We start from the raw sequence: 72,089 nt of genomic DNA, 5'->3' as shown, positions 1-72,089 counted from the left end.
TGTCTTCCTCGGGATACTGTTGACCCTGGAGTTTGTAAGCGCTGCAGCGTTTCGTAATCATGCCGACATGCCAGACAGGCACCTGGACGGACAGCCTGCGCCGGGTCTCCTTTCCGAAAGGACCTGTCACTAATTATCTGCACACTGTAGGTGTTAATATGTGCTATAGTATGATACCACGGTGGCACCGTGCTGCAGGAATACTAATCCTAGTTATCTCCATTATCTGCTCTGTCAAAATGATTTGCGCGGAAAAATGACACCACGCCAACCTGAGGTGATTTGATAATAAGTGTGGACTGTGAACGCACTGATCTAATGCGCAGTTTATCTAATTGACAGTCTATGACTCATTCTGTCTGGCACTTCATTTCAATTACTAAGTCGGAGCTCCTGGCAGCGCCGGGGAAAAAGAGGGGTTTAAGATTGGAGTCTTTTTCTTTTGACCAGAAGCGATTTTAGGACAATTCCAAACCACAGTTTCAGATTCTTTGTTTCTGATAACCGCGGCCGTGGGGGCCAGACGGGCTGAAACCCACCACGCTCCGTCTCAAACACAAGCCCCTTCTGCTCTTATTCATGGAGGTGTACAGACTGAGTTTTACCACGGACACAACTGCTCTCTCGCTCTTTTTTTTTTTTCCACCATAAGAAGGACACCTTGAAATGCAAATAAGGGCTCTTCAGAAGGAGAAAAAAATAAAAAGGTTTCCACGCCACCAAAAGAATATGCGAAGGAGGCACGGCCCCAACAAGCTGCTATCTTGACATTGAAATGAAGCCGTCGAAAGAATATTTTACTCAAGGTGATGGATGGGTGTACATTTTCTTTCAAACCATAATCCTTCATCCTTTTTTCTTTTTTCTTTGCAGAAATCCCCACCACATTAGAAATGTTTGACTGAGCTTTTAATAATTCGACACTTTATTTCTCATTTAACTTCTCCTGTATGTTTTTCTGTAATTTTTGATCTACCTCCTTTTTCTAAATGCTGCTGCCAGGAGCTTAATCCCAGTGGAGAATACCAAATCATTTTTTTTGCGGTGATGTTTAGCTGCACTAAAACACCCTGCATCAAGATTACTATATAATAGGGCATTTCCAAAGTTTATAAACCTGCCTGTTTTGGAATGTTTGCTTGGCCTGTGGTGATGCTGGTTGCAGATTTCTTTCTGAAACTATGCAAGCCACATACAGACAGACACTAGATCATTAGATTAGATAGATGCTCCTAAGAAACCTTACACATGTAGCAGCATACATTTATGCTGTGAGTAATTCCACTGGGGGCATCCAGTCTAACCTAATCTTACTGAAGTCCTTGGAGACACTTTTCTTCTTCATCATTTAAGTCCCTGTGCTCAGGCGGATTTTACAATAAATAATGAAGATGTGTTTATGCTAAAAGGCTGGTTACGATGTCTGTGCACCGACCATCTAACAATCTTTATTCCTCACAGGGACTTCAAACAGTGTATTTTGTGTTTGTCTTCTTTTTCTTTTTTTTTTCAAATCACTCTCACTACCGCTCGCGATACCAAAATAAATCAGCAGAAATTAAATTTGCATTCGCAATGAGAGTCTGGAGAATAACAACGCTGTGTCCCTACATCCTGCTCCTGCGGTAGCGGCTACTTAGTTCTCTGGGATGCCTTGTTGGACGTGCGCCCAGTCAACGGTCATCGGGCCACTGGTTTGGCAAAGAGCTCCCCGTGGGCAGCGGCGCGGCTCAAAAAACAAGTCCATGGATCACAGTCAAGAAAAAAACGAATGAGGCCACGGTAGCCTGCGGGGGGAGACTTCAAACTGCAGCATGGAATAGCATGATCTGTGGGGACAACAATGCTTCTCTGAGATTAGTGTTGATTAGGGATGCACCGATATGGAAATTCTTGGCCGATACCGATATTTAAAACAACAATCTAGCCGATAGCCGATACCGATATTTGTTTATTACTTGAATAATATGAAAAACAGAAAAAGTGACAAGTGTAACTTTAGATGCCATGGATGGACATAGACACCTATTCAGCCAAACATTTAACAGTATCACCAGGCCTACTCAAGACATCATCTCAACTGTAAACAGATGCTTGCAATGCAGCCTTACAAAACACTAGCATAAACCCTTAGGGAATGCCATATAAATTCAAGTCAAGATGCAGTGCTACTACTAGCCTGCTGTGCAACACAACACAATAGGAGGCTCTGATTACAACAAATAAAATAAAAATATTTTTCGATGAAAACTGCCTGCCATACAACTACCTACTCAATGACAAAAATGTTACTTTCTGTACTTACAGTAACATAGAGTAGACCAGTACAAATATTATATTTGTTAAATTAAATATTTTGTTCAACAAATTAAATTAAATAATTTAAAAGTGACTAGAAAAGCAACATAAAATTAAATAAGTAAGAAAAATAAAATAAATACAAAGTCAAATAGGGCTATCTTTCACAGTTTCACCTCTTGTATTTTTCATACACAATACACCTTCTTGTGTATCCATTGCAGTAGGCTGGCGGAGTTGAACATGGGCCTCAGTCTTTAACAAAACTAAATAGACACCAAAAAAAGCCTTCCCTTATAGTGGGCCTCTACTTCCTAGTAAGATGCATGTTTTTCTTTACAAAGACGAGCATCTCTGCCTTGTCAGGGGCCAGTCTATTTCTCTTCTCATCCAAAATGTGAGCCACAGTGCTGAAGAGCCGCTCACTGTCCACGCTTGTGCATGGGGCACACAGGTATTTGCGGGCGATTTGCGCCAGTGCTGGTAAACGCTGGTGATGCTCCTGCCAATATCTGAGTGCAGCTTCATTTCTGGGAATGGTGGCCTCTGCGAAGAAACTATCCAGCTGCTCTGACATCCTCGTCCTTTGAGAAAAAAGAATCGAGAGGTTACTTAACTTACTTTACTCACTCACTATCCATACAGGTTGGCTACAAGGCAATGTTATTACCGTTTATTACCGATACGCCGATGGCAGTAAACAAGGCGAATATCGGCCGCTACCGATATACGGCCGATACATCGGTGCACCACTAGTGTTGATCACTGACCCAAAGACGATCCCTCAATTCCTTCTGGTTTGTTTATCACAGTAAAGTTTGTGGGCTCTAATGCCACATTTGCTTTTTTACACTTTGCGACACGCGCTTTAGCAGCAGGGAGCACTAATGGTGTGTGTGTGGCATGAAACAAATGCATAAACATAACCCTTTCCTAGACGGCGCTGCCATGTTCCCAACACCTTCTCCAGGGAACAGCCGTCGCCATTTCATCCATCTCGCCGTCGCACTGCAACTTCGCAATGCAATTATATCACGACATCTGAATGGAAGGGATTAAGGCAAAGGTGAAAAGTGACCTTATCATGTGGATTCTCTGGGTCTGGCAGCTCATTATGTTTCAGCAGGAAACTGAACTTTTTCATTCTTCACATCTTTTTGCTCTCCGGTAATTTACACAGAAAAAGGAATTCGGCTCGCACATTGCATATGGATTTTCACATTTGAATGTTCTTGCATGTAAAGTGAATGAATGGAAACCTATGCACCAATGCCTCGGGTTTACTTTGGCATAGTGGACAGTGTAACGGTGAGACTAATTGACTGAATCCTGTTTTATACTATTCTTCCGAATTCTGATATTTTCAAATTCCAATATGTTTCCTTTGCAATGATCTTCATGAATAGGTTGTGATCTTATACTGTTTTTCAGACATGAAATCCAGAAAATGTCCAGAAAATTGGGCATGGACATTTCCCGGAGTTAAGATTGCGGCAGGAGATAAGATGCGTTCACAACGACAGGAAAATGACGAGGTGAAGTGTGGAGCCTGGGTAGAGGATGCAGAAATCCCAGTTTTTTTGTTTACAGCACATCGACAGCTCTTTTGAAATCTCCATCTGTGTCTTCTACGTTTACAGCTCCTCTTTTTCACCCTGATGTATTTGTACTCCTTATGTTTCTTCAGTTTCGCATCCCTTGCCTGTTAGAAACGTCCATTTATCGGTAAAAAATCAAGTAGATACAAAAGCCAATGTGACCGAACATTTTGATTCCTATCTTTAGAGGTTAGGGCTTAAATCAACATATTTTCCCATGCTTATTCGACTGAATTATTACGTGTGGCAGATTTCCACTTGTCCTTGAATAGGTGTTGATGGTCACCTTGCCTTTATGAGCTGCTGATCCTGAAAAAATTTCATAAATTTGATTTAGAGGCGACTTTTGGTCTTTTAGGCTTTTCCCACTGCATCCAGAAGATATCCTCTCTGGAAATACTGAATCCATGTCGGGCTTTCTTCTGGTACTTACAGGAACAAAGGAAGGTTTATGGGGCCGGTAATCAACAAAGTAACGTGTCCTTGAGTATGATGCGGAAAAAAAACGTGTTGTACATCTCACATGAGGCATAAAGTACAGCAGGCGGCGAGTGCTCGGGCACAACAGAGACATTTCACAGTGGTCTGCCTCCTCCTCTGCTGCTCTGAGGTTTAGTACATTTGACAGACCCGCTGCGTTTCAATGTGCATTTCCCCCATTTGTTCCCTCTGTATTACAGTCAGGGATGTTTCTTTTTTTTTTTTGGAAGAGTGTTCTGATCTAATGATACTAAATATCACCTTCGAGCATCAAGAAATATCAATATCCTCCATCAGAGGCCCGTATCAGCCAAACCCCACTGCGCACAGGGGCGGATGAGTCCGCGGCAGATTTGATGTTGTTCCGTTTGACTGCACCGGGAGCCAGAGTCTCAGTTTACCGAGTGAACGGGCCGCTGTTGCGTTTCAGACATCAACTTGTCTGTCACAACAGAATCAATTGGCTCTCCCCGGAGCACCCCTGCCCTTGGCGCGCTCCACACTGGCTAAAGCGCCCCGCATTTAGCATGATTGACCACCGTCTAATCGAACTCGGCGTCTGTGGCGCACTTTAGCTACTGAGCTGCAAACCCAAAGCTGCCAGGGAAAAGCAACAATACTCTTAAATAATACATACAATTGACAGATGTAATACACAGTTCTGTAACCGGAGTGATTTTTTTTTATAGTAACAAAAGAGCCAAGAGGGACGAGGAGTCAAGAAGACAAACACAGATTGGTTGTGATGTGGCGCCAGCAGGGCGGCATGTGGTTTGAGAAGTTGGAGATGTAACCGCTGCTTTACCTTTATCTCCATAAGAGCAGTTATCTCTTTGAGAGTTGTCCAAGCAGTATGCATCATCCGTCGGCGCAGCGCAGAGGAATGCATCACGCAATCATCGAGCGATTGTATCCCCTTGTGTAGTGAAGCGAAGGGCCTGATTCTCCTGGCGAGCAGACAGACGGGGATGGGAAAAGAAAAATTGGAAATTCAATCACTTCCATACTTCAGTTGTGCATTATTATGATAGTGGACCTGTGTGGGCCCAGTTCACAGGGCGCATCTATAGGGAATTATCTCTCTCAGCTGGAGTCTCACATATACAGCTTGAATAGAGTCCCAGGAAATAGACCAAAACCTCACCAAAGACTTACACGAGCTTCCAATGCAAACAGATGAATTTGAGCTGCACAGAAAGTTTACTTGTTTCCATTCTTTATATATATATTTTTTGTCCTCTGGCTCTAAAAGGCAGCGTAAACAATATTGGCAGCCGAAAAAACAGCTCTGCCTCACACATGCTTTCATATATAGATTTTTTTTTTGCAACGCTCTCATTTGGCACAATAAGCCTCACGCTGCAGAAAGGTGTAAAACTCAATATCACATGGACATGTCTGATTTTCTGAAAGCTCAAACAATTTATGAGTTTCTATAATCCTTGGGTGAATTGTTGACCTTTGCTTCGGCGGGCGGCGCACCAGAGGCTGCGCTGTTCTCTCTCCGACACATGCAAACACAGTTAGACACAAACACAAACACAAACAAACGCGAGCCCCTATTTGATGCTACAAGGGTAAGTGCACAGGATATTACGCTCCCCTGCACTTTGGTACTTTATGAAACATTACCTCGCACAGCAATATGATAATACATTGCATAATGCACGCACACTTAACAGCCCACACAGGCAAATTACCTGGAAGTGCAGTGAGCCACGTTGGACTCTCCCACTGCGCCGTGTAGTGCAGATCGCAGAGGAGTGGTTGGTACGGGGGTTAGGTAAGGTGGCCTTGGCCGCGGTGCACCGCCGATCAGCCTGGGTAGAGCCCGAGGCGGCGGCGTGATGGGTACTGGAACAAATGCGAAGGGAAAAGAGGCTCACGGTCCTGCGGTCGCGGCTCGAGCTGACTCCACATCGGCCTGACACATGGAGGCCGCATGCCGCGGAAGGAGCGAGACACATGGAGGCTTTATGCTAAAACAAAGGGGGGGGGAGAGGGTGAGAGGAAAGGAATGAGTGTGATTTAGAGAGAAACAGAGAAAAGGAAGCGGCCTGCGTGTGTGTGTGTGTGTGTGTGTGCACATGTGGTCAACAGAGTGGCCAGTAAGGCGAGGAGCAGGCAGGCTTCTGCTGCGATGCTCCTTCAGAGCTTCTGACAGATGCTCACAGACAAAATAAACAATCTAAATATAGTAGCTTGTACACACACACACACACACACACACACACACACACACACACACACACACACACACACACACACACACACACTCATTGACTTAAAATGGGGCAAACAGGTCCCCACAAAGACATAAAGCGTAAGTACACACAGGCAATCTTAATTAGGACATTGCTTTGATTTACATTCATTATGGACAACCTAACCAAAACCTTACACGTAACCCGAACCTAACCACAATTAACTAGGATCTCAGAAATTAAGTTTGGAAATGAAATAGGACCAAGCTTAGGTCCCCATTAGGTCTATTGGTCCTGACAAGATCAGTTTTTTGTTTTGAGGGGGGGGGGGGGTTTCTCCTGGAACGTCTCAGCGGAGTCGACTGAACAACAACACCAACAACACAATGACCCGCTGCCTCTGTGATTTATCTCTCCGATGGTCTCAGATTGATCCCTACGAGAGCTTCCTTTGCAGTCTCAACCCCCCCCTCCTCCTTCCCGGTCCTTGATGTTTCTGGCGCACATAGTTTTGTTGTCATTTGTCCATGTTTGTCAGATCTTTGTAAATTTCCATCCATTAAGGAGCCACAAAACGAAAATTAATTACAAAACGTTTTCAAATAGATACAGTGCTCGGGTTCCCTCTGCTTTTTTAAGGTTTAATAACAACTTGTAATGCATTATGTTAATAATATGTGACCCGTGCCGTGTTCCCTGATTTCAAATCCTCCCACACTGGCTTTTTGAACAGGTGGAGATCTGAAAAACCACTCTTAGAAAACGTTCTTCACGTTGGAAACGTCGTGCAGCGTTTGCCCCCGTGGCTTGATCAAACAGGTCGCGGCGAATTATCGAAAGTAAAAGCCCCTTCACTCAGACGCAGCTTTTCCAAAGGCAGGCATTATTACTGCGGAGAGCCTCTTCAAATGAAAGCTTTCCAAGAGGTATAGAGAGGAGAGCGCGGGATGCACGGGAGCGGGGAGGGCGTTCATCTCGGGGGAAAATTAACGAGGAGGAGATGCAAAGGCTTGTCAGTTTGTTGCTCATAAAAGGTTTGAATTTGCTTCACATCAAAAAGCACGGACACAGTTCAGCCCTGGAGAGGATTCAAAGTAGGTGTCCTTCGTAAAAAATGTGTTTGTGCTTATTTCAGCGTACTAGAGGTACTCGCAGAATGAAAAAGACTTGACCTGCTGTCCCTTGTGTGAGTCCGTCTCCATTTTATCTGTGCCATAAAAGGTTTTAGGCAGGACCTAATAATTTGAAAGGACATTTAGAGCTGATTGAGAACCGTCTTCCGTTGCCGTTTAGCATTTCTGAAGCAGACTTAGCGCCTCTACCCTTCTCCGAAACTCCAGTAAAGCTCCATTGTTTCGTTTTCAACCTGCCCCCTTATTTTTCATGCCATCTTGCATCACTCCAATCCTCCATTATAACGTATAGGGGAAAAAAAAATGAATGGCAGCACAGCAAGTTGGATGAGTTCAATTGTCAGGGCCTCCGCATGTGGGAAGTTTTTGGAGAAGCCTCCCGCTATTCCCATTTGAATAATGCAGCTGTCGAATGGTTTGGCTCGCAGCCATTACATTACTTTCCTCTATTCCACTTTTCTATTACATGTAGTTCCATTTCCCTGCTGTTCTGCCCCGTCTAGCCGTCTATACCACAAACACTCCGATGAGATGATGATACACCCAACAAAAAGATTGCAACAAGTAGAAGTCAAAGTGATGAAAAAAAAAGAGTAATGAAGCCTGAATATTTCTTCTCTCCACTCTTCCTGGGCATGTAGTGTGAAATATCGATTGCTCCACCTGCACTTAGGAGTGTGACATTTTGATTGACGTCTCTAACAAGACTGTAGTGCAGGACTCGTTTCCTCAGCACTATCTCTATTTCCCACAAATTAGGTTGCAGGAATTTTCCAAATTACACGCGGGATTATGAGAGGATTTGCAATAAGGGTGTTTGCCACCTGCCTCTCCTTGAGCTGCATACAGTGTAGACAGTGATATTTGAAATATTATTCAGCTATTTGAAACTCGTCTGACATATCTCAGGGACCCGAGAAGACGTCAGCACTGGGCTGCCCACAGCCTTTCTATTGCGCTCTCATTTCCGCAGACAGCCGGATCAAAAGATTTGCTCATTTTATTATTTTGTGATTAGAGAGTGTCTTCCTGAAGAAACCTGCTTTTAAACATTGTAGATCTAATTCCAAATTACTATTAACGTTTTGAGAAAAACTATTTTCCTCAAATTTATTTTCAAGGTTTCCTTTCACTCGCACTAAAACTACTTTTACAAATGATATTTTACTAGATGATGCAGTTGATTGTAATTTTTTATTCTACTTGAATTTAGCACAGCGTTTAATCCTGTGGATAATCCAAATGTGTTTTAGTTAGAAAAAATGGACTCGTGTCCAAGATGCTGTCATAGACTTATTTGAATTACACTCGACACAGTAAACTTTCTCAGTAACCCCTCTGGCCTCTGTGGTGTTCCCCAAGGCTTTATCCTTGGTACCCTTTGGTTGTTTATATGCATGTTTATATTTCACCAGGGCATATTATCCCCAAACAAAATATTAACTCATACAGATGACACTCCAGTTAGATTCTCAAATATCGTGTCTTTCATAAATCGGATGAGCAAGAACTCACTAAAACATATTAACAACAGTGCCACCATGAGGACAGTTATAAGACCCCATATCTGCTTTTACATTTTCACAGCTTGAGCCGATACTTAATTTCTCAGATATTCAATCTATTCTATTAAAGAGACAAATAAATGTATTAAACCTTTGGATATATTGTATAGTATTTGGACATAGTCTTTGGTCTGAAATTGCCCGTAGGTGTGAATGTGTGTGTGAATGGTTGTTTCATCATTGTGAAAGTGGACTGGGATTGGCACCAGCAAAGAACAAGCAGTAAAGCTAACAGATGGATGGATGGAGTTACATTATTTGACGTCTTGAATATTTTATGAATATCATTTTCATTGTGGTAAAGATCCTTAAATCATCAATATCCATCCAAGGCATGATTTCTTGTTTGACAAGCCATCCTCCAATCATATTCTCGAACGAAGGAAACGCTCACAAATGAAATATTTCCTTTCTCGCTCTCTATATTTTTCTATAACTGTAAAAGTCTGTCACCTGTGTATCCTACTTATAATACTGCATCATTTGCTTGTACCATTCACTTTAAAAATGCAGTATTTCCTCACTTACTCTAATCCTGTGAAGGAAAACATCCAGGAAACAATCTTACGCCTTTATTGATTACAACATGTAGCGACACGACTTCTGGCCTCTCTTCACAGGTCGATTAAATAATGGATTTTATTATTAGGACCCTTTAGATCAGCATTTCCTTGTCCCAAGAACGGGGTTAAAAAGATATACCTGAACATGTGTTTTTGTTTCAGCTTCACGATCCCAAGACCTGACACTAATTAGGCGTTTTCATAACCCTGTAGGAAATAGGGCAAAAAAAAAAGAAACAACGAAAAAAAAAAAAAAGAAGCATGAACTGAATACTGACAATGTGTGTTGCCTTGCTCTCCTAGATAAAAGGATTGTGAGAGGACAACGAACTCTGGCAGTTCTCTTATCACGCAGCCAAACCTGACTTGAGACGATTGTGTACACTGTCTGGCCGAGTGAAACAAAGCAAAGTGAGACTAAAAAGAAAGCACAGAAGAGTGTGAAACGTCAAACCCGGTGGCATCAAGAGCAAAAGCCACAAATGGAGGGAGAGAGATAATTGAGTGTGCGGCGTGTGACTTCCCCTGGAATCCCCTCACTGCCGGGTGACATGGGGAGTAACACATTGTAATGAGTGTCACGGAGGTTAATGAGGTGCCTCCTTTGGCGACACGCTCTCTGAAAGACTTTAACCTCTTATAGTGAGAGAAGATGGCCAACAAACTAACTCTTGGACACGCATAGATTACAGTGAAAAGTGGGAAAGCCTGACACCTCCACGCAGAATCTCTTACAGGCCGACTCCTGAGGACATTTAAGGATCCGTAGAAAAGTTCAATTTCCTCCCTGGATAGTATGTCCATTAATTGGCTTGGCACAGTAGCGAAGAAAATCCACTGTCTTCAATGTTAAAAAGCTGAATAATTTAACTGAAAAGGGGATTTCAATTACACTGAAAGGCTGCACGAGAATGGCTTTTTCAGTAAAAGAAGAAGTCCCTGTCCTGTCAGACTAAACCTGAAGGAACCTCATCTATTTGGCCAAATGAAAAGGGTTGGCGATGGGAAACGTACATTGCATACAGAAACCGGTGGATCAAAATCAAAGAGGGCCACTGCTCACGAAAAATGACAAAAAAGTACAGACTCAAGATAGGGATTCATTTGCCTAACAAAACCACAAGAATGAAATAGGATCTGATAACGTGTGTGATCTTTAAAAAGACAATTTGCAAAATCATCCTTTTATCCAAAACGCTGTGGATAGGGATTGCAGTTGTCACAGATGGAGTTATAAAACTTCAGAGTAGCCATTTACACGATATGAGCGTCTTTTCCACTTAAAACTACAAAAGATATCAAACAAAGGGAACAGGGATTGGATGAATGAGCACAGTAGCCAATGAGAGTGAGCTGATGTTGCGTACTTGTGTTTAGAACTTCCTGCAGCGTAATTAAGACTTTTTTTCCTGTACCAGGGGAACACTAGAAGAGGATACACTTTTTGGGAATTGTGACAACGGTATGAGTGCTTGTTTGTGTACATACACATGCTGATACAAAGGTAGTTAAATAACAAAAGAAGCTTACATGCCGATGGGCCGAACAGCTCAAGCAGCCAGGAAATACAAAATCTCAAAAAATCCACAGGAAAAGGCAAAGACACTGGGACTTGAGGACAAACAGAGTATAGTTTAGAGGTGAGACACATAGAGGACCGGGAAACAAAGACAGGAAGTAAACTGAGCCAAGACACACAAGGCAAATCATTTCAAATAAGTCCAAACAACAGTCCCAAAATCAATGAATTAAAAACACAACGTTTCACCGAGATATTTAAAAAGTCTTTCCAACAGCCATGTAACTGAGATACACTTCAAAAAACATTCAAAACAAAGAATTTTTAAAAGTCAGAGCAGATCACGTGACATTCCTTCTCAAATGCCTTATGGATGCATTTGCACCTTTTAAAACATCCCATAACGCGGTGTGGCCTTCTGGCAAAGAGGACGCGGGGTCACTGCTGATTGTTGTTAGCAAACAGCAGCCCCCACCCGGTGTCAACGCCTGACACTTTGAACGCTGGAGAACCCTCCCGGAGGTTTTGCATCACAATTACATCAGGCTACTTGAGAGAGGCACAGAGGAGACGTCACTTGTCGGGAAAACACTGAGGTCGTGCAGGCGTCTTGAGTGAACAACTGAAGCTAATGTTTTTATGGTGAGGTCATGTCACTTTGAGATTTTGGGGATTCTAAAGAGTATTTTTCACAATATAGCACAAAGAAGTAGAAATGTTCTGGATACTGAAATATATTCTCTTTATTCTACTTTTTTCTCGTTTCAGGAAACAACCCAGGAGCTTGTTTGCATCTATATTCTCACCCTCATCCTCGGTACTACATTTCCCACTCCATATATACATTGGTTGCAATTTAAATAGATTCAAATGCATATTTTATATAAAAAAGAAACATCTCCTGGTAGTTTTCTCTTCATCTCTCTCAGCGATGCACAAGCAACCTTCCTCCCCGTGCTTATGTATGTGCACAGATTTCTGCTTAAAATCTACTGTATATACGGCCTCCAATCTCCCACGGATCTCAAAGTGAGCAGAAAATTGTCTCGCAAAAGAAAGTTTCCTCCCAAAAAAAAAAAAACACATTTTGTTCCGTGTCGGAGGAGCCCTACAGTAGCTCTATCTCCGAGGAGCAGGTGTGTTTGGAGACAACTGCTGTGATTGTCATCTATTATAGAGAAGCCAAGGAGTGCAAAGTTTGTAAGCACTGCTTTCAGAATCGAGGGGGGAAACTGGGAGGATGCACCCAGACAGACACAAAACAGAGGGAACCATGCGCATTCATATGCACGCTTCCAGTTTGGTTTTGCATTCATTTTTTACACCACAATCTGTTGATCTGTGTCTACAGGGTCCTATCTTTAAATAATAGATGTATTAGAAAATGGAGCATTTCTACCACTGTAAAAGACCATGAATAAATCACGATTATGAACGTACACCCCTTGTCTGTGTGTCTGTGTGTGTGTGTGTGTGTGTGTGTGTGTGTGTGTGTGTGTGTGTGTGTGCGCTCCGACACCCGTCTCACTTGTATTCCTGCATCAGGACTGCTCGTGCCCGTCCCCATTAAAAAGTCCCTTTACAAGCTGTTCATGTTGTCGTCGCACTCCAGCCTCTCCGTGCTGCGATTGATTTTTTTCCCCGTCTTTCTTTAAACCATCCATCATCCATTATGCTTAAGTCGGGCGGGGGGCTACTTTCAAAATGAAATCTTTTACAAATGAACGATTAGTGCAGTGGCACAGAAAGATGACCAGGAGAATAGGGCAGTGGAATCGATGCGACTGGATTTACTCTAACTGAGCCCCAAAGTGTCATTAATAATTTTATAGATCTATATAGACTTAAACGGGTTGAATTACTGCGGTATACTGATGCTGAGTTGTGTTTTTTAAATGTATATTTTAAGGAACATTTTTTTACTTAAAGATTTGTTATTAAATTGCTTCTCACATTTCCTCGAATTACCATTTTCGCTGGAGACATGATTCGGTGTAATCCAAACTGCGATCACACATGATATCGCTACGGGCGCTTATGAAACGTGTCCATATAAACACTATTAAAACACTGTAGGTGATATCATTTCCTTGTAAACACTCCAGTGACATATCCATTAAGATGATGTTGTCGCTACCTGACAATAATCATTCTTGCCTCAGAGAGCAAGAGTCCCCATCCGTCTTCATTCACGCGGCCATGTTTGCTTCCCATAGACGACAGGTCGAAGGTGAAACGCCATTCAATTGGACATTTCACCCACCCCTGTGCTGATTTATCGCTCCGGAGGTGTACTGGTCTGTATTGGGAGACAGTGAAGATGGATGAGAGGTAAGAATCATGATGTATGTGTGTCTAGCGGTGGGTTACATGTTAAATTCATGTGTGTGGGGGCGCTTTTTGAAGATAAGTGTTTGATTTAGACGACGTACTCCCGTCACTGCAGGAGCTGATTCCTTCAGAGAGCTCTTCATGTTCTTTCCTCAGCCTCACCAAAGAAATCCTCACCGATAAACATGTACCACACAGCTTTTCAAAGGAGGAAACCAACTGCCAGAATTATATAAATGTTTAATAAATAATACATTTATTGTCAAATCTCTAAATCCTTAATGTTGAGAGTTAAATGCAAATGAATGTAAAGCACAAAATTTTTTTTATTTCTATGCATGCTATACTTTTTGTTGTAGAAATGTCTATGTTATTGATTTCAAGTGTATGTTTTTTTTTCTTGGTTTAGTTCTTCTTTGAAACATTTAGAAACGATTCCTCTGATCAACAAAATAAAATCAAATGGCTGCGATGTTCATGATCAAATTTTGATTTAAAAAAAAAATAATTAAGTTGCAATCTTCCTGTGATGTAATATTTAAGAGATATCAGAGCAGCTATACGTCTGAGTTCTGTAGCTGCAGATCCCACTGGGACACAATGGGATGCTCCCACACTTCCCATTGTAGGTCAGCGGAGGGTGACACAAACAAAGGTGCCCGTGGTGTGTGACTCTCCAAAACTAAAAGCAGCGCTGTGCACACGTCGCAGCAAAGACAGAGGCTCAGACAAAAAGGCAACAAAGATATGACTAAAACAGGAGGAGGAGTGAAGCCGCGTGTTATCCATCATGTTTAAAAGTCCTCTTGTCCACATGACACCTTGAGGTTGCAGCTGATGCTTCCTGCTGATTGACACCTCACCTGTAACACGCCGCCGCCCCCGCCGCAGCTCAAGGTGAACGCCGCAGCTCGTCGCATTGATTTATAGCCGAGACGCACAAGGGCACGAGCACGGGAAGTAACAAACACGCATGTGCGCGGATCAAACGCACACAGAGTCAGTAACTTGACAGGTGTCAAAGCCAGTTTTAGCGAGGCTCTCTCCATCTCATTTGCCCTCATCATTTTTTTTTTTTTTCTCCCAGCACCAAAGCTCCAGTGCCCCTGAGTATTAATTATTTGTATTGCCTGCACTCTGATCTACAGTCTCCTGTTAGGATTTGCATGGATGGTGCAAGGCAAGCATGTCTAATCCTTTGCCAGAGAGAATTCAGCGTCTTTATATAATAAGAAACATGAAGAAAGGTTCAGGGTTTTGTATCGATGTAGTTGTTGCTCAGATTTTCTTCAAATGGGTAAAGGAGAAGACACGTACTGCTGCTGAGGGAGGATTCAGATCACATTTTTGGGGCTTTTCACCCTGTATCCGACGACAGGGTTTGGCGGCGGATCACTGGGAGGGAACAAAAAGATTAACTGATGAACTTACATTATTCACACACTCGGGGACACTTCAGGGCCTTAAAGTAAGCCACCAACACCCCCGCCTGGAGTGATGACTCAATTAGACACTGGTTTTAAATTGAATTACCATTACTGAAATCCCAAGGTCACTGTGGCTTTTTTTTGGCCGAGGGATTTTAAGACCCACTTTATCTGTGGATCTTTGAGTTCTGTCATTTGAAGCTTAATAGACAGAAGCAGGGATTTGGGACGTAATTAAATGTTCCCCGACTGGCGATATCTGTGGCCAGACCTAAATGTGCTGATAAAAAGTGAACTGAATGGTAGCAGGGAATTATTAGCTAGAAATGTAATTGATAGTGCTGACCACGGACTGCATATAAAGATGGATGACGCGTTTCCATTTTCTCCCTCTTTTTAGAAATGAAGCCAAAATATCACGGATACGAGTGCAGCCAGAGTCTGTGGAATCGCGATTGGGGGACGGAGCCGCAGTAGCGAGGTCCCGCCAATACACAAATACACAAATATTTACAAAGATGTTTTATCGGATTTATGTGCGAACAACTTTCGAACAGGACAGAGAATGAAACGGAGAGGCTAGTGGTACATACCTGGTTAAACCTAAGGAGCTAAGTGCTAACGTCTCAGTTTAGCATGTGAACCACAGACTGCATATAAAGATACAGAAACATATCCTGGATACATGGCGATAACAATGTCTGATTCATGTTCAAGCAACAACATGTGATGACTTAAGACCGATCGTGTGAATCTATTTGTAAAAGCACAATTTCAACCTGTGCTGTAAAAGTAACAAAAATTCACGAATCAATAAGTGTCTAGATTTCTTTCCTAGTCTGTGTCTGTGTTTTGCTGCTGTGTTGTGCTGCCTGCAGCGGAATGACGCATGTTCACATGTTGTTAATCCCACAAGGTCACTGTCAAGCTCGAGGATAGGCATCTCTACATCTATTCCCACTACTGTATATGTGCTGCAGTTGGTACTTTTGCCTTTAAGCGGTAGCAGTTGGCATTTATTTGATATATATAAACATGTCGAAGTCCTGAATTCGTGTTTGAAGATGTTTACATCCCAAAATTCCCCTTAATCCCTTCTCAGTCGGGCTTTCTAGAGACGGCACTTTCATTTCATGAGATCATTTTAGCACTCTCTTCAACCCCTTGGACCCGGGTAAAGGATCTCCTCGTGCCGCAGTACTTAGGAAACCCATCCCCACATGTGCCTCCGCTCGCCTGGAATCAAACCCACCAAGCCCCACTCGATATATTCTCCACCACTCTCCGACTGTCTCAATTAGGACGTACTACAGCTGCTCCCCCAGGCGCCGCAGTTAATGAGAAAGTTCTCTTAATCTTTGCTTTAGTCTTCCTCGCCTGTTTAAATAGGGGGTATAAACAACAAAGAAAAAGTGGAATTTTTTTCAATTACATTCTCTCAGCGATTCAAAGGAGGCTTTGTCTCAGTAATTCAACTTGTCTGGCTGGGGATCAAATCCCATCTGAATGTCCTCACTGCTATCAGGCCTGTTCCCACAGAGGACACATGGGTGTTTGTGAATACAGCTAAATGAAGCATGTCCCTCATCAGCAGCTCCAGTCTCCTGGTGGCTCTTATTCTTTTACTACGGGGGCTTTAATTGAATCCAACCGAATGTGCAGGAGGATCCAAAAAGAATCCAAGCTGTGACCAACGAAAAAAAAAAAGACAAAGGATTTTTTTTTTTTATCATTGTCCGTGGTGCTGAATAAAGAATTTTGTGTTACTATACTAGGTACTGTAAAAAAAAAATGTTTGTCACTATGTTATACAACCACAAGCTGTGAAGGAGATATAATGTAGTATGATTAAATAAATGTCAAGACAGAACAAGTTGAACACCGCTATAACCAATCAGGCTTTAGACTGGGTTAGACCCGCCTACCTATATAACATCTGGACACAGAAAACACAGCAATAAATGACACAGCAATAAATGAATGAATATGCAAATAAATAAATATATATAATTTCATAGATCCATTTTCTTTTTGGAATAACAGAAATAGCATTTTTCATTGTTAACTACCTTTATTAATTTATGGATTTTTTATGTATTTATACTCATGTCATTATTATTATTAATAATAATCTGCTTCTCAAATTACATTTTAAGTTACTTTACAACACTATGTTGTTTGTGCTAGTCCCCATTGTTCATTGCAAGTTTCAACGGCTGGTGTCGCTCTCCATGGTTCTGATTTAACTTTAGTGTGCACTCTCCATGGTGCCGACTAAAAAAGATTTGTATCACACCGTGGAGTTTGATTTAGGAATCCCATGCCACACACTGAATTAAAGAAAGTGCATAACTGTCATCGGTGCTGTATGTGTCACTCTCTATGGTTGTGTTCAAAATCCCTCTCTCATTCACTGCTTCACTCCCTAATTATAGCAGAAAGTATGTGGTAGAAAGAGAAAAAACGTTTTGGATAAATATTGATCAACTGTAATTTCAACATTTATAAATTATACTTTTTACCTCTGCCAATGAGGTTATGTTTTCATTTTGTTTGGGTATGGGTCAGGAAAGAACTCCTTTGATTTTGGTGCGGATCTGAGTAAATGTGAGGATCCGGGAATTTTGTTTCACTTTCTCTGCAGTGTTTTCCCACAGAGTGCACGCGCGGCAGATTCAGAATGACAGGCACATACCTGCAATGCATGACACTTGCAGGTATGTGCACAACCCCAGCTGAAGCTTTGAGGTCTGATTGTCTGTGTGGACGTTAACAACTATGGACGACGGTGCGAGCGAGCATGCGGCAAATAGCGGTGCACACGGCTATTCAATGCAGCGACAGAGCAAAACTTCAGGCTGGAGATCGTCTATGTTATAAGAAGTATGAATTTTTTCCGATCATTATGAAACTAGGAGAAATTAGAATATAATCACAGTCGAGAATATAAATAGGAAACACGGCCTTGAAATGGTGAGATGGGGCATTAGTCTTGTCAGAGGTATGCACTCTCAGCGCTAGTTGCATGTTTGTATTCGTAACATAAATTAAACCCTGCTTTCTTTTGTGTTTCCAGATTTTGGACACTCTAATAAATTACACTGTCTACACAGTATATATAACTTTGACAATGTCGCTATCTGTGGTTCGAAGTGAATTGTGCCGCTGTCCATGGTGCTGAATCATGTTTTATAACTCACCATGACTCTCACTCAAATAATGTACGTTACTGTCGTTTATCCTGAATCAAACTCCATGATTCTGACTCAAGAAAGAGTGACACGACATCCCGATTCAAAAATTTGGACATCAACTTTGACTGTTTGTGGAGTTAAATCAATCATGGTGCGCTGCCGTCCATCTTCCTGGACCAAGTTAGTGTGTTACCGAAGCGAGGATTTGTTGTCACTGTCCGTGGAGCTGAATCACACGGCAACGTTAGAAAAAGACTTTGGCAGAACAGTTAAAACATTTCAAAACCTTCACCTGCTTTTGTTTCAGCCAAACGGAAAGAATCAAAAATGATATAATTCATCATAATCATAATTACTACTGTTACAATTTGTGTATTAATGGTTGAGATCTGATATTCAGCAGTATCTTTTGAGAATTACCCCTTCAACTTGATTATTCATTTATTCTGCCAATTATTGTGACGGAGCCACGGGTGGTGTCTGGAATGTCAATTTTTCTCTCCTTACCCTGTAACTTTGCCTTAATCTGATTCATTAAATATCTAAATCACTGAGGACATTGCAGCTCTCCAAGGACAGGATTTGATGGAATATTGTATCGAGTCTTGGCATCGCTGGCTGTTCAGACTCGACCTTGTGGCTGAACCAAAACTAGTTCTGTAGTTCCTTAAAAAAAAAATTAACCCTCCACAGTTACAGGTACGTTTTGCCCATTCAATTGTGTTCTGTAAATTCTGTTGTGTTCAAACGCCTGTGCAATTGAATGTCATTCTGAAAATGTCTTTTGGTTCAGTTGCTGCTTCCGAATTATTTCAATATAAACCTTTGTTTGACAGAAACCACTCAATAGAAATTGTTTGTCTTGTAATGGTGCTATTCTGGAATTGTTATTTTTTTGGGGTTTTGCTGCATTCGCTGTTTCTTTCATTGTGCATTCTTGTGAAATTACCCCGAGAGTAAAATAACCTCTCCATCCCAGCACTGCCACTGCTTCAGTAAAGGAAAGGAAAATAATCAACCAGAATACAAGACAAGTCGCCCCAAAGCAGATTTTATATTTTGCACCAAATATTTATCTGATTACTGAATTTCAACGAGTTAAATTGACGATCTTTGTCAAGCATGACGGAGATGAAGGGATATCAGAGTCTCCATGATTGAAGATAAGGAATTTAAATTATTTTCTAACATAAACTCTAGATTGCATTTTGAGTATCACACTGCTGCTTTTTTTTAATTGTCTTTTAACTTTTCGTATGTGCACACAGCTTCTGAGAAATGTAATTTGGCCGTGTTGCTAGTATCTGTGTTTGTAAAGAACCACAACACATTGAGGGATTACCTGATTCTAACATCCAACGGGAAGTAGGGTTTATTGAGTGTTAACACAATTTACGACTTAAGGCTCATTTACAGGATTTACGTGTGAAAAGAGATTTATGTAACTGCCACTGAAAACTCCAATGCGTTCTTTACGGTGGTATGCCGTTATGCAATGCGTCCAGGAGAGGGCAGCGCGGAGTCGAGAGCGTCCGACAACAAACACGGCGACAGTGGACGAGGTCTCATCGAAAAGCTCCACCTATTGGATACACTGCCCCCACATGATTTCCGGTAGTACTGCACCGGATGAAATGAACAGACAGGAGGCTCCATCTGTTTCTGTAGCTAACATTGAGCATGGATTACCCTTTACCTAAACACATCTAAGACCAAGTATGTATTTAAGCCATTTGAAGACCCTGCAGACCCCCTGTGATACTGCATGTGGATTACAATAATCCACAGTTTGCATACATCACATAGCCCGGCCTAACTGGGCCTGCAGGCTAACTAGCTGTACCGCACAGTTGACATGAGAACTGAAACACTGGCCACAGCAGGACTGTATTAGCTGTGCTAGGCTGAGTGCACAATGAAATGAGGATTAAAAAGCTTGGATACGAGCCCAGAAACCATTCAGACAGGGGACAGCCTGCTTTTCTTCTCCCACATAGACGAGCAAGACGAAATGACTGCATGGCTTCTAAGTGTTTTTGTAATGTATTGCATATCTTGAAGTGAACGCAGAGCTCTGATTGAGATTTACCACTTTAATAAGACCGCGATTGTGCCATAGTTGTGGATGCAAATGGCAAATTGAAAACCGCTGCGTGTATCAGTGATGTATTTTGTTGGCAACGCGGAGCATTGACTAAACTTACAATGCATACGGACGGAAACGAGCGAGTTGTTTCCCTCTAAAACATCCCGCGAATGAAAAAGAAATGAATTTGCATAAGCCGCCTCTTTCTCCCATTCAGAAATGTGAACCCAAAAAATGTGCTCCTGTGGAAAAGTGACAAGACGGAAGCATTCAATCTCTCCACTCCCTCTCTTGGGAACGCAGCGACGGCGCCGCAGTGATTCGCACAGCGGCGTGCGACGGCTGAGGCGCTACTTATGACGGATACGTCGTCTGTGGCTGTCGTTTTTTCAGAACCGCTGCTTACAACTCCATTACAGGCTTCAGGCTTTAAACTGGTCACATAAACGCCACCATGAAAGACAAGAGAGAGAGTCAGACAGAGAGAGAGAGAGAGAGAGAGAGAGGTTGCTGCATATGGTCACGTGCTGCAGAGACCATTAAACTGTCGCAGTGATCCACAGTGTATACACAGTACATATGTTTGTATGGGCAGGGTCGGCTGTTCTGCATATCATAAAACAATAAAAAGTCCCGGGTAGCATGTCTCGGGGTTAACGGCGTCCATTTACAAGTCGTTTTATTGCGATTTGGTATTTATGTGCAACCCGACTTGTTTAGAGTTATTGATTTTTGCAGAGCGATGATGTTGTTTGATGAGGTTTAATTGAATGCTCCTGCACCAAAGCTCCACTTAGGCCCGCTGCACGTATACAGTCATGAGAGTGGATGAAGAACTATCTTCCACGAGAGGAGCTCAACCTAAAATTAGAGATAATTATCGGAGAGTGCTTTATTTTTTTAATTCATTTAATTCCCTCCCCTCCACATATTTATTGGCTGAGCCCTCGAGGCAGCGGATCGATCATTTTATGATCTGAGAAGAAAACTTTTCACAGCTGAATTTGGAATTTGGGCCTAAGAAGCACCAGATTTAGTCCAAATAATAATCCAAATCACTAATTCAGGGTGTTTACACATAGTATCAGTTTAAGGCTTTAAGACCTTTTAATACAACTAGAAGCTTACATTTGAAACCAATGTGGATTGGAAATTCACAACAAAAGTATGAATACACTCCACCGCCTTCATCCCTATTATTCCAAGTTTTAAAGAGATTTTACGCACAGTGCAGTTTGCTTCATGAGAGCTTCCAAGTACTGGCTGTAACCACGACGAGTAATCATCATTCTCAAGCCACTTCGCGTTGATTGGCATTTCTCCATGTTCATAAACTAGCCATCGGGCTTTCAGGAAAAGCGGTAGTTGGGCAAATATATTAAATGACGCAGCAGACACCACAACAAAAAAGAAAAACGCAGGTCTGGCAGAGTGGCGGAATTTTCATGGTGACCTTGGGAGGTGACGTGCCGACAAAACCTGATCCAAGATAGTTTTTTATTTCTGAAATCGAATTTAATGCAATTAAAAGTGTCAAAATCTTGCTTTAAACCCGCGATTGTTTTATATTTGTTGCTCGTTACTTGTATTGAATTTTTTTACAACCATCAAAAAAACCAGGGGCAAGTTTCCTTCCATCACATGACACTGTGAGGCTGCAACCAACAATTATTGTCCTCAATAATCAGTTGGCAGCGTATAAAACGTCAGTCTGTCATTATTCCCTGAATCCAAGTTACCATATTCAAATTGTGTGTGTTTTTTTTAAGCCCAAAGATGGTAAGTTTAGAATAAAAATGGAGAAACAAGTATTCATAACAATTAAAAATGCCAAATAATTTTCTGTCAATTGACTCTTTTATGAGGCAAATTGTGATTTGTGAACACGGGCTATACAAATAAAATGTGATTGATTGATTAACTGACAGATTTTTGGACAGAATAAGGAAGGAATAATAGAACTGCTGTAAATCCTTGGTGGCCAATAGGGGCAGAACCACAAAGTTTTGCACCACAGGTCAATCCGGACATGAAATATGATGACTAACTTGTGTCTATGTAGTTTTTGATGGCTTTGATGACTCAAGGCATATTTTGCATCTGGGACTTTATTTCTTTGTCCTTACAGCTGATAAAACAGCTGAACTCCCACATGAAACTTCAAACCTCAACTTATTTCCAACCTTTACATCATCACAGACCCTAAATATATATATATTTCCTCTTAGGTTTAGGCAGAGACAGGAAGTTAAGTATCAAAATCATCATGGAAATAAAAAAAGCGGGTGACCTGTACATTGCCATCATCAGGCAGAGAGAAAAGAAATACGAGGGGGGTGATAACAAAGACTGAAACGCCTGATTGAAGAGCTCTGATCACCAACCACAGGCCCAGATCTGTCAAGCCTCTCAAAACAAGGCCTCTGATCTTGGAGGGAAGAAGGAGGACGGGTGGACAGAGTCGTCGAGAAATGACACGGGACCCCGAAAAACTGGAAAGCGTGACACATGTGCGGAGCGGCCGCATCCAAAGTGTTTTCTTTTTTAGCTCCTCTTCTTTTCGTTGTTATGGTTCGACGAGAGAGTGTCACACTTGGCAGATGCTGCAGAAAAGGCAAAAGGTCAGTTGCAAGAGCAAGAACTTCAAACCAACATTTTGTTGCTTTTTATATATTAATCAGGGAAGTCTGAACATAATTAGAAAAACCTAATTTTCATAGGGGGCCTGAGTAAAAAACCTACACTATATACACACACACATATTTGAAAGAAAACTAGTAAAACTTGGACTTTGGTGATTCCAAAAGTTACCTAGAAATAAAAACATATTTTTTTCCTCTCACAAGAACAAGAATATTCTGCTATGAGTCACCGCCGAGTGCTTCTCAAGACAATCCATTAAGTATGATTCACTACAGCTTTCCTCAGACGGTGCATGTGGTTTTAATAGAGTTTGGTATTTCAGTGTTGTTTTCTACATAAATGTCTGCAGACATAAACAGAGAAGGGTGTTATGGGTGAGCGTCGATTGCAGGGGAACCTATGTACGTTTCCTCTTCCTGCTTCTTTATTTGTTCATGGAATGTGTATAAGTGTGCTCTCTTGTTTTGTAGATTTGTTTTGGTTTCCCCTGAAGGGAATGACATAAATTAAATTTAAAAAAGAGAGCTGCAGAGGCCTCCACCTGTTGCAATTTGGTTTTCCTTTTGTTTTCACTGTGATCAATTCCCTATGATTTAATTTACATTTTATAGATATATAAAAAATATAATCAATTGTACATGTGGTGGCAAGTGAGGATTTTCAAACGATTGCTTTCAAACAGCAGCAGTGTTTCAACCACAATGTCCTGCCTTCGTAATGCATAAATCAAAGTTGATGTAGTTATTTATATAGATTTCAACAAAACAACGGGTGAACCAGGCGCAGGGCGCTGAGGCTGTCAGGATCACCAAACCCCTCAGACAGAAAACAAACATCACGTCCGACAGGATCTTGTCCGGGATCACAGATCACTCCTCCAAAGGCGTGAGCTTTGCGAGGGAAGAGGAAGTGCCTCTTTGGCTCCGAGGTCCACGGCACGCAGACGCTGGAGGAGACCTCACCGCTGACGGGTCAGAAACTCTCCGACAGCGCGAGCCTTGACGAAGACATGCAGGATAAACTGGAGTGTTTCTCCCATTTTAAGATCTGAAGATGTTAAAAACCCTAATGCAGACATTTTTATTTCCTTTCCACTCGTTTTGACAGTCCACACCATTAACCCTATTATGGATGAAAAAAATCTTTTGGTGCATCATCCGTCCCATCCAGACAATCATCTACTCGTCCTATCTGCTCGTCTCTGGCTCCCATTCATCACGGCGGGCTTGTGGAACTGAGGAGCACTTCCTTTCATGTGATTTCCTGCCAATTACCGTGAGATCAGGGCTGCTCGCTTACTCCCACTGAATATCTGCTCCGAGTGTGGCGGAGAGGAAAAAAAAATAAGACACTGATTCAGCAGAGATGAACTGGCTGCCATGGTAACAAGCCACGGTGGCATCAACTGTGGGGCGCTTTAAGACGCACGACCCCGCGCTCTGTCACTTAAACCAATCCCCCCCTTTCTTTTCACCTCTTCACTACATCAAGGGGGCATTTTTCGGGACTGATTTTTCGCCTCCATCGGGGGACTTGATGAAATCTGAGTCGTAGTACTGCGGAGCAACACGGTGAGAGACGGAGAGAGAGAGAGACGGAGAGAGAGAGAGATAAATTAGAGGCTTGCCAGATGCTTTAAAAGGCTTCCAGAGCAGACGCAGCACTTGCTGAATAACAGAAAAGAAGCAAGGTCCCTCAAACAAGATTTGGGCTTTTATGTGTCGACGTTTACGTAGGCGGTCGTGTGAGCGAAAACGAAAAATCGAGAAGCAGGCCGTATGCTTATTGGCTGACGCCGCTTCGGAGATGGTGGTGCTCAGAAAACAGTGGATGAGATTTTCTTTCTTTAGCTTTATCAGGATTTTTTTATCGCTTTTTCATTTTGATCCCTTGTTTCACACGGAATCGGTTGAAACGCGTTCGGGTCAGACTGGACGTGAAGTTTTCCAGAATTGTGACGGTGCACCTTTTTCCTCACGTCCCTTCCTTATTTGTTCAAAGTAAACATTCAGATTTTCCACGCCGCTGTCCCCACATTGACCCACACACTAAAATACACCTGCACATACAGTACATTGGAAATATTGATACTAAATGATCGTTAAACTAATAATAAGTGTGTCAACTGTAAATAAGACTTATGGCCTCTCTGCTCTCACCATATCGACCCTGACAGTTGTTCTTTACCTCCATAATAATGAATGCTTTTCTTTCCTTGCATGTGTGTTTGAAGCAACTGGATGCCTACATTTCCTTTGGGATCAATAAAGTATCTGTCTATCTATCATCTCTATCAATCGTCTGTCTGTCTGTCTGTCTGTCTGTCTGTCTGTCTGTCTGTCTGTCTGTCTGTCTGTCTGTCTGTCTGTCTGTCTGTCCGTCTGCCTGTCCGTCCGTCCGTCCATCGTCCATCCGTCCGTCCATCCGCTCCGTCCCGTCTCGCTCCGTCCATCCATCCATCCATCTATCTGTCTATCTATCTATCTATCTATCCTTCTATCCTTTTATCTATCTATTTATCCTTCTATCTATCTATCTATCCTTTTATCCTTCTATCTATCCTTCTATCTATCTATCTATCCTTCTATCCTTTTATCTATCTATCTATCCTTCTATCTATCCTTCTATCTATCTATCTATCCTTTTATCTATCTATCTATCCTTCTATCTATCTATCTATCCTTTATCTATCTATCTATCCATCTATCTATCTATCTATCTATCTATCTATCTATCTATCTATCTATCTATCTATCTATCTATCTATCTATCTATCTATCTATCTATCTATCTATCTATCTATCTATCTATCTATCTATCTATCTATCTATCCATCTATCCATCCATCCATCTAAATCTGCAAACAGAGGGATTTCACAAACAACATATATTTTCTGCAGTTTCACTACAAAGTGAAATAACACCAAGGATAAAAGATGTCCCGCTCAGAATCCTTCAATATGGGAATCTCCCATACATGTCCAATCCCATTCTAATATTTACCTTAAGGTGAATTAGACGTGGCACACTGACACATCACGTTAACAAGCACAACTTTCCACAAGCCACCTGTCAAAGTACTGAATGTCCTTTTTCCCGAACTTTAATTTGAACTAAAGGAATGTGACTCATCCTGAAACTTAGCGAAGCATTTCTTTTTTTAAACTCTTATGAACAGTATTTGGTGCAGACACAAGGGGCAAAGAGCGCAGATTTATTTATTTGTGAGCCACTATTGTCAAAAAGTGTCTGGCACCACAACTAAAACAACACAAGTCTAAAAATCTGCTTCCTGAATGTCTTTGTACTCCGATCTTCACTAAAGAGAAATGGAGAGGAGAGAATAAAACATTCATGAGCGTCAAAGTGAAGCAAATATTCCCAACTCAGGTTGTCAGAGCAGAGTCAAACCCTGGTGAGATCAAATAGTTTCTAACAACCACGCGCTCAAAATTGTGCCGCTAAACGCTCGCAGACGAAAGGTGGACAGTTTAAAGTAAAGATCAGATTATTATTGGATTTATGAGCCTCGATATTGATCCTTAAGTTCGACATGGGACTTTAAGAATAATAAAGTGCTGCAGGGGTGATAAACCAGGAAGTGGGAATCACAATGAGCCAATCGGATCTTTTCCTTTGGCTTTGGGAATGAATACAGGAAATAAGCTCAGTGACAGACCAAGGTTTATGATGCAGACACGTTTTGTTCGACCAAGATATTTGCTGCTCCTGTATGTTTAAAAGATGAGAAATTACCCATCACTGTAATCTTTAGGCTAACTTCCAAGACTATGTTCAAAATGCATGACACATGTCAAGTGTCGGGATTTAAAAAGGAAACATTTAGTTCAATGATGAATATCAAAACAACAAAAATTCAGTTTTTTAAATCAGATATATATTTTTTTAATGGCTCTATGCTCTATACATGAACATAATTTATTTCTTAAGTGTTGATTCTTTCATCTAATTTCATCAAGAAAACTTTCCCTGATCCGTACAAGTGCTTTTGAAGTCAGGTCCTACGAATCAACCATCCCTCCACTCCAGCTGAAAATTGGCTTTAAGGCTAAAGCTCACAAACTAACACCAGGAACCTCTTGACTGGCGTATAGTGAAGACGCACACTTTGCAAATCAGCGGGGGAAAACTGTCAATTCCTGTTTTCTTCTTTATTGTTCTTCAAAGCACTTTTTACGGCGACAGGACAGAGCGGGCGAGGCAGCCTGCGATGTCAGGAGGCATCAGTTTAGTGTTTCAAAGCTATAATTAAATTGTTCTCCTTAAAGGCAAGTGACTAACGCTCGTGTCAGACTTTTGTCGTGTTGTGACAGTTTGACGTTCGCCTGAATCTTAAGAAGAAAACTCCCTTTTTTTTCAGGGCAGCGAAAACAAGTCGTCGGCGGATTCAAAGCTCAAACATACATGTGCGCCTCTCGGGGTTCGCAGGGTCCTCGGCGGAGAGAGGGAGGTGGGGGTTTGTGGACGGATGTGTATGGATTTACTGTCAAACATTCTGCTGATTCCCCCGTGCAGCATCATCAGTCGATGCATCGGGAACGGTGCGGCGGCCTCTTGCCAATAGCCGTATTGACTTCCAGTCCGCACTTGACCCGTCTTTTTCTGTACATGACACATCTGCAAGACCTTGGCTGCATAATTAAAAAAAATAAGGGTGTTACAAAAGGGATTGAGAAGAGGAGATCACCTGAGGAATAAAAGGCCCCCGTCTATATAAAGGCTTCTCTTCCAGTCCACATTAATTTACACATGATCACAGTCAGTGATATTTATCTTATGATGTCGCTCCTGCTTCCTGTTTTTCACCAAACGCACAAAAAAGAAAAAAGTTTGGCAGCTAATGCCAAATGACCCCGGTTCCACTTCACCTAATCCACTCGCTGATCAAACATTATTTACCCACAATGCATGAATCACCACAAGCGCACCCCCCCCCCCAAAAAAAATAAACAAACAGCCGGGCCTGATTCTGAATGCTGCCTGCGCACGCTGAGCTGAAACATGCTGATGTGAAAACAAGCTTAACATGGCTCCTGACCTTTCTGTAATTACCCTGTAGAGTATTTCAGCCTCCAAAAAAACCTCCCCCTGCCTTCCGACGCACATCTGGAGGAAAAATGGGAGCAGAGCTGATGTGGCATGTGTCTGCTCCCCACCCCCTCCTAAAATAAAAAAAAATAAAAAATTCACAGTGGGGGATTCGGAGGCCGAGGGCAAAGATCCCTTTCTTTGCTGTTTGATGAAATTATTTGCTTGAAAGTGCTAAGTAGATGTAGCAGGACGTTTTTCTTTCCTGGTCATACGCTCATGAGATAATGTAGGTTTTAATCATTTGAGAATGAAGCCTGCGGGAAGGACAAATGTATGTTTCCAACAAAAAACCACGGAGAATCACAGGATTCTTTGAATGCGTCTCTCGGGGAGAAGGTTCACCCAGGACGGTCTGGATTACACAGGAATGCAAAGCGCCTCTAATTTAACATAAAACGGCGTTTGATAATTACATTTACTCAAGGTGGCAAAAGATATGTCAAACCACGGCCCGCAAGTCACCCGGCTCCACATATCACTGACGATTTCCGATAATGTCCGTTTGGAAATATCCAACCGCATCCGAGCCGCCGAATTGGAGAGGGGGAAATTGCGAGCAATCCCGTTGCACAACATCGCCGCCTGATTGAATGCTATTGATTGTCTTTAGGGTTGTTTTCTCTCTCTCTCTCTCTCTCTCTCTGTGGTGTGTGCAACATGCAAACTAGAGATTGCAGCGTTGGGAAAGCAGAGGTTTGTTGGATTTCATTGAAACTGCGCAATAATCTCAAACGTGGAGCGTAGCGGCCGCTTCTGCTTGTCAATAGCAATGTTAGTGTAATCGTACGGTGCCTAAGCCATCTGGAGAACACCACTATCATAACATAATGTGTTGGATACCTCAAATCAGCAGCTGGTCTCCAGGAGAGTATCTCCGGTGACAATCAACTGTATAATACAGATTCATCTTTTTAAACTATACTTTAAGTTGTTTGGTCAACTGGTTCCCAAAACAGGGGGTCTCACCTTTCTGAAGGGTCACAAGTTGAATTTAATCGGCAGAAAGATTCTTGAGTAACAAGAGGATGAAGAAAAATATTGTTTTACACAGAATTAAATTCAGTTTTGGGACTTTTCTCTTACCTTTGATTTTGTGTAGAAATTTTGAGTAGAACTGCTAAAAACATTGAATTAATCTTGAAAGCAACATTGTGCAACTTTTCTACCTTGAGATAACAGCTTGATGGTTCTCTGACCTGTAATAGGGAGGATGTTGCCACTTCCATTCCCACTCCCCACCCTGAAGGCCTCATCTTGCTTTATGTAACCTTGGTGAGTGTGTACAATCTCCTGTGAGAAGTATTTAACTAAGTTCAAGACTAATGCCGAACTGTAGATCAGTTAAAAAGACTTGGAAGTCCTTAAAAACCAGCGTTCAGTTGTGTTACGGTTGTTTTTCTCAACATAAAAATGACGTAATCGGTGGGAAACGAAGCCAAAGAGAATAAATTAGCATGTATAGCTGCAGAGGGTGCTGTTGCTCAGTAAAAGTGACAGAGTGTGGCTTTAACAATGTATCAAGCTTTCATACGGGGGATTGTAAAAGTAAAATATTACAAATTTCAATTCTTACGACCCTAATCCACAAAGTAGCAAGGATCTCCAGCTGTTTAGTAAAGAATATAACCGTTATCTTTAAAATGTAATGGATTAAATGTATAAAGCAGCAAAAAAAGTCTCTCAAAACTGCATAGTTTCATGGTATTCCCATATCCTTGTATGTGTGTTGTGCTTCTTTGTATTCATCCTCTTGTTGTCTTGCATGTATGTGTATCAAGGCCTGTCTATTATTATCTAGCTTATGGCCATGAATACATTCTGGTTTATGACGTTAATCAATGTTCGGCACTTGTCCGTATTAGGATGAACAGCAAAATCAATAATTAAATACAACAACGCCTTCACCTTGACGGCGCGCGAGGCCCGAAACTCGCCCGGGCTGCGTTGTGCGCCCGGCGCCTATGTATGCAAGTGACGTATGAGCTCCTCTGGTCCCGCCTCACGCTAATGCAACTCGACAGTATCTGCATCACATCATGACGCTGAGCCCCATGCAATTCTTCCTTGGGATACATTCATATTCATAATCCAATTAGTTTTGACTCCAAGATAAGGGCTCTTTTTTTTTTGTCCCTGATACAAATATGATTTATCCTGTTTAGGGGGAGGATTATATCAGAGTCTAAATGGTCGGCCTACGAGGGCCGAGCCAGAGCTAAAATGGAGTCCGGATTGTTTATCAGTTGGTTTTTCTTTGGGTGAAAACAAGATACTCAAGCGTGACTAAGCTGTGTTTGCAATACTACACTCCCACCAACACACACGCACACACGCACACACACACACACCTGTAAACCTCCTTACAAGTGCATGAATGCACAGTTAGCCTTCACACTGAAGTAAATCAACAGGAATCTCCTCCAACACCTTCTATTAAACATTAACACCCACCCACCCACTTACACCCCCACACACACACACATCCAGCATCCAATTAATTAGTGAGGATGAGTGATGTGTCCTTGGCTCGGCTGCGTGACCCTCCCACCCCCTTGCCTGTGTTTGCCTTTTGCACGCCGCATGGATCGACTATCGGTTACTTCGTTTGGCTCGAACACGACGCCGCGCGCTTCGATCCGGCCCCGCAGCGGGACGCCGCGCCACAAACGAGGTGGTCTGAGAAGAGGCAGGTGCATGTGGGGGGGGGAAAAAGAGAAGAAATGTAGAAAATACAGTGGTTTTCTAGTCTTGATGAGCAGGTTTTGCCGTCCACACACATTCATACGGTGCAATTTCTCTGCCACATCACCACTGGCACAGCTGTCAGGGGCAATCTGGGGCTCAGTATCTTGCCCATGAAGAATGGGAGGGGACTGGGATCGAAGCGTGGAAGAAACACTATCTCCTGAGCCACAGCCGGGCCCCCAACAAAACAGGAAAAAATGAGACAAAAGAGGCACCAACAGGTAGGAAGACTACTTGACAAGCAACAGCACAAAAGGAAAGCAGACACATAAACCGAAAGACAAACAGGTGGGCAGGGAGAAAGCATAAAAAGTCAGCGGACCATAATGGGAATGCTTTACAGCCATATGTAGGTGGTCCTAATGATGTTTTGCTTATTGCAAGCGCAGCTGGAATCTCCGACTCGCTTGGATTGGTCTCTCATTGCAATTGCTAGTGTGTGTGTGTGTGTGTGTGTGTGTGCGTGTGTGTGCGTGTGCGTGTGTTGTGTCCTCTCTGCAGAAATGATGTCAGCAAGTGAGGATGTTTAACTTGGTCTCCCTTCTTTTTTTCCCCTGCCTGCTCTTAATTCCAAGTGAACACTGCAGATGGAGGAGGAAGGGAGGAGGGTGTGTGTGTGTGTGTGTGTGTGTGTGTGTGTGTGGAATAACTACCTCAACTCTCCTGTTTGCCCCCCCCCACCTCCTGAATACTCTCAAACATTGGAGTGAAACACAAAACGCCATGAGAGATGAGAGGAGATGAGAACATGTTCAAACCCCTTTTACTTTTCTTCCTTTCTTTTTTTTTTTTAAAGCAGAGGAATTCTATCTCGGAATAAGAAAGAAACGTCACGCACACATGCGCATATAGGGTGCCACACTGACGCATCGCTTGTTGTATAGTCAATTGGATGTTTCTCTTTTTTTTTTACTGCTGGACTGAGGCATCCCTGTAGCAGATAATTGTTTTTTTTTTTCTTTTCCGCATTCAACAGTGTTTTCAATCCGAGGGGCGAGAGTCGCGGTTTGCAGCACGGACGCGGAGAGATGCGCCCGAGTGCGGAGCCGTCTCACCCTTTGAGGACGGAGGCGTAATTTTAAGGCTGAGCTGAGGCGAAGCGCGGTTCTCATGTGAAGTCTCACCAGTGTTTCCGACGATGCCGACCTGGACACTTTCACCATGGACATGCGGGCTTTGAGAATTTGCCACAGGAGCCTGATTTGGGCGGCTATTTTGGCGCATCTGGAGGGAAATTACGCACAGCTCCAAAGCTTTAAAGTGTGAATCTCAGAAGAAACAAATGTACGTGGATTGATTTTCCCCCCCTGTTCTCTCCTCTCAGCATTCCCTTAGTCAGTCGACGGATTTCTTTTTCTTTTTTTCTTTATTTTTGTGCCATTACAGCTCAGTAGAGGGTGTCAGATCTTTCTTAGAGCACCGCGCAACGACGAACACGGTCCCCGCGTTCCATTTTTGGTGATTCCCGAATCGCCACGAGAAAAAAAGAAGCAAAGGGGGGGAAAAAAAGAGACACAGGGTGGTGGGGGTGGTGTTGGTGTCTGTGGTGGTGCCAGTAGGACGGAGAGAAACGGCGCAAACGAGCGAGGCAGGCACGCCGGAGAATGTGAGGGGGGGATGCGGGTGTTTTGCAGCGGTGGCATAGCCTGTGAAGCTCCAGCAGCAGCAGCAGCAGCAGCAGCGGGGTGTGAATTCAGCACCGGGGGAGCGGGGACAGCTCCAGACGCCGCAGCGCAGCACGACCGCGGACCGGAGGAGACAGAGCAGTACGCACGGATTTGTTCACGTTTATCCCCCTCCTCCTCCTCCTCCTCGTTGCCAAGGTCAGTCTTTAACGAACTGAGAAAAAAAAAAAAAAAGCCAAAAGATGCGTGGGTCTCGGCTGCAGCTCGCTGTTTTTGATTTTCATCGCCAACACGCGGCGCCTGCGAGGATTCAGTCGACGTGAAAGAGACGTTTATGTGGCGATTTCCACACTGCGAGTCTGGAGCAGCGCGGCTTATAGACGCAGCATGGATGTGTGATTAAAAGAGAGAAGAAACAGAGACTGCCTTATCTCCTCCGGAAAATGTCTATCTCTCCCTCCGTTCTCCCACAGCTCCTATGTCTTGACACCCGGGAATGAATCGTCCACGTTGAAAAATGCTGCTCTGGATCGTCCTGCTGAATGCGGCTCTTTGTGTTGCCAGTGGGAATGTTACAAAGGACGTTTGTAAGGAGCAGATATGCTCCTGCAACGACGTCGAGGGGGATCTGCACATAGACTGCGAAAAGAGGAGCTTCACCACGCTGCAGCATTTGACCGGCCCCAGCTCGCAGTTCTACCACTTGCTGTTGCACGGGAATTCACTGTCCAGGCTGTTCCCCAACGAGTTCGCCAACTTTTACAACGCGGTGAGCTTGCATTTGGAAAACAACGGCTTGCACGACATCGTGCCCGGCGCGTTCCTGGGGCTGCAGCTGGTGAAGAGGCTGCACATCAACAACAACAAGATACGATCGTTCAGGAAGAGCACGTTTCTGGGGTTAGACGACTTGGAATACCTGCAAGCTGATTTCAATCTACTGAGGGACATCGACCCCGCCGTTTTCAGGGACCTAAATAAACTTGAAGTGTTAATCCTTAACGACAACCTCATCAGCGCGCTACCTATAAACGTGTTCCAACATGTGCCCATTACGCATCTCGACCTGCGGGGGAACCGAATCAAAACGGTGCCTTATGAGGGGATCCTCGAGCAGATACCGGGCATTGCGGAGGTTTTGCTGGAGGACAACCCATGGGACTGTAACTGCGACCTGGCTTCTCTGAAGGAATGGCTGGAGAACATACCGCATAACGCGCTTATTGGAAGGGTGATATGCGAGGCACCCACCAGGCTGCAGGGGAGCGACCTGAACGAGACGTCAGAGGAGGATCTGTGTCCTTCACAGAGCGGCGGCGTGGACACCAGCCTGGTCGCCCCTCCCACCCAGGAGGAGACCTCAGTCACAGTGGCCCGTGGCCCCCGTCCCACGCCTTACAAGCCCAGCGGAAACGCCAGCGGCCCGCCGACACCTGGCGGCCACGGAGCCAAGAGCCGCTCCAAATCTCGTGAGAACTGGCAGCTGAAAACTAAGCCCACTCCAGTGGGGACAGGTGTAAGCGGCGAAAGAGAGCAGCTGCACAACATCACGTGCCCCCAGCCGTGCAACTGCAAGCTGGTGGGCTCCAGACAGGGGCTGGGGGTCAACTGTGAGGGCAAAAAGATCGAGAGCTTAGCCAACCTCAAGCCCAGGCCCTTGGTAGCGCACGAGTTGAACATGAGAGATAACAACATCCATGGAGTGAAAAAGAACCAGCTGTTGGCCTACTCCAGCCTCAACCAGCTGGATCTGGGTGGCAACAACATCAAGATGATTGACAACGGCACTTTCCAGAACCAGAGCGAGCTCAGGTGGCTTTATATGGATAAGAACTATCTGGATACGCTGCTAGCAGAGATGTTTGTGGGCCTTGTGAATCTGGAATATCTCAGTTTGGAATACAACGACATCCAGCTGATAGTGGCAGGCGCGTTCGGCCCCATGCCCAATCTGAGGGTTCTGCTCCTCAACAACAACTTGCTCAAGGCTTTACCTGTGGATGCTTTTCTTGGGATTTCTTTATCCAAAATTAGCCTGCATAATAATTATTTCCCCCACCTCCCCGTGGCTGGCGTCTTAGACCAGCTCAATTCAATCATACAGATCGATTTGCACGGGAACCCCTGGGATTGCTCGTGCAACATCGTGCCCTTCAAGCAGTGGACGGAGAAACTCGGGGCCGAGGTGATAGTGGGCGACCTCAAGTGTGAGTCCCCGGAAGAGTTCTGGAAACGAGATTTCCGCTTCGTCCGGAACGACCTCATGTGCCCGAGACTCTACGACCGCATCGCCCCGACCACGCTGTCCAAAAACAGCACTTTCACCCTGGACTCGGGGACGCGCTCAAACTCTTACTTGGAGCCCAACAGGGTCTCCATCTCGGTGCTCGTCCCCGGGTTGCTGTTGGTGTTCGTCACGTCCGCGTTCACCGTTGTGGGGATGCTTGTCTTTATTTTGCGGAACCGAAAGAGGTCAAAGCGGAGGGAGGGGAACTCGTCCGCCTCGGAGATCAATTCCTTGCAGACAGTGTGCGACTCGTCTTATTGGCACAGTGGGCCTTATCACGCAGACGGGGGCGCACACCGGGGCTTCGACTGCAGCACGCACCTCTCCACAACAAATGACGCGTAAAAATAAAAGGGGGAGGGGGGGGTGACTCTCGTACAATAAACCTGGATTACAAACAGTCAAACGGGACAAGGACTGACAAATGACTAAAAAACAGCAAGAATCCCCTGCTTTTGTTCACCACGGGGGGGAACACAGACTTGTTAATGTCTTATTTTCTCCAGCTGAAGCAAGTAAGTCAGTCTGCTGCTGCACAGGCCCCACTCTGTAATATATGTATATGCCAAGCCCCCCCCCTCCTCCTCCTCCTGGCTACCACCCCTTCCTCCCTCCTCCTCCTCCTCTTCCTCCTCCTCCTCCCAGTTCTGCTATTTGCCGCAATCGGACTACACGGATCAGTGTGAGACAGAAAAGAGGGAGAGAAAAAAGGAGCGAGGGAGAGGGCGTGTGTGAGTGTGTGTGTGTGTTTGTGTGTGTGAGATAGAGAGAGAGAGAGAAAGAAAGAGAGAGAGAGAGAAAGAAAGAAAGAGAGCGAGGCCGAGGACCCGGGGAATGGTGCACGAACGCATGAATGTAAATGTAAATACTCGGACTGATGTAACATAATCTGCATGATGATATTTCGCATGGTTTCAACACACACACGTCGGCGAGGAACCATAACCACCATAACCAACAAAGAAGCCAACTCGACCCTTTCATGTTATATCAATATGACGACTATATATAGATATTAAGAATTATGTATGACTATTACAAAGTGCCATTTCTCTATTTTTTGTGAACCTGCAGTTAGGATTTGTATTTGTTGTTTTAAACTTGTTTGGAGAAAAGAGAACATAAAAGAAAAAAAACCAACAACGGATCATGGGGACTATCTGGAGACAAAAGGGGGAAGCGATGGAAGTGAAGCTGTCAGTGCATGTTACTTTCTGTTTGTTATCATTTGATTGTCGATAAATATTGGGGTTATTTATACCGTAACTAGATGGTGCAGATTAAAGATCCACAGTCTGCGCAGTCATCATCTCCTTTATGAATGTAAAACTGTGTTATTTTATGGTGTGCCAATTGTTGACTTTCAGATATTCAGACATGCAGATGAGCATGACCAATTAACGTCACTCAGATGCTTATGCTGCAAAGTTAATGTAGCTACAATAACAGTTCTGTGGTTTTGTGTGTCAATGAATATAGCCTGCTTTGGGTGAGAGGAAGAAAAAAAAACAAACAAGCAATTCAAACAGGGGGGTTTATACCATCATATTTTTTCAACAACTGATTAAAGAGGTGTTTTCAATCGAGCTATGTAGGTTTAATTCGATCTATGTAAACAGCCGCAGGTAGACTGATATAGACTAGAATGCTTTTTTTAAATGTCAGAAAAAAAAGTATTCCTCCACAAGAAAAAAAAGCTTATGGCTATAATTCACCTTCATCATATTGTGAGCTTTTGTAAAGCCATCTAACCTTGTCCAAATAAGAGAACTGAAACTCACTGTATTTACTACAAAATGTGCTTGAAACAGGCTGTTTGTGGGTGGGGGGGTGGGGGCGGCGTCACCACGCTAACGGCGATAACTCAGCGTGTGGCCAGAACGTGGACATGAGGGAGACAAGGGTGCGCGCACACACAAACCTACACACAGAGACATAATTAGATAATGCAAGATGCCTTTTTTTCCAATTCAGCATTTTGAACTTGAGATACTTCTTCTTGGGGGTTGTGGAGTTATGAAAACAACGCCATGACTGGATAACCTGTTTTGCAGAGCTCCACATGTCGGGACTGCTGCTAAGCCGACACACTGCTTTTAACAGCTACTGGATCCAAGAGGAAAACAAACAAAACAAATGAGCATTAAAGGTCGGGGGGGGGGGTAAACCAACAGAACTCCCAAATTTCCCGAAAACAAATGTGAGGAATGTTCAATTTGCAGCCTTTTTTAAAAAAAATTTGTTCTGTTGAATTGTGATGTAAAATTCCAGTGCTGATGTTTTTTCTTGCTTTTCTGTACAAAAAAAGACGCCTCATTTAGACAAGGTTTCAGCATAATTCGGCCAAACTCTACCCAAGACGCCGTGGGGGGCCGTGACAAGAGTCGGTGTGAGATGGTCCGACTCCCCCGAATCTCCCCTCCCCCCCTTTCCTCCCCCATTATGCAGACTAGCGCTGTCCATGGTGCCGAATCACTTCCTTCCCCACATCCTCTGCTTTCTTTGTCTGCCTGCCTATTACCCTGTCCGTGCGTGCAGGCCCACGAGGGCACACATGCAGGCATGTCCCCTCCCTCCCTCCCCACACACACACACACACACTCACACACACACACACCCCCCTAACGCATGTGTGTGAGGATGAGAGAGCAGTTGCGTGACTATTTGCATGTATGTTTTCAAAACTTTTAAACTTCCCGTGACTTCACCCCTCTCCTCCTCCTCCCCCCTTTTCCCCTCAAATATGTAACCGTGCCGCTGCTTGACCTTGGGGACTAACATCTCAGCAGATCCGTGACAAACACTCATCAACCTCATCGCCACCACCTCCCTTGCATTCTTTGTCCAGTCACCTTGCTCCCCCCCCCCCTCCTCCGTCTCCCCTTCAACTCCCTGTTCCTCGCTCTTTTGTCCAAACACAGGGAGGCGGCAAGGGGGACTGGCGTAACTATGTGTCTCCTCTGTGGAGTATTAACTGTGCCACAGCCCACTGATGATTTGTCATAATTTTCAAAAACGCTGTGTTTCAAAGATACATTTATATGCTTTGCAATATTTGACCTGCTTCTATTTTGTTAAATAAAGTGTGGTTGAGGTTGAGTAAAAACAAAGTTTGGTTTTAGGAATTTGTCATTGGGTTCGATTCAGTTGTTGTACGTAGAAATGAGACATGTTTGATTTATCCTCTGTTTATATTACTCTGCATAATTTATATCCTGAGGGGTTTATAAATAGGCTCTAACTGAGATACACTGCCTTTGCTCTTCATTACAGGAACAAAACGTCAATATAAGTGCAGTATAGTCTAATACAGAGCAGGTTTTTACACTGTATAGCATCAAGATGTGTTCTTAGCATATTATTTTCTGATGTTATTGTCAGGATTCAATCAGAATCCCTGGAGAGAAAATGACACATTTATGTCTCCTGCTGGTTGCTCAGTTCGAAGCCATTAACAAGAACAACTTTTGGGTTGCCAGGCTGTGAAAAAAAAAAAAAATCCTCCTCGGGTGCGACACTTGGCTTTGTCTTCAATATAATGAAGAGGAGTTTGTAAATGGATTGCGGCGCAGAAGTGGGGAAAACAGTCCATCGGAGAGGCCTCGCTAATGAAGCAGTTAGCCCAGCTGAGTGTTGCTCCGAAAGCTGGAAGTGTTGTTCTTATTAATGCCTGATAACTGACATCATTCCTTAACCATTAATAAAGAAATTTACTACAGCTTATGACCGCTTCATAAATGCTGCCTTAACAGAAAGTGGTACCTTTCTCTTTTGTCAATCCGTTTCTTGCCAAAATTCAGATTTCATATTGATGCTTTTGTTTTTTTTTCTATCAGAAACCGATAACAGAACACTGCTGGTGTCTTGTTCTACTGCGACTACTGTAAATGCAAATCTATTGCACAGAAGAGTGATATACTGTATATTCTACTGGATAATACATCTTTCAAACATTACATATCTTCTGTGTGGCTCTATTAGTTTCCTGTCAGCCGTCCCGATGTGCTGCAGCGTCTCAACACTAGGACCCATTCATTAATGCGATGGATAATGGCTGTTGGAGAACGCAGCCGAGTGGAGTAGCCTCTTTTACACGCTGGGCACACAGCGCTCCGACACTGTTGTGGCCCAGCAGGCTCGCCGTAGCTCGTGTGACAGCCCGCCCCTCCCCGAGGAGCTGGCAGTTGATGTGACGCGTCCTGCAGGGATAACATCATCTGCACACCTCATAACACTCCGCTTCGGTGTAAGTCTCAACGGCCTCGCTTTGGTTTAAGTCGAGGCCATTTAATCCTCAGTGTTTGGGAGATACTCTGTCGGCGTGTCCTCTGTTTGGGATGTGTTTTTTGCTTCAGGGTTACTTCTTGCGAGGGATAAAAACAGTTCACTGTACCTGTGGCTGGTTTGGCTGGTTAGTCATCGGTTGGAATCCCCATCACAGCTACAACACCCACCACTAACATTGTCTCTTGTTTGTTGTGCCACCTCAGGCTCATCTGCTTTGTTTGTGACGCTGCCGTTCGGCATATTCGTCCCCTCGCCTGTCGTGTCTCCAAAAGTGCGAAACAACAACATTACGATGGAAAAAGGCAAAAGACTAAAACACCAGTCTCGAGCTACAGCATCAGGGACTGGCTTTTAATCTCACTCCCACTGGTCAGATTCAGTGTCTCAGCTCTTGTTTGGGTTTTGTAAAAAATCCCCAAAAGATTTTAAGCAAGGGTATTATCCTTTGATGTTAGCTTTGATGAAGGTCCCATGTGTTGCGGTAAAGACTAAAGAGTCGGCAGTAGTCCTGCCCTTCCAAACTCTGCAATCCTTGCTGCTGGTATTCTCTCATGGGTTGTGTTGCAGTGATTATGTGGCATTATCCCAAGGGATATATTTTGTGTGATACTAGCAGATATTATTATTAGCCCGTCCACTGCAGAGTTTCTTTCTGAGCCACAATAGTCACCGAATGGATTCAGGCCCAGTGATTGGTAGCAAATGAAATGGAGTGCAAGTGTTGTACATGAAAGGAAACACAGCGGCGTGGCAAGCATGCATTAGCTTGTGTAATCACTGTGCTTGTTAATATCCCTTTCAATATGCAAACCTACCCTAAAAACACATATCAAATATAATTACATCACCAAAGAGAAATCTTTAGAGGCTAAAAAATGTGTTTGAGCTGGTTGGAATTCGCCCTGCAGCCGCGCACAGTGCACTGTTTTTGATGCAGTCGCTGGGAGTAAATGTTCAGAGTGGCTAATCAGTCTTTTACTGTTGTATATTTGGCTTTGTGACAACTGAACTCCGGCTCGGGCAGCGTGGAGCCTTTAGATCCCTGCACCCGAGGAGCAATACATTAAAGGAGTCGCATCCTTCTGAAGCAGCGGCACGCGCTCGGAGTTCAAACGTGGGAGGACAAATCTATCAAACGGCAAGTCGCTCAAATATTTCAAACCTTTCTTCCAAGACGGACTATAGAGCAAACGCCCTGAGTAATTAAAAGGATTTCAACTAATAATTGACCCAGATCTGGTGTCAACCCACTGCACACTGGCCTATGTCAAACCACCAAAGCGGGGCCTTTAATCAAGATGAGTGAACGGCCCACCGAGTGTTTCCTCCAGCCCTAAGTAATCCTCTTCTTCCAGCCCCCACTTATCGATTATCTCATTGATTTGATTTAGCGGCCACACGCGCGCCTATTCCTCAACGGCACCGCAGGCATTATGTGGCTCTACCTGATCTGATTACACTGCTCGACTGGGAGCAACAACCGCAACACCAAACCGAAATTTGATGGCGGTCATAAAATAAGCGTGTGTGAGATTTGTTTTCCCGGAGGAGAGGGGCTATGTCTGCCTTTATAGCAGGCTCCTCTGCGTAAGGTCACATCCATTAACACACCTCACCCTGCATGTATTAATAGGTGGATGTATGGTCACACACAAGAAAGTTGAATTTCCTGAAGCTATTTTGGTCTCAACCCAATGAAACTTGCCCTCGTTGTTTTAATTTTTTTGTCCCTGTCAAAGAAAGACCAGACAAATTGTACATAGTCTCCCTTTCAACATCGGCGCATTCCCAAATCCAAGCTTTTCCATTCTTGTGGAAGAAGTTGCGTTAAGGTGCTGTCGATGGTTGATACGTTTCATCCAGCCGCTCTCACTGGCAATTCCTACTTATACAATATTCAAACCGCAGAAACCGAGACGCTCAAGGACAATCTGTGCGTCTGTCTCCTCTTCTAATCCTTCCGCACGAACACTGCTCAAAGAGAAAAGCATGCACTGAAAACTGCTCAAAAAATTCAAAGAGACTTAGATGCAGTTTCGGGACTACAGCGGTTTGTTCCTGTCGTGCGCTTTCAAGCATAAGTACCTTAAAAATGTATCTCTTTCGTATTGTTATTTTTCTATTCAGTTTGACATTGACCGAAGCAGACCGGAACACATTCCTTTGAAAAGTGCGAATATTGCTGTGATCTGTGAAATACTGGGAGCACAGGAGGGAGTCGATATAACAAACCCACTGCTTCTGCACATCAAAAACTCAACCTCAGAATGATTGGGAACATTAACTTCCCGCTGACTCACCTGCCTCGTGTCTAAAAAGAAAATATATCTTTTCTTTCAAACGTTTCTCTTAAGAAGCCAATCTGTAGAAAAGTAAATACTAAAGTGGAAAACCTTCCCTTTGCCACAAACTGCCCTCACACCTTTAAAGAGGGTTGATAAATGGACTCTGCATGAATAAAGCAATTCCATTTATTGGTGAAAAAGTAAATAAATCAACAATTTATTTATTTAATTTGCATAACAAGAACTATCAACAGCAACCACAGATAGCGCAAGGAAAAATCCATTGAATTCAACAGTTGGGATCCTAAACCGAAGGGATGCATGATCTCATATTGTAGATTTACACAGGCGTCAGTATCCCGCATCTCTTAAAAAGTTTTATATGCAATTCTCATATAATCAGGGAATTTCATGGCGACACAATGTTTTTAATGTTCTCATCAGTGCGAAAGCTTATTGTAAACAAGCTGTAAAAACCTTAATTCATATTTATTGGCATAAACCAAAACAGAACATTTTATTTTTAATTATTTCAGTGATATCGAACGTGCAGAATGGCATTACCTAAAGGCCACTGGAAGTGATTAGGGGACCGGACTTTTCACCCACTGCACAGTTCCCGAGATTCAAGATTAACTTCACTGGCTCTCCACACATGCTGGAGCCATAAGAGTACTCATACACATATAGACATGCGCAACAAACATCAGAGCAATGACCCAAGGGATGTGTTAATACATAATATGGTACCATAAAGTGTGTACCTGACCATACTGCAAATACTTAACTGCATATAAGAAACATGTTTATTGGATTGGATTTTTTGTGGGTAAACAATTTTCAGTGCATGCAGTGAGGCTGGTTAGTCTTGCCCGACGCTGAATGCATAATTTGTATACATATTGCACAATCCCCACCTTCGACTAGATTAACTCAGTGGCTTCATCTGCTTGGAGGTACCTTTGAACTCCCCTTTATTGAAATATCAGCCGGAAGCAGAGTGGGAACATGAAAGCTGGAACTCATTTGCATTGCCACACGCTGCGCGGTGCAGCGAGCCTCGCCGCCATTGAGCGCACTCGAGGCCGCCTCTGACGTGTCAATGTACAGTGTCGACGTTGGGGGACACGTATCGGCCTATAGGAGAGGTACGCACACGCTGGGGCTTTTGTGCACCTGCTGCAAAGACTTTACAGGCCACAGATGATATAAATAGCAGCTGCTGTGCGTGCAGAGGTTTCCGAGGGGGGAGAAGGGAAGAACGCTGTGATGGCGAAATACCAGCGGGAATTTTTTTTTCTTTCCGCGCGAAAACCCGAGGTGAATGGCACAAAGGTTGCCACGGGGGAAAAAAAAAAGGTTGTGCTTGTTTTTCATCCCGGTTTCCGGAGTCTTTCAGATGGATATGTTCTGATTTTTCACTTCGTTGTCAATAGTTGATGGTCCGGCAAATCGATAGGCCCTTAAAGACAAGGGTCGTGGGAGGGAGGTGGCGCTGAGTGGACGGGTGAGTGGGTGGGGGGTTATTTCCCTGACACCCACTCTATTTGGCCTGACAGTTAGAGGCAGCTTGCAGCAAAACAAATCACCATCCCCATCAACAGCAACGGACAAAACAAACTGAAGGAGGGAAGAAAAACAACAACCGCTGACATAATTTCCCCCCAATTACGTGTATGACAAGTCGTTCACGTGTGTCCTCGTTCCTCTTTGTTAAAGGTGGCGACAGCATGTTTTCCTATCTGTGTGTGTGTGTGTGTGTGTGTGTGTGTGTGTGTGTGGGTGTGGGTGTGTGTGTGTGTGACAAGACATGAATCTCTGCTTGCTCTGATCGCTGCCGCTGCTCTCCAAGAAAAGTTCTGCTTTCCCGTCTTCTTATTGCCTGGAGGATTTTTGTTCTCCCCCCACCCCACCCCCACTCTTCCTCCCTCTCTCGCTGTCTCTCTTATATTTAGCTTTTCGACAGAATGCTGAACGGTTGCTCAGCACCTCGGGCTGCAAGGCGCTCATGCACGGGAGATAAAGACAAAAAAAAGGAGGAAAGGTTTGTTTCAGAAATACCGCGTGACGAGAAAGTGAGAAACTTTCAGAAAATGTTCCGAGATACAAGTTTTACCTTTGACCCCCACGCACTCAGTGCACGGACGCACAACCCACACCCAAAAATTGTCTCGTAAAACACACACACAAACACGCACACACCAAAATCGAAATGCATGCTGGATAAACGTTATCCTGGCGTACTACAAACCGCTCAGCGAATGCCAGTTGGGTCAACAGATGCCCTGTGCATTCTAGCCCGCTCTCAAACAAAGAACTGTCGCGTCATCTCTGGGTACACACACACACACACACACACACACACACACACACACACACACATGCCGGACCACATGCCTGCACATTTTGAGCGGCGGTGACAGCAGTCGACAAGAGATTATGAGGTTTTATCTTGCTTTGTGTTCGGGGGCAATGGAATTGCAGCGAGCGAAGGGGCGACAGGTCAATATTAGAGGGTTTTGGGACAAGATGAATCCTCGTGAATCACACAATGTGAAAGTAATGCCCCAAAAAAAATAAATAACATGAGAGGCACGCAAAGGCACACAATCCTAACCATTGGCTTTATAAAAACACAAAATAAACTAAATCTACTGGTTTAACAGGTTTTAAAAGAGCAGATTCCATAAAAACCTGCCAGTCAAACATAAAACCATCACATTTTCAAGCTTCTGTTCTCTGCATCTCTGGTCTTTGTTATCTCTGCCCCCGTTCTAATGGTTTTCTCCATCTCTATGACAATGAGATGCAAAAAAAAAATAAAATAAGAAGTACTGGCTTTGTTCCAACCTCACGCTCTCAACCAGCTCCTTGCTCTGAGTCACTGTCAGGCTGGGAAGCCCTCCAAAGCGATAGCTACAAGGCGTAGTGGTAAAACAACTCCACTATGGGATGAGCCGCTGCTCATGACTCATATCAGCAGACGACAGCAGTGGGAGGGAAGCCGCATACAAATGCTGATGACGAGGACGAGGAGAGCCAAGTTCTGATGTTTGATGCTGCGGTTTCGTCGTCCCAAATTTGCACGGGTTGTTTGGAAGGAGAGGTGGATTGGAGTTGGGATTGCAATTTTCAAAATGTAGTAATAGTAAAAGACATTTCCCCCTACACTGTCATCCGTATTCATTTAATATTAATAACCAGCCGTGCTATCTTCAGCCCACGGCTTCTCCGTTTACCTTGTCGATAAACTTCTGAAGAGCAGCGCGGCGCGTCTGACCGCAGCTGTGGTCAGTGGCTTCTGGCGATTGTGTTTGACAAATACGAGCAACAGGAGAAGGCCTTGGGGAATAGCTGTCACCAGTTGTGAGCAAGACCCCTTAAAGGCGGGGTGAGGGATGGGGGGGTAGGAGGGTTGATCGCATTCATTGGTGAAGGAGAGGGAGTTTGGCCCATGTCCCATCCACAAACATGGAGGAGCCGGGATTTATAACCTATACTGTAAGCCAGCCCCCAGGAGGCTTTAGGGGAGGACTCATGTCGACCACTGACCACTTACTCAAAGTGATTGTATGGTGAAAATAGACAACAGAGACACAACATTGTAGAGCACAATCCCAAACACAACGGCAGTAACACACATATGATCAGATTGAAACCTGGCACACACTGTTGTCATGGTCTCGCTTGGCATCGACATTACATGAGGAAAGCATAGAGATAATTTCCTAGTTGTCTGACCAAGATTCGGTGTCCCAGGTGCATGCTGGGAGGTCCACATGAATGAGTCTAGTTTGAGAACTGTTAACATTTGTCCACCACCAGCTTCATTTATTTCAAATGAGGAACACTTTGGCCAGATTCAAATCGAACCCTCCAAGAGTGGAATAAAATTATTTCGGACTGTTGCAACTCCAAAACTCTCGCTGAAGGACTGTGATTGTTTGTCACAGCTGGACTGCCAGCGTCGGGGGGATTTTCATTCGCCAACTGTGTTGACTCTTTTGTGTGATGCCAAGTTTCTACATGAGAAAATAAAATCTCTGATTACTATTTCGAGGCAGATGTGGACACAATTTTCCCAGCTGGTCACCATTTTATTTTTTATTTTTTTTAAACAATTACTTCAAAGCAGCATGTTATCGAGCGCCATTGGTTTTATGTGGTCGGCGCTTGAAACTTGAATAAAAAGTTCGGAAAAGAGAAAAAGCTGTCAGGAGGCCAGAAAAGAGGTGTTGATGAAAATGCGCTGCTCGTCACGGTGTTCCCCGAGATGGACGGCAGGTTGGGCGCTGATTACCACGGGGGGGGGCACGTCTCCCATCCCGTGCTTTTCTCACCGGAGAAGAACAGGGGGATGGAGAAAGAGAGAGATGGTGCCGGGGTTGGACGGAGGTAGCCAATACATAGGCTGTCAGTGTCTCTCCCTTGATGGCCGGATGATGGATGACTACTTCTTCCCTAACAATACCAAATCACTCCCTGTGTGGGAGCCCTTTTTGCTCAGGAGCAAGGCAAGAACGACGTGTGTTTTGGGAGACAATTAGTTATGATTTTATTTATTTTCCTTCTGCAACTGACAGCTGACATCGTCGCCTTCCATGTAGAATGATATGCTACCTGACACTCGGGTCAGCCCTTTCTTTCCACGCGATAAAAGCATAGGGAGGAAAAGAAAATCAAGGGATCCTGACTTCTTTGTTTTGACAACGTTGCCTCTTTCTACCCCCGCTGCTGTTGCCACTTTATACACCACCAAACTATTGTGCGGCTCACACGCATTACAAATGATCTGCCCCAGTCTGTGTGATCTCGACAATATCCACACTCGCTGATGCGATGCATCTCAAATCAGAAAATCACGCCACAAAAATCAGAGATGATGAAAGCCTTCAGCGTTGCACAGATGGCAAAGAGGATGGAGGGGAAGGGAGGGCGGGCTGCTGCCTCCCACTCCTTCTCTTCTTCAGTCTTTGGGGCCTCCGCTGGGTCTCCAGGCTTCGTCTCTTTTCTCTTCTCTTCCTGTCTTCATTTCTGCCTCGGTTACTCGCTCCGTTGCTCTTCCTCTCTCAACCCCTCGTTCCTCCTTCCTCTCTCCCACCCTCTCTCTTTATCCCTCCCTATCTGGTCACTCCCAGGGGCTTAATTTATGGTTGTGGAGCTGCAGGAAACACAGGGATGACAACCCACGCTCTCCTCTGCTTTGTTAGCTTGCTAGCTTGTCGGCTGGCTCGCTGACTGGCTGGGTGCACAGGGTGTGTGTTCATGTATGTACCGCTGTTTCTAAGCAAAAAAGAAAAGACAAATAGAAATCTTCCCTGCTGCTTTTTTCTCCAGACTCATTATTTCCTTTCAGAGTTGTGCGGCCATTTCATGTACTGGCTGCTTCACATTGTGCACACTAAAGCATTCAAAGACAAATCTAAACTGTTGTAGTGTATTGTTAGTCTTCAGTACCTTTATATACTTCCTGGACTCGTTGAGGGAGGCAATTATAAAGAAATACTGAAGAACTGGGTTTTTGTGTGTTTGTTTATTTGCTCGTTCTCAAAGTTGTGGACGTGGACATCAAGATTCAAGCGCATCTACAGTATATAGACTTAAATATATGTGGTGCAAGGGGTAAAATCAATCAAATCAAAACCACTGGTAGGAATATTTTCGCTAAAATGTTGTACAAATTTACATTTCATCATGTTCAGCCATGTGTGAACAGAAAAAATTATTAATTCAAGGGATTTACGTGAGCTACATCGACATCGGGCCAGGGAACACTAAAACGTAGAAAAATCGATTTCAATAGAGTCAAATAGAAAAGAATCCTTCACTCCTTCACTTGCTTTCTTCATTCTGTTCTCAGTTGCTAGTAGTAGCCAGGTCCCTCACCATAAAATGCCACTCACATTGTTTCTCGTGATTCAAAAGCAGCCAGATCAAACACCATAGTTGTGTGTCAGAGCCCCAAAAGAATTAGCGATTAGAAAGACGGGCCATAAAAAGCTACAAGTTACGTGTTTGTACTTCCAGCAGGTAAAGAGCAACATATTTTTCATTTTAGCTCAGTTTTGGGTCAACAGTTGCCATTATTTGAGAATTCCCGACTCCAGTGTCCAATATGCTGTTCCAATAGCAGCTAATTGACAGAAATATGTTTTTAAGGCCTTAGCTAATACTAAAGCCAAACAAAATGTTAGGCTCACACAAAGCCAATAATGGTGGAAAAATAAAATACTTCTTTGTCAAGGACATGAGACTCTGTTCTTTTACCTTTATGGCCACTGGTCAAATCCACTTCTGCCAAGTCTCGCTTCTACTATTAAGCTTTTCCTTGACTGAATCACTCAGAGCTGGCAAGTGATGGGACACACGCGGCGGGGTGTCACCTCTGCCTTTCTTCTGTGTGTCTTCTGGTTGATGAAAACAATACGGGCAAGGACGCCCAGATGAAAATTAATTGAAACTAGTGCGGGGCTCAGCAGAGCCCGCGAGCCGAGGGTCTGCGATGATCAAGGGGACTTGGAAAGTGACTCACACCTACGCCAATGGAGCCCGCTTTGATTCCCTGCAGTCGGTCACACATTCCACCACCAGATGTATTATATAAAAGGTGGTGGGGGAGCTGCATATGAGTCTCATCCATGAATGAGCACTTGCGATGCACGACCTGGGAGGAATGGAGTAAGCCGTCAATCGCAGGCGGCGGGAAGTTGATGGAAACGGCGGGCGACAGAACAGAACAATGGAGGAAATCAGTAGAGGGATGTGCAGTGGGCTGATTAGAGGTGTCTGTCGTGGGTTCAATCAGCATGATGAAAAATTAATTTGATTTGATATCATGTTTTGTAGCCATTTCCATGACGATATGCGCAGTGGCCCTCAAGTGCACATTGTAACAGCAGATCACACAAAAACAGAGGCACTTGCTATTGACAGGGTTTGTTGCTGATTGGACGGATGCACTGTCCTTCTTTTTAGGAAGGAAATGCTGTTTTCTGATTTGTTGTGTTTTCTTACTTGCCCGTTGTGTTTGCTGAGTTGCACTTCAGGGCCAAAACCCAAATGTATCCGAAGAACAAAACCTGTGCACTGAAAGATAAAGACGAACTCGACAAGGGGGGGTTTGAGCGTTCAACAATGCCCTCTGCTCTGGTGGGTTTGAGGCTGAACGATGTTGAGGGGTGAAATCTGGATGCAGGATGAGTGTCAGGTTCATATTCTCCTGCTCCCTGCCACAACCATAATTCATCCTCCAATCGAGGCACGGAAAAAGAAGACATGAAAGCCTTTTCCTTCCCTCTTCTCCGTTCTCATCAGTCGCCGCCTCGCACGCATCCTCTCGATTACCATCGCTCATCTTTTCCCTTTTGTTTCTCCTCTCGTGTCCCCATTCAATCCATTTTCATTTCCCCTCGGTTCTCTTTACAGCTGCTTTCATTTCAACCCAATCTCTCAATCTTCCCCCCAAACCCTCTATTCGACGCCCCCCTCAGTCTTTTCACCAGTTCACTGACGAGCTCTGTATCACTTCCTCCACCTGTCTGTCATTTCCCTCCCTTTTCTTTCAACCCTCTGTTTTTTATTTTCCCTCCGACTGCTCCCTTCCCAGACTTCTCCTTTCTTTATTGGCATATTTCGCCCGTTTCTCTCCCGCCTTATCTTCCACGAGCTCTCACTCCGTTGGCACTCGCTTCCCTGTGTTCTCGGCGTAGCCCCTCCACGGACCAATTAGGTTCACCAGCTTGATGTCTGGATAGTTCAAGTGGTTCAAGGGGCGGAGGGATGCAAAGCGCGGGCGATAGATTTAACAACGTGGCCCTGAAACGTCAGAGTTATCAAAGTGTGCAGAGTATTTGCGAATCTTCATCTCCCTTTGAGCGCTTCAGTGACCCACCAAAGAACTTTAGATATACACACACTCCAAGGGCGGGGTTCCACGCTTATAATAACACATTCTGGACTCATCCCCCCCCGAGTTCATCCCACAATCGCTTCCACGAAAAAAAATTCAATTCAATTCAAGACAATGTAAACAAGCTGGGAGTGCTTTGTATTAGTGTACTGTGCAGAGGAGGAATTGCCAAATGAAAAGAGTTGAGAAATAGGCCCGAACACAGCAGAAATTGTTGTTGGTGCAAATAAAGATAGAGAGAGAAGGAGAGACAGAGAGAGAATTAAACTCTCCGGGCATATTACACAACACACCAGGGTACTGTCACATTTGCGTGCAGCTCATTTCTCTTGCAATACTGGCACTGACACTGAGAAACATTTGTGTGTCAGCCCCTGCACATAGCGTCGGGTCTGGAAGTTTTTCAAGTGACATTTGAGGCTTAAAAATAAATAGTTTGGAAGGATAAATCCCTTCGTATGCGCACTGGTACAGAAATGGGATTTGAATGCCAAAAAGTAAATCACCTTAACTACAGATTTCCCTCGAAAGTGATGGAACTTACACCAAACGCAACAGTCCCCAGCAACACATCTCATCGCTCTACTGTCTGAGTGACAGTTGGAGCGCAGCGTTTCCATCTGTTACTGTAACTGTCTCTCCACACTCACGACAACAACCTGCTGGACACAAGACTACACGGTATCTACCGTCCAACGCGTCAAAACAAACTCACGTCAGTTAGCATCGTGGAATAAAACGATTCGGAAGATCGCAATTGGGGTGATAAGCCAAGAGTTTTACGAAAATGTGCGAAATTTATGGATTTGTCACGTTAAAATTGGTGTTATGAATGAAAGGGGTCATTTATGCTACAAGCCAGCAGCAACAACAGCGCCATCAGCAGGCTGAGGGTGAGATATGCATTATATCTGCGTTAGTTGCAAAATGAAATGATGCTGATGAGGTTCAACAGCAGCTTTTACATCCAGAAGCTCCTTTCCTGCACCGTCCCCCCCGATCTGCCAGGACACACGCCAACTGGTTCAAGTTAAAAAAGTTACTAATAAAGTCATCTCATTCAATATTTGGCTCCAAATTGAGCATTTCAAGAGTGTCTGAGGGTTTGCAAACCCACAGGCATCAGCAGACACTTGGTATAGTCCCTGCTGAGCATCTGCCAGGCCTGAACCGCAGCCATTGTTATTTCATGCTTGTTTTGGGAGCGTTCTGCCCTCAGCCTCGTCTTCCTCGAGCGAAACTCGGGCACAGTTGGACCGAGATCAGGTGAGGACATCCCCCTCTCCAAAGACTTCATTACGAGGAAAAGTCCTGCCTCGGAAATTTGACTGAAGTTAAAGGATAAAGGATGTATCAAGTATCAAAAGAAAATTATGCACAATAGTCTCTTGACAGTGGTATATTACTGGATATGAAGTATGTATTATTATGTAAATGCATTTCATCTAGTTTATATAATACTATATGATTATTATATTATCATTTCATTTTCTTGGAGGCTAAATCAATAACTAAAACAGCAGGGAGCTGAACTTGTTCACAAACCTTAGAGGAAATACAGCCACAGACTATTTTACATCTGCAGATTAATACAACTGGTGCTTTGTCATTATTAAGGATCATAACTCTGTAGTCCAATCCAGTGCTGTAGTGTCGACTTTAAACACAAGAAACCCACCGTCAGACACAGCGCAGAGCATCGGCAGACAGCACCATCACAATGTGTGCGGAGACAAGTCGACAATATTTACTAGAATTCTGCAAAATTCAACCCAGACGCTGGCAAATTTGTAATTTGGGAAAGTCAGACTGTGAAGGAAACACCGACGCTAATCTCTTTCAAATCCCCCGAGTCGCAAAGAAACAAACACAAATAAAATCTATATTTAGTTCCAGAGTTTTAATTCCAGACCCCGGTGTGTTACCACAGTGTCTATTTCATCTCTTTAGAGAAGACAAAGATTCTCGAGCTACTGTTTGTTTGTTTACTCTTGTCTCTTCTTTTTTGCTTCGTCATGGTTAAAAGGATGCAGGGGGAAGAGTGGAGGAGATGATAAAACTTGGAGTGAGACAGTTATACAGAAAGGCACATGATATGGGTGCATTTCTGCACATGCACACACACACACACACACACACACACACACACACACACACACACACTCACACGCACAGGCCATCAGCCTAATTACTAGCGACAGGGAAGGAGCTGAGGGAAACAGCTACAGCCATGGCCACTTCCACTGTGGGGCACCGCTGGCAATATGCCCCATTTATGCATTTAACACACACATGCACACACAAGCACACGTGTGCACACAAACACGTCCGCACACTCACAAATTAGCACATGTACACACACTCTCACACATACACACACACAGAAACAAAAAAAGCAGAGTGTGAGCACGGAAAACACACATATGGATACACACGCACACACACGCACACACATGCACACAGAGGGGCAGAAACGGAAAATGAAATTACATGGTTGGCAGTGTTATCGTTTACAGTGATTCAGCACCATGGACAGAACCACGTGTGGTCATAGAGATAAAAAAAAGAGGCGCATTTGCTCTGTCTCTCTTCCTTTTCCATGAACAGACACACACACACACACACACACACACACACACACACACACACACACACACACACACACACACACACACACACACACACACACACACACACACACACACATGCAGGAATGATGCCAAGTCCTAGGGCACAGGCCTTGTGAATCTTTTAATTGGATGTGTGTTTTGACAGGCTAATCTCAAGAACAGGACACTGTCTGCCCACCAGAGTCTTCCCATATTCACTTGAAGACCACAGAAATGCATCATTAATGACCTAAGTGACATATTTGTTCAGTTTTATAATTGGCTGCCATTCCTGTTCATACTTGTGTACATTTCCCAGGCACAGGTTGTGTGTACTTACAGGATTCAGTGCAGGTTGTCTGTTGGCGTTTCTGCCTCTGTTGGATCCGCCTGGAGTTTATTCATTCCAGTTTTACCGCAGGCTCACGGGTGATGATGGTGAATGGCTTCTTCACCTGTCATTGGAAATATTTACAAAAATGCTTTATTGGAGTTATTGATGTCCATTTTTGTCCTTGCCCAGAACCCTGATGCAGGTCATGAGACAGAATGAGGACAGTCTTCGAAATTTGTCTTGCGCTGCAAAACGATACCATGTTACCAGCTGCAGGCAGAGGAAGTCAATCTCGAACGCACCTAACTTAGCTTAGCGTGTAAACCATAGACTTTGTATGAAGGTGGACGGCACGTCTCCACTTCCTCCCACAATCCAGAAATAAAGCGAAAATATCCCGCATACGAACGCTGCCATATTGCGGCGATGATGGAATTTGGAGCCAGAGTCTGTACAGTAGGGATCAGGAGATGGAGCGACATCGACCTTTTGCCATCTGCTAACATGAAGGAGGCAGGTTTATAATCCGTACTGCAGCCAGCCTCCAGGGGGCAATCAAAACACGTTGGCTTCACTTTTGTGGAGCCATGCATGTATGAGGTCACAAACCAGAAGATGTACAAATAGCAATGTTTGACCTGTTGGCACTGGTGGAAAAGTCAGGAACACAGACTGTGAATTGTCTGTGCATGACACAATGGCAATGGGTTCAAATATTTCTTGACATATTACACTCCGCACCCGAGCGACCAACATTAGCATCTGTAGAGTCCTGCTGCGAGCGTGGCTAAAACAGAATGTGAATCGGGGTTACATGAAATGACCCCGAGCTGCATTTCACCACAAAACAAATATTTAGAACAAAGCGATGGCAGCAGAACATGCACGTAAACAATGGCAGAGGCAAACGTTCTGGTCTTCAGCACTGTGAGACACACACACACACACGCACACACGCACACACACACACACACACACACACACACACACACACACACACACACACACACACACACACACACACAATTTATTTCCTGGCAACAGCCTCACAGACTTTGAACTAGAGCACATCTGAGAGCGTTCATGTGGAAAGTGCAGGCTTTGTCGGGCTGGCACATATGATCCTCCACGCTGCCTGATGCACCGATGGAATATCAAGTGACGTCTTTCCACTGCATTCATCTGGTTACACAAAAAGTTTCCTTTTTTTATAGGCGGCCTGCACAGAGACTGCACAGGCTGTTCCCACCATGAAAGCTGTGCCAAACACGCCTGTACCCAACATGCAAAGTAAAGATAAACACGCTGAACTCAACGCTTGAGACTCATTTATGCCGCCAATACATGCTAAACAATGTACCTGCCACTGCCCACACACTTCCAAGCGTCCTTGGAGGGCAGCACAACTGAGCTTCCGATAACAACAAACATGGCAACAGTGGAGGAGGTAGGGACCTGTACCTCCCGAGTATTAACCAGGCCAAATAACATCATATAGACACGTTTCTTACCAGCTTGCAAAGTCTCAGTCAAAAATTCAGCCATCGTGATTTTCAGTCATACTGCTTGATTTCATTCATTTAGTCAGTCACTGTTGACTAACACAAAACAAAATGTTTTGTAAAGGCACCAGTTAATTGTGATTGCCAGAACGTTTTCTGTCCATTTTCCTTAAACACACAAAAGCTCCTTCTTTTCCCACTTTGAAAGGTCTGATTTCTCTGAAAATGTCCTTAATGTAAAAAAAGACAAATTATTGTCTTTTGTTGCTATTTATTTCACCTCCTGAGATGTTGTTTGTTGTGAACAGAGTAAGCTGCAAATGATTTGCCCTCCTAGGGATCAATACAGCTGTCAGAATCTGAATCAAAAAAGGCCGTCATTGAAAGGAAAACTGAGTGTTCTTGCTTTAACTTGCTTTCTGTTCCTTTAATTTGCACTTGCATTCAGGATCTCCTTGCATCAGCTTAAAAAGTGAAGTTTTAAGGTGTCATCACGACATCCTGCTGCCGCCGCTGCCTTATCTGCACCTTATCTGACTGCCCTTGGTGTCATTACGGAATGACAATGCAGTGCACGCCTCTGACCAAATAAAGAGGAAGTGAGAGTGAGAAAAAAAAGGAGGGAGAGGCAAATTACCGCCCCTGCTTTCACGACATCGGACTTCCATTGTCAGAGGCGGAGGAGGGGAAGGAGGGAGTGAGAGCGGGAGATAAGGGACCAACTGGGGGGAGAAGATGTACTCTGTACAACAGCTGAATGAAAGTGGGGAGATTTGGACAAGGATTTTGTCCCTCCGTTCCTTGTTGCATTAATTCAAAAGCTTTGCTCTGTTTACCGAGGATGCGCGGACATTTTCTCCCCTTGCTGCCTTTGTCGTGCTGTCACACAATCACCGGCCTTGGATGTACCACGGTAATTATTAAAAGTCAATATTGAAAAGATCATCATGCAAATTGGCGTGTGCATGAGCATGCATGGGACGCGATGAGGCTATTCTATTATATATTCGATTATATAACTACACAGTTAACCTAGAAACCGTTTATCAATCTATCTCATTCTGAAAATCGCACGTACCATATGCAAATTGGCCCACTTTGCATGTGCACTGAAATTTTAGGGATCGGCATCAAACTGAGATGCAACTGTTCTGCAGGCAAATCGTCTGAGTGCCTCTTCCCTCCCCCCCCCTCCGTCTCTTTTATCTCAAATTCCCATATAGTCCTCCCTGGCACTGTTGGCAAGTCGGCTGCTAAAGTCCCACCCTGAGGAAAATGACTGGCGAGGACAATTCTGATCCCACAGCAGGTGGGATGACAGTGCTTTCATCTGACGGAAATTGGTCAATTAGCACCAAATAAATTCTAACATTTCCCCACTTCCTCTGGGGGTTATGGATAAAGAAGTGAAAGGAGAAGGAGAGGCCCTGGTATTGCTCATTTAGGACATGCTATGATTTTTAATTACCCGATGGAAGGAGTCTTTTATTGAGCTACACGGCTTCACAGTGTCACCTGTCCTCTATAATTGTGCGTCTCCAGTCCTGAGGGGAGTTGGAGGGGGAATGTAATTACGTTAAGATCAATAGCCAAGTGTTGACGATGACACAGTAACGATTCATATTATATGCTGATTGATTCATTCCCGGACATTGTGTAGTTTAATTTAATGGAAGTCTACAAGCTTGGGGGACGGGGGCTTGGGCTCTGAGTGATTTCCCACATCCAGAGAACAAGGCTATAAAGACAATTATTTGGCCAGGTTTAATTGTCTGGGAGCTATATGGACTGATTAAAAATCACAGTTACAGCAACGTACTGTGGATTTTAGGGTAATTTTGGAGGCGTGTTAGATAGACGATTAATTTTATTATTTTAAAAGCTTTACAAACAGGGTGTTACCGGTGCTTGAGTGGTATTTTTGGAAATGAGTACTGCAAATAAAGAGGCAGAGGAGGACAGAGTCAACTCAATGAGCGGAAACGCTGAATGTATAATGTAAAGAAAACCAACCAGAAAATCACTCCTTGCATCCATCCATTATCGACACCAACACTTTTGAGATAAAACCCGAAAAGGTTGCCAACGTTCATTCTCAGGGGAATATGAATGTTTCCTGGCAATCAATCCAGAAGCAGTAAAGACACTTCACTTAAATATGAACTAGTCAGTCTCGTGTTGGAACTAGAGGAAAGGTCAAGGAATCAACGAAGCCAATAGAATTCATCATCGACCAAAATCTGCAAGTCAAAGGCTCACCAAAGTCATCCAGTACTTAAAAACACACTAATGTTAGAAAAATTCAAGGGATCATCCTCTGGTAAACATGAATCTTGACACCAAAATGTTCCAAGCTATCGTGTAAACACGGAAATAGTTTGACGTGCAGCTGGTGTAACACGACAGGTCATGGGATTCAATTTATTGGGATTCATCCTCTGCCAACCAAGGATGTGTTAATCAAATTGTATGGCAATTCATCCAAAAGCTGGAGAGACAATTCACCAAAAAAAGGCACATTGAATGGTGGAGATTGGTGAAGGACAGAGCTCAGGATTCATCCACTGGGGACCACGAATCGTCAAAATTCAACAAAACTAGCTTGGCTCTGCATAAGCCTGGTACTTTTGTTTCATTGTCTTCCTCCATTTATTCTTGAGCAAATCAAGATTATCCTTTTGTGTGTTGTTTAACCTTAAACGCCTCTGGGGAATATGCAACACGCCACAGGGCATCGGTATTGGTATCAAGCGTTTCTCGTTCTTTCAACATGGCTCACCGGTCCTCAGAGTTGAGGTGAAAGAGAATATTTGATTGATGGGCGATCGGACTGGAAGGCCACTGAGGATACGTAAGAGTGTCTATCAGTATCTTCAAAGTGGAAATAATCTACAGTATTTTGTCCGGCCGACAGCAGTTTTCCCGATGTAACGCACAAAGCTTGTCAGCTTTCACTGACACTACCGGTGCGTATTCAAAGCAGACATCTATCGTGAAATGCCACACTCGAAAACAATGAAAAAAAGGTTGAGTCCTTTGAGTGGCTGAGTCATTTCAGGATGACACCGGTATAGATGGTATGGGGGGGGAAGGAGGGAAATAAACAGCTAGTGACAGATAGAGAGAGAGAGAGAGAGAGAGCAGCAGACATGTCGGAGGAGTGAAACAATGGGACATGTCAGAAATAGATTAAAGTCGCCCTGCGTGACTTCAGGTTTTTATGAAGTGTGTGCCCCCGAGGACAGTGACATCAGCGCCAATGCCCAAGAGGAGATGTAATTTAGGAAAAAAGGCAAAGGTTTCCACACTTGAGTCCGGTCAGCGCCTCCCAGCAGACAACTGGAAAAGGTACGTTTGTCAGAATGGGCTTTTTTCCGGTCCAGGACCACACCAGCCTTGCATCCATTACTGAATTCATGCAACATTAAACTGGCAGTAACCCAGATGGTCCCTTTCTGTATCACTGAATGAGATACCTGAGCGGAGGCCCTTTGAGGGACTGTACTCTGAACGTGCAGCATGATGAATGGAGCAATATTGTTCGGCGTAGAACAATGTTTGGCCAAAACAGGCAGTCTGATTTCATTAGAATTTTTCAACGGCACTAAAATGCCTCCGGTGGTCTATTAACTGCGTGAGATCCATTTAAAGGGTGTTTAAAATGAAAGAAGGAAACCCTTAGCACAAGTGTCCTCTGTTAAGTAATCCAACCAAGATTTATCACCTACACAAGACCTGCTTATGAAATCTCTTCGTGATGTGGAAAAGACTGGGGCTGGCCTTCATCTGTGGGTGTGCATGAAATATGAGAAACCAAGGAGCTTTCTTTATACATGACATCAACTGAGACACATCTGTAGCTGCACACTGCAAGTAAGGCTCAATAATCGGTTTATTTATATTTTGAGAATACATCTGTATATTTATCCTTCAGCTGGAATTATTCGTCAATTAATCAGTTCATAAAATAACAAACAGCTAATTTTTCAGCCCTTTGAAAGAGAAGATTTGCTGCTTTTATTTCTCATTCACATCATTATGGATTGAAAATTTGATGGGTTTTGACTTCTGGCGGAAGAAAAACAAGACATTCCCTTGTGTAAATCAATTAAATGTTCATTAGGAAATTAATGAATTGTTACATGCTGCGAGAATTTGTTTTTAAGATTGCCTCATTTGCCGTGTGCAGTTGTTTTCTCCTGCCATTTATAAACTCCCTGCACTTAAACTGGACATATTTAAAAAGTGGGTCAAAGCTTCTTGTGAAACATTAGTACCTACAATAGCAATAGAAACTGTTTATTTATGCAATGCACAACACATCTGATGAAAGTCACTCTGTAGGATCAAAGCCAGGTGGCTATATATCAAAGATAATACTATGAACTCCTTTGGCGGATTATTCGGCTAAATGAGAACAGAGGTTGCAGCTCCAGCCCGTCACCATCCCAACACCCCACTTCCCGGATCAAAAGCATTCGGTAGAGGAAGTTTGGACCCATTTGGACTCATGCAACTGTTTTTTTTAAAGCAATCAGTGATTTATATGCTGTATAAGAGGCACAAAGGTGAGGTCTTATAGCGGTACAGCGGGAAGTTAATGAAGCTTATTGTCAATCGTGTCTCACCCTGGCCACTGCTTGTGAGTAAGATTGTGTTTTCAGCAGTTGTCACTTTGTTAAAAGAAGAAATACAATTTAAAAAAAAAAAGAAGATGTAATAAGTACATTGCCTGTGCTGTTCTCAATTAAGAAAAAATTACACAGCGACATCCAGCAAAAATTAAAAATAACCAGAGGGACTCCTGTTTGCCTACGTTTTTTAAAATCTTAAACAAAGTCTGTGGAACTTGCAGTAGCCGCGAGAAAGAAAGTGACTCCGCTAAGGTCGAATCGGAGGCGCACGCTTTGATCATCATTATGCAACGACAAAACAAGCAAATGTTTCACTGTTCGGCGTAACACAGTTGTTTTTCTCAGCCAAAACTAAAAAAGGCTCCGCACTTTCAATGTAGGACACTCAGTGTCTTTCATTCTGAATATTCCTCTACCTCTGATCTTTGTTTCTCTGTGGCTGTCATTGCTCCCAGTGTGTTTACATCACTTTTATTTATTTTTGTTGTATTCTCTATATCGCTGCTGCTTCTCTGGCTCATTTTAAGCTGCCCCAAATTTCCGCTAGTGACAGAAGGTGATAGTAATGGCCATATGTTGGGTCACGGACCGTACAGACAAGTGATGCACGGATTGCAGTTCCAACCGTGGCCTCCGCAGGTCAGGTGGGTTGGGTTGTAATAATTGGAAAAGTCATCAGAGCACAATTTACTTGTTCTTACTTCTTTTTGGGAGAAACTAGGCCGATCGTTCCCACGACAGCAGCACCTCGCAAAGAATATCTTCTCTTTCAGCCCGGCAATTTGCATCACTGAGGCGAGGCGTAGTCGCCGGAATCCTGGCACAGTGGATGTTATTTTAATTTCATTTTTTTCGAAAATAATTCCTTCAGGTTGGTAATGGGTGGATGAGTCACGCGCAAATGCGGATTAGGTTGACGTCAGAGCCGATCCAAGGAGCTCTAGTACAGACTGTACTTTAACACAGGCTACATACACAGAAAAAGGACCTGTAGAATGTACCTCTGTGAGTCCAAACAAATGTGTGCAGAAAAGACGGGGGTGACACTCTGAGCTTGGTGGCCCGTGGAGCTGTCAGTCACCGCTACCTGAGATCCTCTCTACTTTGTGCAATCAGCTGAAGCCCGAGACAAGACTTTTAAAAGGAGAGAAGGTCCTGAGGTGTCATTACCTCTGCCATGGTGGATGTGTTTAGCTAAAAGGAAAAAATGAAAAAGGGACGGGAAACAGCCAAGAAAAGAAACATCATGTTTTTGGGCAGATCAAGGATTCTTTTTCACTTTTCTTGAAAATTGTAACATTTTTGACATTTTCCCTGATGTCCCGGGAAATAACCCTTAGAATTGGATGAAACCCCAGGCATATTTAGGGGAGTGATATCTATGACCGTGTCCATTTTGGTAGAGATCCAAATAAAAATCTGGATCTAGCCGATTTAAATGCATCTTTAAAAGGGGACTGTTGGGCCTTACTGAGTAGCATTCTATTTATCAATGTCCGAAGCACATTTTATGATCATGTGTTTGATTAAATATATTTTGTTCAGAGAGGATTTCATTATTGATCTGATGTGACAGGATTAAGACATTCTTTTACTTCACCGATGACAAAATACTGTAGTTTTCAACAAAATATACAAAGTTTAACTGCATACTTCCAATAAATACATGCAAAGTGACAAATTTTGTAAGTCCTAAGCTCTGCCAGCATGTATGTGAGCATTTTGCATCTCTGCAGTTCACCCGCAGTTTGGTCTGTGTGACTGCTGCCACTCCTGGAGCGAACATCTGGATTTATAGCTGCAACGTTTTCACCCTACATTTCTGAATTGGTCCAAATCCACTTAAGTGTGGATTCATTTTAATTTCATGGTGCACTTCATTACAACATGAATTATTGTAGCTTACACGTGTGGGAATGAATTGAGCTGAGGGGACATTCAGGATGACAGTCAAGAGTCCTGGTTTTCCTAGTATCCAATACTTTCGCATGCACATGTATCAAACCACCTGCTTGTTCATGCAGCTGTGTGAGCGAATTAACAGCATGGGTGAGAAATGAAGTGTGTTTCTATTAATGATGTGACACAGAGCATCAGCCCCAGAGAGAGAGAGTCTCCACATGTGTGCCTCCAGACACCCACGTCACACTGGGTACCTTACATACTTGCTGGTGGTCCTCTTGCCTATAGCTCCATCTATTCCTCATGAATATTATGCAAGACATCTTCTCAGTAATTAACCACCACACCTCAACAGCCCTTATATGTGGATATTTCAGTGGATCGCTATGGGGAGCTGGTATTTATGCCTCGCTCAACGCATACATTCAGAGGACGCATGACTCATCTATAGGACCGCGAGCAGATGTGCGTCTGTGCAAAGCAAACACACGAGATGTGGTGCGACCAGCGGGCCAAACAACACGACTCCCTTTTTAACAATGGAAGCAAGCCGCTGGATCCTATAGACGAACATCCTGAACAGTGGATGTCATCATCGTACATACGGTCGGGTGAACGGTTGGCTTGGATGAATGAACCAACAGCAGCACACTGGGGGCTGTACATGAGCAAGGCCTTACAGGAGGTGACCATGGAGGGAAAACCAATTAAAGATCGCCCCGTCCGTTGCCAAACGCAGGCTGCTGTCCATGTCTTCCAGGAAGTCACTTCACTCTTCGCTGCCGATCCTGGCGAAGAAAGAAACCTGCAATTTGCCAAGAATGGTCAGTCAAAGAGCCGCATGTCCTTCCACAACAATGGCAGAGGAGCTGTGGGGACCTTGTTGACCCTCGCATTGATTGAATAATCTACGTGGCTTTTGTCCTTAGAACCGCCTTCAGGATGGCTGCGATGGGATTTTCGTTTTGTACATGATTATAAAAGCCATGGCAGATTAAATGTCAGTTAAGAAAGAAGAAAAAAAAAAACACAAAGGTATCTGGGAGGATGCTGTCGATGAAGCGAACGAGAGGAAATGGCTGCGGTATGCAGACGTGGCATTTGAGGCAGAGCAACGTGGCTGGAAAGCAATAGTTAGCCCCGTGGAGGTTGGCTGCAGGGGTTTCACCGCAACATCCACCTTCAGGTTGCTCAGAGGTCTGGGGATTCACGGACCATAAAAGAAACGTCACACACTGTAGAGCGCTGCAGTCAATGGCTCTGGATCAGGAGGAAAGATCCCAACTGGGCCCCAAGATGCTAGGGACACGGAATCAGGTCTGATCAACCCGTGGTGGGCCTGCCTTAGAAGAGGGTGTGTTGTGATAAAAAGTCTGAAACACCTCATGACACAAGGGATATTCAACATCTTGTCCTCACATGTGCAGGTTTCCTACACGGTGCACTGGCCACAAACTGGACTCTGGATTTGCAGAGATGCACTGGGAGTCGGAAAAGGTGAAGCCACACACGTGAAGAAAAAGAATGAGATCTCTTCCCTTCATCCGCCGAAACTGGCAGGCTGGTGCTGGCAGATGTGTCTTTCTCTGTGAACATCACTGTGACTAAAAAGAGAGCCAGAACAATCCCGTCACCTGGAGTCAAATCACAGATGGCTTCCCCCCCGCTCCTCCACCTCTCAGCCCCCAGCAGAAGGTTGTCTTACTCATCTCAGGGATCACCTCTTTACTACATCAGCCGGATGCTAGCATTATGCAGGCAGAAGCTGACAAAACAAAACACAGCAATGCTGTTTGCCGAGCAGACTGTTTCCTCTCGTCCACTTGCAAAGCTGCATTTTAAGTCACTAAAACGGATTTGTACGAACTCCAGTTTTTGTTTATCTGTGTGTGCATGTCTCACGGTGCGTTTGAGAAATCGTGACGTCACAGCTTACGCCGCGCCAGAAGCAACAACAACAATGGCACTGGTTTCTCTATGTTTGGTTTGCGGCTAACTTTAGCATCGCTGCACCAAATTAAGGACATTCAGCGTGACCACAGCGTTCTTCTCCGGTATTTGACTTCTCTTTTTTAAAGGAGGGGGGAAACAAAAATCTGCAGTCGTGTAGACAAGGCCCAAGTGCAAATCGACAGCACAACCATTACAAGACCTTTTCTTGCAATCAGGATTCAGCAGTGACATAAGGGGAAAATCAGTCCTGTGTTGTCGACAGCTCCTGCAAACTAGAGGATCCACCAGCCGATGTTGACTTTTCCGAGACCATCGACCTTTCTCAAAAATAAAAACACCTCCTGGCTGTTTGTTTGGACCTTTTGAGGGGGAGCCGGCCGGGATGTCTTCAGCATGAGGAGGCGCAGCTCTTTTCTAAGAACCAAAATGCAGGGACGATTCACCGTAACACATGAATGCTGAGATAGAGTCAGCAGCAGCAGCAGCAGCCACCAGTGTAACCAATGTTTCTCCTTTCGCAAGCCGTGCGTGCGTGTGTGTGTGCGCGTGCACGGCTCCGGTTGCTATGGTTATGCCTTTTTCTCTGGATCAGTCTGCAGGCGGATAAATAATGCACACTAATGCTGGCGTGGTGACAGCACTGCAGCAAGCTGTTGCTCACCTCAGCTCTGCTCTGGAAAACACTCACAAATATAGACATAAATATGCTAATGTGCCCATGTGACGGAGATGCATGTATACACGTATCTCTGCTTGTGGACAGTGCTTGCAAACACGCAAACAATGAGGATACAGTGTGCAAACAGGAGCCTGCACACGGTATTATTTGTATCATCCGTGATATTGATTGGACAAAAGCTGCCCAGGCTGTCGGTGGAGAGAGATGTCAAAGTTTGCTTTGACAAAACCCCCGTTTAATGAAGCGGATGAACTAAGTTTGATGGGCTGATGTCAATACCGTCCCCACTGCGGGGTACATCCAAAGGCCTCCGTCGGCACTCCACAGAAATCTACCAGAAAGGCCAAATGTGGGATTTGACACAACATAATTGAAGGTGGAGTGAACGGCATCAATGCATCGCACCGTCGTGTTTTGTGTTTGTGGTCCGGGGTGAATAATGAGAGAATCTGGTCGTGGTTGCGCCGTCACATGACGCCGTCCACCGACGAGATGCTCATTTGAATGTTACTTTTTACGCACAGGTCGACGTTTTTTACCATCTCGGGGGAGAATGTTTTTTTGTAGGGGAGGCAAAAGGCAAACGTTCTTCGGGGAAGTGAAGGATATCCCGAGCTGAAAAAAGACAAAAAATGCAAATTGATTTTCGCAAGTTTTGCATCTAAATACCTTGAATTGAGTGTTTCTCGGAGTCCGTATTACATACTGGCATGCAGTCAACTTTTTCTCCCCATTTTCTCAAATTGTAGGCTAACACCCGAGACTGAGCCCTTCTCAGCTCTGCCCTGATGCAAAGAAAACCCAAAAAATTTCCCAGAGCTTTGAAACCGATGCTAAAGGGAACCTATACATTAAAGAAGCAATTTATTTTTTTCCCCATCTCCATATAAATATAAGTAGGTGGAAGGTGAATGACAAAGAAAGTGGTATGGAGTTGAATCTATAATTTAAAAAAAAAAAATGTATCACTCAATCACTCAACATCGGAGTTTCTTTTATACGAGTGATAACAAAGGGCGAATGGAGAATAAAGTGCAGGGGACAGACAGCAAAGGGAGACACAAAAGAGAAAAAGGGAGATGGAGGGTTCTTTATGTTCTTTAGTGAATGCTTGGGTGAGTCATTGATCATAAGTCTGTCTTGATATAGGGAGAAGAAAGCATTGTATTTCTACCACAAAAAAGATAGCCGGTGCTATTTTTACTGTATTTGCTCAGAGTCTGGGCTCACACGTTATAGCTCACATGAGATTGGATTCAAAGCCTCCTGCCCAAAAGGAAATAGATAAATGAATAAATAATGTCCTCTGATTTTTCAATGTCCAACGCTTTTATGGCGCGGGAGCTTAAATTCCCCGTCTTTCCAATTTTAAAAAACTTGCAATAAATCATCTTTTCGCACAAGGAATGAATGCAAAACGCCGCGGTTACAATGCACCTGGATGCAGAGGCAGGCCATTTTTTTTTTTTAAAAAGAACTTGTAATATGAACTTTCATAACCCTCTAACCAAATACACGCAATAGCCGAGAGAAGGCAATAACGGCGGGGAGAGCGCAGGGCAGGTCGGTTCATGAGAAACACAGAAAGTGGGGGGAAAAAGTGCAATAAGCTGCAATTATCAGGCTCCTCTGTTGCTAGTCAAAGCAAATCGAATGAAAGTGGCCAAACCTGAATGAGAAGAGATGAAGGGAGCGTATTGGAGAAGCCAGAACCACAGATTTAAAAATGACCAACCGACTAAAACAGCAGTCTGACCTTCACAAAACTGTCAGGGGGAGAAATTTGGTGATATTGTATTCATGTATTATTGTCAACAAATCCAGGAAATGACTGAAATAAATTGTAAAGTACAGTTACACCATCCGGCTGCTGTAAATTTACTAAAATACCAAATCCATGACTGGAAGCAGGCCCCGACATACGGCACTCAGAGAGCAAATACCTCCAGCAAGGAGAAACAGTCAGATAAGATAAGACCTCACCAATCTCGAGGGATATTCATATGCCAGCTTGCTCCAAAATTAAAGTATCACAATTTATCATACAATTAGATTAATAATACAATGCTAAGTCTCAAAAATGTCAGTGAAAAATAAAAAAAAGAAGTATAGAATGAACTTCTATAAGTGAAAACAAACATGAAGAGGCTGCACAGGTAATTAACGAAGTCCGGGGACAAAGACAGGAAGTGAGGGGCTCAGAAAAACAGATACGATGGTGACTACAAAACAAAACAGGAAGAGATTCAAAGCCCAAACGTCGGGGACACAAATCCAACAAAAAGAACCCGAGGAAAACAACAAGGCCAAAGTCCATAAACACAAGTCTAAAAGATCCACAGAGATAAATCCACAGCAAAGTCCACAACAAAACAAAACACAGGCTCCAAACACAGGTGAGGCCACCGTGAGGTCAACGTTTTTGGTTTTTCTGCTAAATGTTTCTCCAAAAAACTGCCTTATAACGTGTATTTTGTCCTGGGTTGCAAACTGTGCCACGCATGAAGCACAAGAATTGAACTCATTCATTCACATAACCCCTGAGATTGAATCCTAATGACTCCTGTGATTCCCCTGACCGTTTCCCTCCATGAGCTTGACATTTGTGTTTCGGACGGAAATTCCTTGCCAACTGCTGGATGGATTATTATGCAATTTCATGCAGGCATTCGTTAGGTCTGTAGCCTTATGAGACCACACACATTACTTTCCACATGGTAAATTAAACTTCATCCCAGCTACAGCCCAGTGACAGAGGAAAACCAACACAGGAGTGAGACATATTGATCTTATTGAAAGCCTTTATGTCTGATAAAATGTTTAGGGAACTATCCAGTTGCTGGTTGCAACGCATTGTTTATGTTGATTATATTATAAATAAATGAATGCATATGCATGTCAATAATGACCTATCCCACATTATCCCACTAAATCAACCACAAAAAAATCACAATTTTCAAAGTAAATGGAGGGAAATTCCAGACCAAAATATCGGAGGGGAGGACTTTTGCAACACATCTAAGATCACGGGGGGTACCACAGGAAATAATACACTTTCCTTTGACCCCTATACGAACACTGAGCTATGTGGAAATGAGGTGTTCAATTCTATTATATATAGGGGGTGAGGGTTAGGGTTATACTTTTCCCTCTCTGTATTATTTACACTAATATATGTCAAACTCTTTTAAAATATTAATGGATACCCTGTATCGATGATTTTGAACATTTTATCTTTTATAAAACTTTTGGATGGGGTTTGCATAGAAGCCATTACTGGTTTCCATCACAGCCCACTTCACGTTCCATTTATGTATTGTGTGAAATAAACTAAATTGAATGAAACTGAACTACAAATAAGGAAATTCCAGCAGCAACTGCTTCCAGCAATTGTGTTCAAAACAAAGAAAGGGTCTTTTCATGGGATTTACTGACAATAAAAAACTGAAAATACCCCCCGCTTCATCCTTTATATGGCACATCTGATGCTTTGATCTTTGACGACATAAAAAATAAGGCATGAATAAGTATTCTGTTGCATCATAAATAACACAAAGGGGCACACTAGCTATAGTATTTAATGTACTACAGAGCCTGTTGTTACATTCACACTCTGATTGCAATCATGTCAAAGTTTGAGGGTCTCTCAACCACACTCCCACTTATATTACACTCCTACTCACTCTGTGTTTTGGCATCAGAGTGGCGATGTAAAAAAAACGAATAAAAGCAAGGGAATAAAAGCAAAAATGGTGAAGACGTGTGAACAGACAAACAAGCAGCTCTGATTGAGTCTCGCCATTGTTGAGTTTAGTCATATTTTGAGATGCCCTAATAATACCTGTCACATCAGCCAAACTTGTGAATAGTACTCCAAGCAGGACGGTTACTATTCAAAAACGTGATGATGCAAGTAAGAAAAACACCATCTCCATGCTTTAAAATCGAACGTGTAACTATCTCATCATACGAACCTCTCAGCCAGTAAAAACGAATGTTAGGGTTAAGGTTGATTGCCGTACGACACGATTAAAGCAGGATCCAAAGTCCTCGAAGATCCGTAATGCCATACTTTTTCATTAGTGCTCCTGATTGCTAATTTTAGGTGAATTGCCGTATTGATTTCCCCATTGGTTCCGTAGGCCGCTCACCGAGTCACACGCTGAACAAATGATTCACTGCCACCGCATTTATTTAATAATCGGAATTTAATTTTCAAATTATGTGCCAGTCACAGTATGATCTCACATTGATGGATGGGATGGGGATAAAAAAAAAAGGGAGGTCTGTGGAAATCCATATTTGCTAATTAATATAGATATGTCTAAAGCGATGCATTCAGGGCCATTCGCTGTCTTGAGTAAATGTGAGTTTTAACTACTTTATTAATCAAGAAAAGTCCCACTGCAAACGGCATATTTCATTACAAATGTTTTTCAAACCAGGTGTTGTTTTCCACCATTGTATTGTGTTGCATAACAGGATGCAGGTTTCAAAGAATTTCAAAGAACTCAAGAAAACGATGCGACACAACTAACAGTGTTGTTGAAGAGTCTTGTGTCCATTTTAGAGCAATATCCAACTAGATTATGTATTTGAGCAAAGCATTAAATAAACCTAATTTTAATTTTAATGGTATAAGAATACATCCACTTTAAATTGACATGCTCTGACTAATTTTGAATTAACCCATGGCCTGAAAAGCCATGAAAGAGTCATAAAGAAGCATCTCCAGAGATGGGCCCTGCAACAGATGGTCTGGGATTACAGGTGTTCACTCCAGCTACTGATCTCATTTAGCTCTAGTTGTTTTCCTTTTTCCCCTTTACTAACAATAGCATTTTAAAAGATAATATTTATGACATTCTTTTTGTAGCATCCTGTCTTCGTGGAGCTTCTGCACTGCTGCTCCGAACATGTATATGAGATGAGGCAGACTTTTCTCTGAACTGTAGCCTCCAGCAGCCGGTACCATTCCCCTAGAATATGTTCCATCCATATCTCAAAAAACAGACATTACTCTCATTGATTTCAATTTACTGAGCAAATCTTAGCTACGTGACTGCTCAGGTTGAGCAGGTTCAGTACGGGTACAGATACAGTTGTGCCAGGTTTAACAGCCTCGAGAAGAATGCCTGTTGGAGTTCATGACTTGACGTTAGCCCCTGGGTTAAATGTGACTCTGCCGTGGATCTGCATTAATTCCCCACACCGACACCAGCCTTTATGCGGACACCCTACTCTGTCGGTTCTTATCTACTCACACCTGTCAAACTGCATTTGTCTAAGCCACAGTGTGTTGACAATCTTCATGTTTTTTTGAACAGCAGATGATTGATAGCGCGGTGGCGAGAGCAACTGACAGCTCCCCGCAGATCAGATAACAGCCGGAGAAGGAGTCGGTCGATGTGGAGTCTGAGGAAAGCGAACGGAGTGCAGCAGGGCAAGAAGAAGAAGAAGTGTCATTCAGCTTTTTATGCATTGTGCCCGCGTTGCTGGAGATTTGTCTCGCTGCCCACAGAACCGCGTTCCCATAATAGCAATGAGCACATCTCAGTGAAACACGGACCCATGCTTAATATGCTGGCAGCGTTGTTTTAACAGATGTCCCGTTGCCTAATGTGAGGCAACTTCACTGGAGGCGTCTGTGCCCGAAGTGGAAAAACTGACAGGATGCACTACATTGCACTTGAACCAGTGTTTCCCAGGTGGGTGGTTGTGCTGCGCAAAGAGGGCCACACAATGCACCTCCGAATAATCCGGCATTGCAGGCTTGCGCAAAAACACGCTATGGGTCGGGGAAGAACGCATTACATTTCCGTGCAGATCCAAGATGTGTTTTTTTTAATTTCTTCAACATTTACGTGGAATTCTCAGCGAATATTTCATGGATCTTGAATTTGAAAATCATGTACGTCTGGGGGCTGATATCTCCGAGCGTGTGCAGTTGAGTGGAGGTCTAAAGTCTTGTCGGGACTTATCTTCAAGCGTCGCTGGCAGGTGGCACTCACATGTATGTTGTGGGTTGTTATTCACTCATTGGCAGGTTGGCATTCGTCTCACTCCAACTGCTCCCAGCATCACGCTGTGGTAGTAATTTTTCTCATCTCCGAGGTCTTCAGTCTAAAAAAAAAATTACATTCATGAATAATGCTGACACACTTGAGGCTCAAAGATCTAATGTATTATGCTGAAATTAGGAGCAAACGCCTGCAGCTTCAAGACTTTCAAACAATGTGGACGCTAGAGATTCATCCTTTAACTTGTGATGCTTTATGCATCTGGACAGACTGATGCTTCACAGGCATCTATCCTCACGCACATAAAGAAAAGACAGAAAAAAAAAAGAAGTTCCAGCCGTGGTTTTTAAAGTGCTCCATCTTTATTCTGTAAGACATGCATTTCTGTTTGATAATTCTGTTTTTCGGGGGCTGAGGCTCCTGTTTTGACACGAGGACCACAGAGACGAGCAGCGCCTGCCTGGCGAAGTCTCCTTAAGGCTAGAACTCAGCAGATCTTCACTCAGATTGCCTCCGTGGAATGCCAAAAAATACTGGCGAGGAAAAGTCCTTCGGTTCTGCCACATGACCTCAAAAGTATCACAAATTCGCCCTTGTAATACTCTATAAATGCCAGACGTGTAGTCTTTGGGGGCAAAACTGCTGGGACTGGGCAGATTTTTAAAGTTGACTGCACGTTGTTGCTTACCTAACAAGTTTACGAATGTTCCCGATGGAGAGCAGGTGCATAGTTTGAGTTGTAAAAGAAAAAAAAAAAAAGAGCCAGCTCAGACCAAACGCAGTCAATAAATTGCAAATGCAAAGGTCACAGAGGGACGGCCCGTAATTATGTAACACTGTGTGCCCTCGCTTTTCGCCGAGGCATGAGCACGCAGGCACATGTGTGAGCGTTGCTGCTCAGCGGCGTGTGTGGTACCTGCCGCTGATGAGAAGCTGTCGCAGGAGCGGGCCTCGCCATTGTTCTCGGAGGAATCAATAGGATACCCATCAAAAGAGGAGCGCTATCTGTAATATGAGGCAGATTAGTTCAGATGAGATAACAGGAATTAAAATGGATGAAACAGAACAAAAGGAACGGGGAGGGCGGCAAAGAGACGGATTGATCAATCAGGCGGATCTCTACCCCCCAGCACGGTATCCACGCTGCGCTTTTTCTTGCCTTTATTTATCGAGGAGGGTGACGTTGCTTTTCTTTCCTTCCCCACGCTCCACATTCACACAGTTTAATGGATCTACAGCCGCCTTCTGCTGTGTACCGCTGAGCAGCTCCAGTGGACCAATTAGATGCTATAGGTGGCAGCTCAAGGGCACTTTCACTCAGGGTTAAGGGAGAATATTCTCCCACTTCCCCTCGGCTGTCCCGAGCTGCTCGGGGGTTTTCTAATTCCGGTCACGGGCAAGCGTTTTAATCCTTAAGGCTACTGCAGCCATCTGCACATGATTCAGAAAATGAAATATAGGAATATAGTGTCTGGGAAAAAATGCATATTCCCTAAATATAGGGAACTAAATGCCTCAATGCACAGCTGACCCTGCATTCGAACCCTCAGAGGTCCGAGAGGTCAACGCCGACTAAAAACGGAGCAGCGTGGGCGCGGGGGCAAAAGGGCCCCCTCATTGGAATGAGCCCACTTCCACAGCCTCTCTGGTGAACATGGGCATATAGAGGTAGGCGGGAGGATTCCTCACCTCCTCGGGGGCCAAAGGGAGGAGAAGAATCAAACTGTGAAATCTCCTCCTTGCCTTTGAATCCCCGCACCGGGGCACGCTGAGCTTTTACTGTATATTAGCCGAGCGGGGGTATTTTCTTCCGGGAAGCGCGCAGGATCAAGCCGAAATGGAGCAGAACTGACTGACATGTGGGCTTCTGTTTTTTGGCTAGAGGCGGTAAACAGCTTGCCGTGTTTTGAGACATATGAGTGAATTAGAGGGGCATTGGTTGGTTGGCTGAAATATTTGGTCGTCTGCTTGTGCAGGTTAACAGAGCCTCAGCGTATTTGGGAGGTAAACACGAGGAGTCTACTCGGGGTGACCTACATTTGGCAGTAAATCCATCTTAATTGCAATTTCATTCATATCCCGACTGAAATTCACTCAGCCACTTCATAACAGTCTCGTCTAGGTATCGTCTGCTTTTTTTTTTTTCTTTCCCCGGCCTGGTTGTTCGACAGCCTGCTCAGCCATTATGTCCCCGTAATGCGCTGCTGAAAGATGGTGACGCGGGTAAATCACTCACGCGTGAAGCAGCGTTTTGAGAATAATCTTGTGCAGCCACGTCTCCCTCTCAAGCTCGTCGCAGCGCCGGAGAAGTCTGACCCCAAAAAAACGTTGAATAAGAGAAGGGAGCCCGAGGCGGCGATTTGATTGGCTCCCACTTTGAAAAACACCTCTGCTTTGCCGCGCATTGTTGTTTAAACGCCGCTAATGATGAATGGGATAGAAACCATAATGCCGTGTTTTCCCACAGGCGGCAGGGGAAGTATTAAAACCCGTTCAACAGCCTGTGGTCTATTACGAGGTTTTGTCTTCCCCGCCTCCACTTGTTTGGTTTTTCAGATTTTCATATAAAAGTGGGTGTTTGCGAGACAATCACAAAACATGGATGACGCGCAGACGAGCCCAATCTCCTGCATCTTATATTGTGCAAATATTTAATTACCGAGAAATCCCTACAGGAGGTTTTCGGCTCCCTCTGGATTACACACGAGTAAATGAATCCGCAAAAATGTTCACTGTCAACACTTCCCATTTTACTTCCCCTCAAATATTCACTCTTTACCATATCCAGTTTTTACGGTTTTGTTTCCCGAAGCACTCAGGTCAAATTGTTACGCTTGTATTCCGCTGACGTTTCATTAATGCTCGAATAAAATACGTCTATCAAGGAGCAATGAAGGTGAAATTATATATTTTCATTTTAGGTGGTATACTCGTACACATAATTGTACCTTTATCTCGCCGCTATAGTCTTCACCTGGGGTAATGCAAGCAAAACTAAATTGATGAAGCTTTATTTTATTACTTTCCAGCGCCTCGGTTACCAGCTGCTGTAATAAACTCGACTTTATTGTCAGCTGAGTTGGTAACAGGTGAGAATTATGTGGAATAAAAATGAGAAAAGGCCGGCGTGTTTTACAGTCTTTGTGTGAACTGTAGTTTTTTACG

General features: G+C 43.8%; 1 protein-coding gene across 1 annotated transcript; it reads left to right on the top strand.

The window, feature by feature from the left end:
• Positions 1-31,582: 31,582 nt before the first annotated feature.
• LOC118103153 (SLIT and NTRK-like protein 1) lies at positions 31,583-36,631 on the top strand. The gene has a single exon (XM_035149771.2). The coding sequence runs from the start codon at positions 33,041-33,043 to the stop codon at positions 35,153-35,155; it is 2,115 nt and encodes a 704-aa protein (XP_035005662.1). The 5' UTR covers positions 31,583-33,040; the 3' UTR covers positions 35,156-36,631.
• Positions 36,632-72,089: the final 35,458 nt, after the last annotated feature.

Source organism: Hippoglossus stenolepis, chromosome 24 (genome assembly GCF_022539355.2).
Source record: "Hippoglossus stenolepis isolate QCI-W04-F060 chromosome 24, HSTE1.2, whole genome shotgun sequence".
NCBI lineage: Eukaryota > Metazoa > Chordata > Actinopteri > Pleuronectiformes > Pleuronectidae > Hippoglossus > Hippoglossus stenolepis.
The sequence above is the reverse complement of the archived record's forward strand: the minus strand, read 5'-3'. Positions and strand labels throughout refer to the sequence as shown.

What these genes read in the sequence shown, in the direction of transcription:
- LOC118103153 (XM_035149771.2), top strand. Translation starts at nt 33,041, where the DNA reads ATGCTGCTCTGGATCGTCCTGCTGAATGCGGCTCTTTGTGTTGCCAGT.